The sequence below is a fragment of the Vigna umbellata genome, chromosome 2 (genome assembly GCF_029865625.1).
Source record: "Vigna umbellata cultivar VRB3 chromosome 2, Vumbellata_1.0, whole genome shotgun sequence".
Classification (NCBI taxonomy): Eukaryota; Viridiplantae; Streptophyta; class Magnoliopsida; order Fabales; family Fabaceae; genus Vigna; species Vigna umbellata.
This window is the reverse complement of record NC_142166.1, coordinates 14,899,460-14,971,548: the sequence shown is the minus strand read 5'-3', so window position 1 is coordinate 14,971,548 and position 72,089 is coordinate 14,899,460. Positions and strand designations below refer to the sequence as shown.

Below are 72,089 nucleotides of genomic sequence, written 5' to 3'. Positions count from 1 at the left end.
ATTTGTTTAAATCTATAAAATTAGAAAAAGAAGACATGATGATGTATGGGACCATTTTCAACTCCATCACACTATGAGGCTAGATATTTTATATCGATAGTTTATGATTACTTCAAGGAAGTTATGGGTCCACCCTTGAAATACCAATGATAAAACATTTGAGAGTTTTAAAAATTGGAGGCATCTTGTTCAAAATGAAATTGGTAAAGAGGATCATGAGTAATAATGAAGTTGAATTGAGTTCAGAATTGCTTTAAAAACTTTTATAAGGAGAATGGCATAATAAGATAACAAATGACTATAGGGACTCAGTAACAAAATGACTATATGAACTTATTAACAAAATGACCTAGCATAAAGATTCATTAAGACCATTCTAGAACAACTAAGATGCATGTTATTAAGTGTTTCCAAAGGTTTTCTGGGTTGAAGCTATTGCTAATGTTTCCTACCTGATAAAAAAATTGTTAATAACATTTAACATGAAGACTCTTAAGAAAATTTTGTTAGGATATTCTACCATTCTTAAAAATTTATGAATCTTTGGTTGTGTTGCCTATATCACATACGTAAAGGAAAATTGGATGCATGTTGCTAACGGGGAATTCAAAGATTAGATGTCATGAATAAGGAGATTAAGTTGTTTCATCTGAACAAAGCTCGACTTTACCTATAGGTTCTAAGTTGGTCATTTGTAAATGGATTTCATATGTAAAAGGAATTGACCAAAATCAAGATGAGATTGGTGTTAAAGGCTTTACTCAAAGAGAATGAGTTTATTATAATGATATGTTTTCTTCAATCATAAAGCATAAACTCATATGGATGATGTTTGTGCTAAACCTCAAGTTGGAATAGATGGACGTTAAGATTACATTTTCATATGGAGATGTAAAAGTTACCATATACATATGGAGCAGCCAAAACGATTTTGAGGTAAAAAAAACAAAAGGATTATATTTGTGAACTAAATATATCCTTGTATGGTCTGAAGCAATCTCCAAGCCAATGAAACAAGTTGTTTGATGAGTTTATTGCTAGTGTTGGTTTTGAACGTAGTAGGTATGGTACTTGCATTTATTTTAAGTTACTATTAGAAGATTGCTTCATAGTATTATATTGTATGTTGAAAATATTTTGATAGATAGAAATAGTAGACCTGAGGTTAAGAAGGTTAAAACTAAGTTGAATAAGCAAATGATGTGATTTGAAGTGTTTGTATATATCTTAAAAGACCTACATCAAAAAATTCTTGAGAAGTTTGGGATGACAAACTTGAAACTTATGTTCATACCTTATGCTACTCATTATAAGACGAGTGGTGAACAGTCTCCTAAAATGGTGGAGGGGCATAATTATATGGATGATATTCCATATGGAAACATTATTGGTTTTGTGGTATATGCAATAATTTGTAGTCATTCCAATATATGTTATGTTGTTAATGTAGTGCCTAGGTTCATGTTAAATCCTAGGTGAGTTGACTAAAAAGATCATAAGTGGATTCTTCATTATTGGAAGGGATCCATTGAAAGAGTTTTAACTTATGGTGGAACTCGATGATATGCCATAAATGTTCCCGGGTTATGTTTACTTAGACTATGTTGTGTGTTTGTAAATAGAAAATTTCTCATAAGTTATGAGTTTATTGCATATATTATTGCAATTAATTGTAAAATTAGTCTATAAAAGGTAATGACTTTGTTAACCATTGAAGCATAGTATATTGCCATTAATAAAGCAATGATGGAAGCCTTATGGTTGAAGGGTCTATTTAGAGAGTTGAAGGAGTTAATTCATGTTGTCACCATCTATTATGACATTAGGAGTGTTATACAATTATTGAAAAACCAAGTGTACCATGAAAGAACTAAACACATTGACATCAATAAGAATGAAGATTGCTATAGGGTCTATGAAGGTGATAAGGGCCACATCATATCATAATTCCTCTTATATAATGATGAAGGTTCTGCCAAGCAATAAGTTCTTTCATTACTTAAATTTGATCCAATGGATTGATGGTTAGGCTTGTAATGGATTAGTGGCAAGCAATGATTCTTACTTAGAAGATTTATGTTGAACCAAGGTGGAGATTTGTAGTGATTGGTGCACTAAAATCTTGTTAAAATTCATAGTTCATTTGACTTCTCCAAATTGTCCGATGATTTGAGATCATCTATAGGTTCAAGTTCATTTGTATTGACTAGTGTATTTTTCTTCATCAATGTGTTTGTCTTTTATAGGATTTTCTGATAATTGCCTGGTTGCATTAAACCTTCATTTCTTCTTCTTCTACATGTATCATCTAAAGAATGCCTAAGTGAGGTTTCAAGCTTAATAGTGAAAACATTGTTTATATGTCTTCTGTACTAGTTAGGTATGACTTACAATAGTTATCTTGTATAAATAGAAACTTGTATTAATAGTTTTATCAATTGAGAGTTAATTAATTAAGAGTTCGATAAGACGTAAATTTCGAATTGTAATATATATTTGATAGTAAAATCTACCATGGATGAAGATTAAAGTTTAACATTTTAATTGAACCACATTATTTTCTTGTTTTCTATTTTCCTTGTTTACTTTCTAATTATTTCTTTTGGAGCTTCTATATCATCAGTATGTGATTTGTATGGTAGACACATTTCTAATGAATTTATTTGATTTATTCCACGAGATCTTGAAAAAATTTTATATGATGGAAAGTAATTAAGCAAGTAGCCCAACAATTATAGGGTTCAAAATAAATATGGATGAAACATAAAACTATGTTGGTGAAGCTTGTTAAAAACAATTTTAATTGATAGTTTGATGCATCTTATAGTTACAAGACCAAATATGATATTCATATAATATGATCATCCAATCAATCATAAACCGGACGATCAACTAGCCTACAGTCCAACTATATTATTTGTTGTTCTATTTTAAGTTAATATCTTGACTTGCTAAAAATAGAGTATATAACTTAATTTATATTTTTTTTTCTATTTTAAAATAATATCTTAGTCGGAAAGTTATATACTATACAAATATTTATTTATTTTTTTTGCTGTTTTTTCAATTTTGTATCCTTTATTTATGCTACGTAGATCGAAAAGTTGTTATTAAGATATAGATTTACTAATTTGCTATTTAAACCAACATTATTGTTGATGAAAACACATTTATTGTCCTCAATATTTTTCAATACCAATTCTTAACAGTCGCCATAAAATATTTCCACAAACTAAATTAGGTCAAATTTTGTTTTTAAACTATATAGTAAAAGACAGTTTTGTCACCCCCATTTTGACCACCTTTCTTCTCTCCATCTCGGGTCGCACTTTCTCTGCACACATTTCCCAAAAATTTGGCATATAATACAAGAATTTAAAATTCTTTGGTGGTGACAGTCAACTCGCTTCTAAACCATATCATGCAAACAAAAGTGGCACCATCAAACAAGAGTCAATTGAGAAATATCAATGAACATAAGGTGTCATGCTCCTTCAATTCCTGTGAAAGAACACTGTTACTTGCCCCCTTTATCTATGAAGACCAAAACACTGACTTTGGTTTAGAGAATAATAGAAATCATCAAACAAGTGAACCAAGCAATGGCTATCAAAATACTTGAGTTTTGATCATTTTGTCCGACCATTGCTTTCCTTGGCTAAGAATGCAACAAACAAAGGCTGATAATTTCATGTGTCCACTGTACCCTTTGGACTGGCAAGAACCAAATTCAACATATAATCCATGATGGATAATATTAGTATATTAAAGAAATAATTTTTTTAATATTCTAATATTAAAAAAATTATTTTTGTTAATATACTAATATTAAAATTCAACATATAATCCATGATGGATAAACCCTGGGTGCAAATATGAGCAATGCTGGATGACTAATTAGCTTCAACAAACTGGTATACTATGCATACATCTATGTGGGATGAAAAAACATGGCAAGTGGGATTGCAGAAAAAAGAACTAAATTTTACTGGAATTGCAAAGGTATTTTTATCTGAACATTTACCGAGTTGTCAAAAGGATCAGTTTGGACTAGATTCTATCTAATATTTTTTGTCATTTTTAACTCAGACTTGATTTCAAAAGTTAATAACACTGACTAAAGCAGCAAAGAAAACCATTAGGTTTGACTTCGTCCTTCGCTCTTGGTGTATCCCCTGTGTCATCACGTTTTGCCATTAATGAGCTAGTTCCGGGAGACTCTGGTGGCAAGACAGTGTTCTCAGAACTGAATATTCTTGAAGGAATCATGGGTTCAAGAGGTGCAACAGTGTAAAGATAATTTAGGAGCATTTGGATTATCTGGGTGAAGTTGGGTCTGGCATTTGGGTCCTCTTGCCAACATGAAGTAAGAACTAGAGCTAATTCCTCAGGAAGATTCTCTGCACTTGGCCTTACATTCTGAAACCAAAAGACACATTTTAACTTATCAACTTTATGTAGTACAAATAAACATAAGAAACAATGTTTTATAAAAAGATGTAATAGACACATGATCTTTTAACCTTAAAGGCTGCAGCATATGCTGCCTGAAGGTTTGACATGCCTTCAAACGGAACTTTGTTGTGTAAGAGCTCCCACAACACAATTGCAAAACTATAAGCATCAACTTTATGGTTGTAGTGCTTTTTCTCCCCTTGCCTCAGTGTGACAGTACTATACAACTGCAATTTTTGTCACTGTAATCAGTCATAAATTCTCATAAATATGGAGAGAAGACAGAGAGTGCATCTATTAATCAATATACCTCTGGAGCCATCCAGCGGTAAGTTCCTGTTTCAGCAGTCATCATCTCGGTTAATGATTCTTCTCTTGCTAAACCAAAATCTGCTAGCTTGACTGTTTTCTGGTCTTCAGTCAACAGCAAGTTATCTATATAGAGGAAAATAAAAGGACCTTCATATTCATTATGCAGATGTTCTACACTGTAACAAGTTTTACAATTGATAGAAGGATACTTGCTTAACAGTCAATAGCAGAACATGAATAAAAATGCTATTTTATATTGCAATGGAAATCAAGAAATGTTTTCACATAACTGCATGAACAGTGCTGTCATATACTTCATTTGACTCAAACATAAGGTCAATGTCATATTAGAACACAAACAAAACATTGTGTGTTTAGAAGCAAAGAACCAATTAAAGCTTGTCCATTTGACTATAAATTTTAAAATGGTATCATCGAACTTAAACATGGCAGATATTACAGTATTTGAGGAGAGCACAGTGCTTAGATAGAAGGACATAGTATGATGAGAACAAAAATGATCAATTCCTAGCAATCGTCATCAGATATCGTACTGTTGAAACAATTGTAACTTAATTTAAATCTTAAATACCAATTAAGATTTGGAAATCAAATTGCATATGTCCACAACAACTGATCAATTCAGTACCAGTAAGACACAAAGATACACGATGAGGAAGTACAGTCTTCAAATTAGATCCATGTTCACTTTGACTGCTCTGTAAGATGCAACAACAACCTAAGTGAACACTCATTTTATTTCAGTATACTCCATAAAGATCCAATTCTACCTCCCTTAACGAACATACTTAGCAACCTTTAAAACTGATTGTAACAAATATTCACCAGTTATTTGATTGTGATAATTTTTCTTCCAATAAAAGTATTTGACTTACGGATTAGTTATGAAGAAATGCATAAGTATTTGATAGAGGCATCCAATTAACATTAAATGGCAGGCAACTAAGCACAAGTGAAAAGTGAAAATAATGGTTGGGAAAATGAGGATCTGAAACCAAACCATCATGTGGTGTTCTTTTGAACATAAATTCTATGCATATAAACGGAGAAGAACAATAAAAATGGATTTGAAAAAGACACAGGGTCATGCCAGTTGCAAATAAAACAAAGAACAAATTTGATCATGGAATTCTTATGTTAGACGAGTCAAAAAGAAGATAAAAGAAAAAGATAGAAGTCTCGCCATAAAGAATACTGTTGCAACACCAGTCATGAATTTTCACAAGAATGCAAATTAACGTAAACTACGATGGATACAAACTAAGGTCTACTGGATCTGACTTTAGTTTATTAAAAGAAAATAAACCAAATTATTACCAGGTTTAAGATCACGGTGGATGATCCCATGGGAATGCAGGCACTCCATAGCACGTGCAATATCAAGTGCAAAACCAATGGCAACATGTCTATCCAAGCATTTGGGACGCATGTTAAGCAAATACTTACGCAATGTTCCTCCTAATAGCAGCTCAGTGACTATCACCATTACTGGCTCCTTACAAGCACCAATAAACTGTTGAGAAACAGAGTGGCAATTTTTACCATCACTAGTTCGAAACTTGGCATATAACAAGTAGTTTTTTGTATATTGTACATATCTCTTTGCTTGAACAACATACACCAGACACAATAATAAGAATCATCGAGAGCCTAAACCAAATTCCCACCTTCACCAAGTTCTTATGTTGCACTCTAGACAACATTGCCACCTCCCTTGCAAAACGCCCTTCTCTCTTGGCGATATCATCTGCAGTTTCTCCCTTGTGCACAATTTTAATAGCAACAGTTTGGTTTTTATATCTGAAAAAACCCAGCAAAAAGAATTAGAAGCTGATTGACAAAACAAGAAACTTCATCAAAAATTTCAAAACAATTACTCAGATCACTGAAGCATAATTCAGGCCCATTAGTGATTGTTGCAGGAAATGAAACTGTAGGTCAACCCAAGTCCAAATTAAGATGTAAAATTAGCCCAATCAACACGTTAAGCTTTACAAATCAAAATAACATACACAATCAATAATTACAAATCCAAAAGTAAATGACATCCAGGCATGAGATATGCAATTTCCCAAAAAGAAAAGATTAAAAATTTAACCTTCGGGAGAGGAAATAGGAAATAGGAAATGGGGTTTGAATATACGAACTTACTTTCCCTCATAGACTTTAGCATGAGCTCCCTCTCCAATCTGTGGCCCAACAAAGAGATGCTTAGGATCAATCAGCCATTTGGGGTCCAATCTGAACTCATCAACTGAGTAGAACCTAACTCCAGATTCCATTTTGTTTTTCTTTTGCTTCTGCAATAATGGAAAAAGATTTTCTCAAGTAAAATTCTTCATGAGCCAGTAATGAGCCTCCAGCTTGGCAGAGTGAAATCAGATGGAAGAGAACCCTAGAAGAAGGGAGGCATTGGAAGAAGGCGGATTTGCAGAGGAAATGAATGGATATGCTGACATGAAACAGAGAACTAAGCTAAACATGCTCTGCAGTGTGTTCTGAGGCTCAGAAACCACATCTAAAAAAGTCAGGCCCGGAGATCAAAAACTCAGCAGGGTGATGTTTTACATTTCCTTCGGAGACAGAAGCATGGAACCCACATGCTTGAGATAGAGAGAGAGAAAGTGACCACAAAATAAAGCAAAGCCCAAAGCCCAAAAAGATATTTTGAAAATTCATGGGGAAAAGAGAAGAATCCCCGGAAAGGGGAACATGGAAAAGAACCAATCACCAAGCCCTCAAGTAAAAACTAAATCCATCTCTCTCTCTCATGTATCAAGCTATATGAAAGAAAATCCTAGTGAAAAATAATGGCATTAGTTAATGGGTTTTGGTTTAATTAATGATAATCACAATTAGTATGGGCACAGAAACGTTACACTTGATCTGCAGACAGAATCATGATCCGCTGAAAGGATTGAGATCATATATTATGTATTAATTACTTAATAAAGTATGGGAAAGTTCTCTGAAGAAACTTTTTAACTTTACTTAATTTGAGAACAAAAAAAGAAGAGGATCAGGAAGCGAGTGATGTAGTAATAGTAATATCACTATTAATAATACAAATAATCAAAGTAAAGAGTGTGGAGCCATAAACCATTTCAAGTGCACATGGAAACTGACCATCTCAACATTGGACGACACCTAGATAAGCTTAACCAAGAGGGACATGTTAAACCCGGTTTATGGTAAAAGATGATGAGACACAGAAATCCTAATGATGGTTCCTACATATGTGGGATGGATTAAGGAATTTGTATTTCTTTTCCTTTGTACGAGAACATATTAAAATTTTGCATTTTACATGGGAATCGTTCCCTGAGTCAGTATTAATGTACTTCCACAATCATATGCTATGAGACATCGTTGTTTAGTTTAGAGTAGTTTTGGAAAATTTGATCCCATACTGTTTGTGCATGGGGAGATATTTGGTTTAGAGGCATAATTAAGTTATTAAATAGAGTTAATTGTTAGAGAATTTATGAAATATTTTTTTTATCAAGACTGATATGTTTCCCTTTTTGTTGGAAGATTGTATCATTCTTTAATTAGATGTTTGACTTTTCTTAAAAGAATCATTTTAAGATCACACATTAATTCAGGATTTCTTGCATTTCTTAAATTATTTTTAGATGGTGGAACAATTAAATGTGATTGTATAGTAATGTGGTCATTAGAGTAAGTATTTGAATATTTTCTATAGATGGAAGAATATTAAAGGAAAAAAGATTGAAAAGTGTATATTAAGGGTGGTAAGGAAATGGAACGTAAAATAGATATATTTTATTTTTTCAATAATGTAAATATTAAAAAATATATATTTATATAAATATTAAATTAAAGTACTAAATAACAATTGGATAAAAATAAAAAACTATATAAAATACTAAATAATTATACATAACTAAAATTTTATAACAATCAAACATTTATTAATTTTTGCAAATGTTAAATAATTTCATTTGCATTCACAAAAAGGGAAAAGTTATGTATGGTAAATGAATTTAAAAGTTTTTGTTACTAAAATATAATATACCTTCACCATCATGCCCATCTTCACTTATTACAATATCTTTCCATTTTTAACACCTATAACTTCAAATATAAAATATTAAATACGAATTAAAAAATTACTCAATAATAAATATTAATAAATTTGAGTAACGTATAAGTTTCATAGTCAACTTTAAACCTCTATATTAATAGGATTAAGTCAAATATGATAAAACTTAAATGATTTATAATACTAAAAACATATTCAAAAGTTACAAATGTTATGAATATTTAAAACATTCCTTGCTATGGAATACTTTAACCTATTTGTTTTCCGTCATAATAAAATATCAAAGTTTCGTGTAATTGAAAATTATCCTCTTCCAAATAACAATTCAACTTTGTTTTCATAACTATACTTCTATTTTTTTTTTCTCATTTTGGCCATATGTAGTTTAAAAATTCACTCACATCATCGTCAACATCCTTTCTCACCTACAACAAAGTAAATTATAAAAAGTTTCATTCCTCTTTTATTGATATTCTAAAACCAAATCATAGCCCTTTTGACAAATCCTCTAAGTGCTAGATCACAACCAATACCATACAAATTATAAAAAATAATATTCTAGCAAGTTCTTCTTCTACGTAAAATCTAAATCTGAAGTGATGGCTAATATATCATGGATAACATTCCAATAACTTTCAAATTTCTTTAAGATTTTTTTTATCATATTTTGAATGGATGTATTAGAAGATTTTATAATCATCTATTGCAATCTTGATCTCACAAATCTTTAGGTAAAAGATGTTAGCAGTTAGGTATTTAGAGCTAGAAATGATTTATTGATGTCATTAAAATAATCATAATATTTGACAAATAAGTTTTGCAAATTTCCATTGCAAATCAGTTGGCAAAGAAGTGTATTGAGCTTCACCTTATTTTAACAAAAAAAAACACATCCTTTAATATATGACAATATTAAGTATCTAATGGAATCCATTTCAGACGCTCTAAACATAACATTTTTAATGAAACAAATTCACAATTGTTTAGCTTTTTTGCTCAAATTTTTTGATCTTTTAAGCTGTGGTCAATGTTCTATACTTTTTTTCGATTTTTTTCTCTTTTTTACAATTATTAACCCTTGTTTCAAAATCAAATTAAGGCTATATGTTAAACAACACATATGAAACTGTTTCGGTTATTTGGGGCTAAGTTATTAAATGTCTCCACAATTTGTCCTCTTGTCTTCTTATCGTCCGGTCTTACTCCAAACTCCGTCGTCCACTCATACCGTCTGGGGGGAACCTGTCAAAGATTCTCCGATGACAAAGTAAATGCAATCTGCCTACCACTTACCTCTAACCTCTATTTATAGTTTTTGCTATGTGCTTGGGATTAGTGAAAAGTTAATCACGGCCCAATTCCAGCCCAATAGCTTTAATCCTAATTTACATTAATCTTTGTCTTAACGACCTGATGTACCGTTCGGCCGGTCTTGATCTGCCGCCCGTACAGTAAACTAGCATTACTCACCAGAGTGGAAGAACGAACGGTCAAGTTACACAATGCGTGAGTTGAGTTTCCACGCGAACAGCCGCCCTCCCATGCTGTCGGGAGTAAGAGATGGAAGAAATAATGATGGTTGTCTAAGTCTCGGGACTGCTTTCGGACCGGCCGATCTATATGGTATAGAAACAAAGATAAATTGTTAATGACTATGCATTTTTGTTATCCTTAAGTTTTCAATCGTGCTTTCATTTTTGTTACAATTTTTCAAAGAGATAGTGAAGAATTTTGTATCAACATTCCAGTCCAACAAAACTCAACTAATACACTCTAAAGTCTAACAACTTTGTGAGGTACGATAAAAAAAATGCAATTACAAATTAAACAATATTTATAAGACATTTCCTTCTTAAAGGTTCAAGAACAAAATTTATTGGAAAACTTTGTTAACTCTTTGGCAAACGTATCAAATCGTACAAGTAGTAATTGGTACAACTCGAGATCATTTTCTAAGGGACTCGTGCAATACCAAATAATCATACAAAATGACTAGTTTATACTAAAAAATATTTTCATATTTTAAGATTATGTGCAAGAAAGTAAATGTATGCATAAAAAAGTCAAGATGAAGTTTTGAACTTAAAACGATTAGATGATGGAAAAGACAATAAATGAAATAGAATGATATTGTGGGGGTTAGATTTCACTGATTTCTCTCCATTGCGTACAAACACAACTTTTCTCCATTAATATACTAATTTCAACCCACAAGTATACTCAAACCCTAATCCCTTAGTAGAATGAGCCTAAGTTTCCTTATTAAGAGTCAATCCCTTGAACAATTTAATTTTAATTAAGTTTAACCTTATAAAATATAAATTAATTTTAATTTTAATCAAATTTAACTTAATAAAATATAAATTAAATTTTTATTTTTATTTTTTGTAGGTAGTGAATATCTGCAGGTACAGATAGTATAATACTCGCACCCGACCCGTTTATAAGTGGGTATTAAAATACCCACTACCCGCAACCCACAGGTGATAAATATCCATGGGTATCAACTATCCATTGCAGATTTTATCCGTGAATATCTTCGGGCGCGAATTTTTTTGTCATCCCTAGTTGTATGCTTAAGATTTCCATTTTTCTGTTTGAACATCTGTAGAGTTTTGGTTTTGTGTTATGGGTTTGAGTCATGTTTTGAGTCATTTCCTTTGATTTTATGATCCTATTGTTTTGTCCTTAGTCTTATATATCCATATATGTCATCACTAGAAATGGCAAAAAAATTTGCGCCCGCGGATATTTGCGGATAAAATTCGCGACGGATAGTTGGTATGCGCAGATATTTACTACCCGTGGGTTGCGAGTATTTTAATACCCGCTTATAAACGGGTCGGGTACAGGTATTATACTATCCGTACCCGCGGATATCCGCTATTCGCAAAAAATAAAAATAAATATTTAATTTATATTTATTAAGTTAAATTTAGTTAAAATCAACATTAATTTATATTTTATAAGGTTGAATTTTTAACTAAAATTAATTTTTAATTTATATTATATTTTATATATTTTTTGTAATTTTATTTAAATTTTATTTTAATAATTTAGGAAAATATATATTGTTAAATATTGATGGGTATTCGCGGGTATCCACTGGTATTTACGGGTTTTAAAATACCCGTGAATATTTTTTAAGCGGGTATCCATGTGGGTAGCGAGTAAAATATTGTTAAATATTTTTTTTGGTTTCATTTGTTATTTGCTTGGTGTTGTAGCTTTAGCTATAGCTTGAATTGTGATTAGTACAACCTTTGTTCATATGATTTCTGGATATATGAAATGCCAAAACTGAGTTTTTGCTTTTTCAGGTTTGGTAAAAATTTAAAAACGAAGCTTTTATAAAAAAACCACAAGAATGTCGTTGGAAACTGCACTTTTCAACGTCAATTGATGTTAGAAATGACGATTTTCCAATGTCAAATGATGATGAAAAGTGCAATTTCTAACTTTAAATTTCCCCCTTGCAACATTACAAAGAGCACCATAAACCTCCATTAAGCGGGAACGGAGAGCGCTCAACGCTATAGGACATCAGAAGGATGAACTTCCAATGTCAAATTTTCCCTTTCACCATTATAAAGAGCACCTTTGCTAAGTGTTATAGGACGTCGAAGTTTTATCCTTTCGACGTCAAATGATGTCTATTTTACCTTCTGACGTCAATTAACGTCTTTTGATATGACATTGGTATTGTTTTGGATATTAAAGGTAAAAAATGACATACGTCAAATACCTTTTTTGTATTAGTGAAAACTGAATCTAAAATTGTAGCCCAAGCTAAATAAAATGTATTCTTAACTAAGAGACAAAACAAAAGTTAAATGAAGAAATGACTAAACATCAAATGTTGATTGGTGCTTGTAAGATCAATGGAATAATGCTCAAGATTACTAAATAACATATATCAAGTGAAAAATATTTTAATATATAAGTTGAAAAACAAAATAAGTATCAACTAAGGCTTCTCAAATCAGAACTAGTATCATCAAATAGCAAAATAATTGAAACTTCAAAACACATTATTATGCAAATTTAAGAAGCAAAGGACTGAGTTGAAATAACACTTCAAAAGCCATGAAAATAGTGAACTAAGCTTAAAATTGCAATAATTTAAAACTAAACCAAGAGTATAAAGTATCACTTACATGGAACCAAGAAAAACTCGAGCGGGCACAACTTTGGGTATGCCAACGAAATAAGGAGTCGCCCTTTTTTGTTGGGTTGGATGTTAATAAATGGCGTCGGGTGATACCAACAAAGAGAGCAATGTTCAAAAGCACATCGAATGTGAATGAATTGCATTGGGTAGTGTTGGAACTCCTAAAACATCCTAAAATTAAAAAAAATCTAAGTTAAAATGGAAAGATAAAAGAAACAAAGATGTTAAGGAAGTGTAATAAGCTTCGGTATGAGAGTATATAAGTTGAGTTATTACTTGTTCCCATTTTGATGGGAAATCCTTGTATTGGTTGGATACAGGTATGAGTATGAGTAATACCTAAGACATATACATCTCATCATTTTTACTTTTGTTTAATAGTTTCATTTGTTGTATACTTTTATCATTTAGAATATTGTTTTGACATTTTTATATAATTATTTTTATTTTTTAACTCATTATCATAAGTGTAATTTCATCATTACAATTGAAAAATAAATTCATTTCTTATAATATAATAATTTAATGTGATTTTCATAAATCGTGTTTATCATCATCCAACGTATATTGAAGTTCTTATGAAAAATATATGCTAAATTTTATTTTATATTAGTTTAATCTTTGTTTTTTGTGTGATTTTTTTCAAGTGGTGTATTATAATTTTTATTAGTGTATAGAAAAAAGATTTCATTAGAATTTAAATAATTGTAAAGAGACATTTAATATATTTTTTAATTTGAATATTTATTTTCCATTTATAATTTTTTTAAATATTTTTAAGTTTTATCAACTTTGTTTCATTACCGTTTGTAAATTTAATAAATGTTTTGTTTCTCGTCAAATTTTATTTGCTATCTAATTTGAAATATATATAATCATAATTTATATTTAAATATTTGTTATTGAACCTAGACCCAAATTTACATAATTATAATATATATTTTTTTACTAACTTAGGTACACTTTCTCTCTTTTTGGGTAACTGAAAGCTAAGATACTCTCGTCAATAATCATGTCAACCACCTTAGATCAAACTCGTCAAATTTTAGTGAGAACATCTTTTTTTAATATTTAATATTTGATAATAATATGTTTTTTTCTATAGTTTTTTTATTTTTTTATAAAAATTAATTATTTGATATTAATTGAAACAGTAAGAAAGAAATACAAGACATGTGTATGAGTATACCTGTTATCCATGAGGCTGTGAAACAAAAATATGATACATGCTAAATTTGAGAATGAGACGAAAATGAATTTTTGCTTGGAGATAAGTATGGGATAGAGAAACTCATCCTCAACCAATCCTGTTGCCATCACAAGTCAAACTAAATTGCTAAAATAATGTTTAACAAAGAAAAGAAAAGAAAAGGGCCAAATACTACAATCCAGATATGAGAGTGAAAAGAAAAAGATAGAAATTAGAATTGATCAGTAAGATAATGGAAATATCTAGCAAATCTTTTTTTCTAAACAAAATTATGATTTCTTGAAAAAATGTTGTTAATTTATTAAATATTACTTTTTGTATTAATTAAATTAATAATTATTTATAATATTTTAATTAAATTTTATTCTTAAACATAATTTTACAAGTAATTTAATGAAAGTATAATAATAACAATAATAATAATAATAATATTATTATTATTATTATTATTATTTTGGAAACCTCCGAGATCTAAGTTAAGGACTTTACCGTTTTACATCTTAAACCGGCCTAGTGATAATTGTTCTTCAATTTAATTGTTTGGAAATACCAACCTCTTCTTTATAGAATCTTATATGATGTTTCTACTTCACTTTATCTTCTTACTTTTAATCTTTTAAACTTCGCCATATTAAAACTAATTTATATTCGAACTATTCATTTTCAAATTATAATTCTTCCCAAAACATATTTTAAATTTTACTCCAAATGTTATAACTTATAACAACTTCTCAGTATATTATTAATATTATTCCATTCATTATTGGCAATACTATCATTAATTATCATAATAATAATTTCAAATAAACAAATACCTTTATAACATTCCAAATATATATATATATATATATATATATATATATATATATATATATATGGGTTTGTTAATGCAGTCTGTTTTTCAGTTGGTACATTTTAGTAATGTGTACTGGAAGACAAAAATACCTTTATATATTATGGATTTTAAGTTTTAAGGTTAAGGGTATTTTAATAATTTTCATTCTCAAAACTTAAAAGAAAAAAACCCCTAAACATTTACTCATCTCTCTCATTCCTAAAAATTAGAAATACTTGCTTTTAAAAAATTTGTCTTTGTAAAGAGTTGAGTCATTGACATATTCACCTTCACGCAAAAGTTCATTCAAGATTTCTTCAATTTCACCGTCTTCACTAACCTCTCTAATTTCATCATCTCTAAAATAAAAAAATCCTTCAGACCAATTAACAATTCTTTCGGATGTCATTATACTTGTGAAAATTAGATAAAATTATATACGACAAAAATTATAAAATGAAAACTCATTATAAAGTCATTTTTTGTAATAAATTGTTTAACAACGAGTGTTTCTGATTTTTTCCATGCCAATTACCAATTCTTTTGATGTCATGCGTGTGAAAATTAGATAAAATTAGATAAGACAAAAATTATAAAATAAAAACTCATTATAAAATCATTTTTTTTAAGAAATTGTTTAACCGCGACTATTTCTGATTTTTTCAGGTCAATTACCAATTCCTTTATGCTTGTGAAAATTGGATAAAATTATATAAGACAAAAATTATAAGATGAAAACTCATTATAAAATCATTTTTTTTAAGATTGTTTAACAGCAAGTGTTTCTGATTTTTTCAATTGGGACTACAGTTTCTGATTTTTTCAATTAGGGCTACAGGGATAACAGATAAAAGATTGGAATGAGAAAGAGAAAAAAAAAAGGGTTGAGAAGAATGAGAGAGGTGAATAAGGGTTTGGGAGGTTTCTTTTTTTTAGTTTTGAAAATGAAAATTATTAAAATACTCTTAACCTTAAAACTTAGAGTCCATGATATGTGATATATATATATATATATATATATATATATATATATATATATATATATATATATATATATATATATATATATATATATATATAAGAGAATAGAGGAAATTATACTTTTTATTCTACAATTTAGCTTCGCTGTTCATATGTTCATCTTAACATTTTCTAAGCTCAAGCTCACACTATTAATTGATGATCGCAAAGAAGACAAACACACTAATAGAGAAATAAGCAAGGGTGAGCTAATATCAAAAAGGATAAAATATGGAATTCACAAAACAACGTATATAACATTTTCATTTCAACCAAAATATATGTGGTAGAGGTGATTGAAGTGGGTGAAAATGAAGGATAGAGAAAGAAGAGGGTTGACCGATGAGAAGTGAAAGATAGTAGAATAGAAGAAGCAAACATTGAATCCAACCTTTGCTTCAACCATAGAATCTGCGTGTGAGAGATGGAATTTGCAGTTGCAGAGAATCTTGGATTAACAGGACACGTGGTGGCCATGCCTTACCCTAGCCAAGGACACGTAAACTCCATGATCAACCTCTGCAACCAGCTTGCTTCACTTCAAACTTCCATTCTCATCACCATAGTCGTCACACAAGAGTGGCTTGGCTTAATCGCCTCCCACCAAAAGCACACCAACATTCGCTTCGCCACCATCCCCAACGTTATCCCTCTCCAATCTCAGATTGCCTCCGACATCACTGCTTTCTTCCAAGCTGCCGTCACCAACCTCCAACCTCCCTTCTGCGGCCTCCTCCACCGCCTTCACCCCGCCGTCACCGCCCTCCTCGCCGACGTCGAGCTGCAATTCCCAGTCGCCCTCGCACGCCTCATGGATATTCCGGTCGCGCTGCTATGGACCATGTCGGCTTCCTTTTTCCTCAGCTTAGATCACCTACAAAATTTGGTTCGTAACGGAGCCTTGAAGGCTGATCTTTTAGGTAAAATTTATAAGAAATCGATGGAAATTCAATTCTTAACTTCGTAAGTTTATTTTTTTAGTTTATAAATGGTTTAAATTCCTTAGGTAGAGGTTGAAGAGATGCCTCGTCTGCTGTTTATCTCCTCGGTGAAATTCCCAACGACCCATCATAAATGCTTAACTCAGTTGCTGTTTATATTAATGGTCGTTTTGAAATTTGCACACTATAATCTTCAAAACAAAATAGTAGAATTTTTCCATGATTCTAATAACTCAATTCTGAAGGTACTTGTAAGTGTTGTTTTTGTTTCAAGATACAAAGAAGATTTCTGGAACAGTGAATTTGGGGATTCCAGGTTTTCATGTTTAATACAAGTTTTAATTTTTTTTCTATAATTACTGAAGATAAATTAAACAAATTTCACTTATACACACTATAATTCTTTGGTGTTTGAATTGTGTGGCCTTCAATGACGTAGATGATCGTGAAGAGCATATACCAGGAATTTCTCCGGCACAATTGGCTGATCTTGGAACGGTGCTTCGGGAGAATGACTTGAGGTTTTTGCAACTCGAGTTGGAATGCATTTCAGTAGTGTCCAAAGCAGACTGTCTTATAGTTAATAGTGTTCAAGGGTTGGAAGCTGAGGCGATTGGTTCTTTGAGAGCCATGTTCCACTTTCCAATTTATCCCATTGCCTTCCCTTACTTCAAACCTCAAGCAAGTCATTCAGTTTCCTACAGTGATCACAACTTTGACTACTTAAATTGGTTAGACTCTCAGCCAGCTATGTCAGTATTATACATTTCTCTGGGTAGTTTCCTCTCTGTGTCCTGTGCCCAAATGAATGAGATTGTTTCTGCTTTAGAAACTAGTGGTGTTCGTTATTTGTGGGTGGTTCGTGGAGAAGTTTTCTGGCTAAAAGAGAAATGTGGGGATAGGGGTTTAGTGGTGCCATGGTGTGACCAATTGAAGGTTTTGTCACATCCTTCTGTAGGTGGATTTTGGACCCATTGTGGGTGGAATTCCACTCTGGAAGCTGTTTTTGCTGGTATTCCAATGCTGACATTCCCTCTTTTTTTTGACCAAGTTCCAAACAGTAGACAAATTTTGGAAGTGTGGAAGAATGGGTGGGAGTTGAAAAGATCAATGCTGGGTAGTGAAGAATTGATATCAGAAAAAGAAATATTGGAAGTGATTGGAGAGTTTATGGATGTTGAAAAGGGTAAAGAACTTCGAGAGAGGGTCCTTGAACTTAAGGGTATATGTGACCAAGCAGTCGCTGAAGGTGGATCCTCCAATATGAACCTCAATGCACTTATAAAAGATGTTTTGTGTGTTCAAGGTCATTCAGCTTCAAAGGAGGGCTAGTTCCTCAGTGTGACAACTATAAAATAGGCTGATAAAAACTAGAAAGAAATTTCATAGATAAAATAATCTTGTTATTTTATTTTTGGTTCATGTGAGGGTGAAACTCATTTGTATTTCTATTTTAACTAAAAGAAAACTTTATCTTGCTAGCACGAATCTTTCCACTGTAGGATTTGTGAAGATATTATGGTTGGGTTGTACTCCATCAACTTGTATTTTAACTAAAAACAAACTCGTTTGTACTTTTGCTTGATACGAATGATCCAAAGAATACCTACAGGGGTTGCACATTGCCTCTGTATTTAATGTAATTTATATAATTTTTATATGGCATACAGTGGTTTTTTTACTAAGTTTGGCTTGAATGTGTGTATGTAGTTGTTTTCTAAAATATTCGAGTTGATTGTCTATATATTTGCGTATGGTGAACAAAAATCAAGGTTAATCAAGTTCAAATATTTGGTTCAACTAATGCAACTGTTAGTTAAGGATCTTAACTGAAGCAGTATGTCATTTTCATGACATGGGAGCAACAGATAAAAATCATTTATATAGAAATAGGTGGATGAACCAGTTCAATATAAAAAAAATGTTTTATTTTTGGAAATAAGATCAGATTAAGATAATTATAAAAAATATTTTATTTTCAATTTTTTCATTTAAATTATTTGCCTCTTTAATTTCTTTTATTCAAATTAGTGATTTTTTGTTATTTTTTATTTCTTAAATTTAATTGAATTAACATAATTAATTTTAATTAATGAACCGTATTTGGAAAAATATATCATATTTATTTATAAATTAAATACAAATATTAATTTAAAATAAATACAATAAATCATTTTTAAACAAAAAACTATTAAAAAGACATGATTTAAAAAAAATGTGATTGAAAACAATTTTTAAAAAATGAAAATAAATATTAAAAAAACGACAATTTGTAAAGAATTCAAAAAATATTAAACACATGTTTTGAAGCTGAAATTAAAATCAAGGGTTAAATATGTTTTTAGTCCCTAAACTATTGGCCGTTTCTGGTTTTCGTCCTCTTTCAAAGTAAAGTACAATTTGGTCCTCTTTCTTTTCGAAACGTTCGTTTTAGTCATCGAAAACTAAACACTGTTTAAAAATTTGGTCCTTATTTAACAACAAATGAGGCTAAAACCAAAATTCCGAGGACTAAAACGAACGTTTCGAAAAGAATGAGGACCAAATTGTACCTTACTTTGAAAGAGAGACGAAAATCAGAAACGACCAATAGTTTAGGGACTAAAAACATATTTAACCCTAAAATTAATGGAGCTTCTAAACATAATTTTCTTTAGAAAAGAAAAAAATAAAAAATATGTTTCAAAGGACGACTTCAATAAGATGAAATTAATTTCATTAGTAAAAAAATGAAAAGAAAAGAAAAACTGAATTCCCCAATGGGAGTCACATATTATGTTAAATCTACATGGATTTTACCTAATATAAAAATGTTTGGGAAAGAAAATTAACCACTGGCATTTCTCATCCAGTTATTTGCCTCAGCAAAACAAAAATACCTGTAAGCAAAGCAACCCACGCTTTTTTTGGTGGGGCATGGAACAAAAGGAAGGAGTAGCAGGGAAGTGTTGCTTAGCAGCACATAGTATGTTACATTATTTCTCCAGAATACAAGTAAGAAAGTTACAATGTATTGGATCTTCACCTCATAGCTGCTGATCAAGATATGCATCTCTGGGAGTTCCAACGCCAGTTCCAATATACCCAATTACATTTCCAGAAACATTCTTCAACCAGGAGGTGCTTCGTGTTAACCAACCACCCTGTTCTTGTTCTTGCATTTCTTGGCTGTTTTTCCTCTCCTCCTCCAACAATATATCAAGCCACCTCTTGGCCATAAAGCTCTTTACGGCTTCAACCCCTTGATTTACAATCTCCATTGGTGGCAATTCAAGAGGATTCTGCTCCAAGTTTAGCTTGGTCAAATTATCAAGGCGCCCAAATGTATCAGGAAGTGCATGGATCTGATTATTGCTGAGATCCAATTCCCTGAGGTTAGTCAAATCACCAAATGTCTCTGGTAGTTCTTTGAGGTCACTAAAGTTACTGCTCAGGTTGAGAACCTCAAGATTAGTCAGTCTCCCAATTGCAATGGGAAGCCCATGCAGCTCATTAAAATGAGCATCTAAATAGCGCAAGGACTTCAACTCACAGATAGATGAGGGAAGAGATCGAATCTTGTTCAACTGAATCATGAGTTTCTGCAAGTTCGGTAATTCATATCCAATGTTTGTTGGCAAATATGATAGATTGTTAAAGCTTACATCCAGCTCAACCAATGACCTGATCATTCAATATAATAGGAGATCAACCAATCACATTTTTTAGAGTTTAAACAAATTCCTCAATGACTCCAGTATGATTTCTGTTACGGGTCTTGAAAAACGAGATGACATTCGCATAAACAAGAACATAGGGAGATACTTTACAGCGTTTGAACGTAGAATTTAAAACGGTGAAAGACGCAGAAACAAAACGTCAAAATCCATATAACCTTGATATAAGGCACTCCAACAAATTTGAATTAAAAAAAAAAAACAGATTTTGATCATAACTGGTCCTATTTCACTATTCTTGTCAGACTGGTGGTCTGGTATGGCTTAAAAAGTAAGCATACGCAGCTCTAAAGTTTGCATAGATACCAAACCACGAGGCACAGAAAAATTGGTGACCATAACTTAGTGTTACTCTAATGAATTTCTAACTTACCTGCAGTGACAGATGGTATCAGGAAGAGCAGTCAGCTTGTTTCCAGAGACATTGAGCAATTTCAACTTTTGTAATAACCCAATTGAATCCGGCAGAGACTCCAAAAGATTTGAAGACAGATTAAGCTCTTCAAGGTTTTGCAATCCAGCTATTGAATCAGGGATAGCCTATTGATGCACAGAATATTTATTAGTATGTATGCGAAGCAGTAAAAAAACTCGTTTCGACAAACTTCTAAATAAGTGCTTATAGAAGAAAAAATTTAAAACATAAAAGTAAATAAAGTTTTTCTAATAACAAGTTAAAATAACTTATTCAAACGTTAAAATTAACTTTTGAAAAAGTTAAAAAGAGCTTTTATAAAAATTGAAGTATTAAGCTTATTTAAACTTCTTATTTTCTATTAAGGTTCTAAATTATTGAGACAAACCAAACCAGTATCGTGGCACGATTTTAAGCATATCAATGGTAAACCACGAAACATACACACTCATTTTCAAAATAAGAGATAACATTAACTATAAATTTTTATAGCAAGTAGATATAGATCTCTAGAACATCTTGAGAGATGAACAAGCTTATTACTCAACTTTTGTACAAAGACATGTTAGGTTTTCCGAGGGAGACTTTGGAAAACTTCTACACCGATAAACTAACAAACTCATAAAAGACGAAGACATCACATTGAAAATCTGCTTTCAATAGGTTTATGGGTGCTTACACTTATTGTTCATTTTATTCATTTTGACCCTATGTACGACTTCTTTTCCAAACCAACTTGAATTCCTTAACAACACATGTCACCTACCAGCTTAAACGAAAAAGACTAGGATCAGGAATAAACTTATCCACAAACATTTGCATGAGAAGAAAAGAAGAAGATAAAATGCAATGGGTTTCTCCATTTAAAAAGAAACTAAAATAATTTTACATTTTTATTTTCTTCTCACAGGGCCTGATAGATAAATTTATCTAAAAATATTCTAATTGATTTATCATGTTCTATGACAAAAAATAGAAGGGTGAGACTATTATTAGCGTGTTTGAAAACGGTTCAAAACAAAGAAAAGGCATTAAAGATAAGAAAAGTTGAAGTAGTAGTAACCGAGAGTTGATTGGCAGAAAGATCAAAGACGAGCAAGCCAGGAATTCGACCAAATGCTTCAGGCAAGAGCTTCAATTGGCGTGCAGAAAGATTGACGCGTTCCATTCCCTTGCCATAGGCCTCTTGCAGAATTCCCACAACCTCTTCATTCACTTCGTCGCCAACAACATCGCCATCACCATCTTCCTTCGACTCGTACATTTTCACCAACCGCTTCTCCGCGTCCTTCAGAAGCTTCTCGTACGCCTCGTGCATCTCGTCCAACTGCAGCACCGACTTCCAGATTCGCTTCTCCGTCTCCGCCCGCTCCCGGCACTCCCTCTCCTTCTCGGCCTGGTGGGCCCGCCACCCGTGAATCTCCATCTCCGCGGGCCGGGCCTGGAGCACGATCTCCTCCAATTCGTGGGACAGCTGGGCCTCGATCTCCGCCAGCCTGGCCCTGGCGCTGTCGACTTCCTCGTGCGTGGGCCGCTCCCCGATCAGGTTCAGGACCGTTCGGGCCTGGGCCACCTGAGATACGGCCCGGCCCATGGAGGCCATGAGGTCTGGGTCGGCGAGGTGCGGCATTTGGCCCACGATCTCCGGGGCCCGCGGCTGCTCGAGGTCGAAGTGGTCGGAGTCGGAATTGACGGCGGCGGGTGGCCTGGGAGTGAGAGAAGGGAGGCGCGACATGACGTAGGAGAGGATGGGAAAGGTTCGAGGGTTGGGATCCATGGCGTGAGAATGAGTTTGGGGTTTGGGAATTGGGAATTGGGAATTTGTTATGAGTTTGGATAATTTGGAATCGATTCAATGCAGCGTTGAGAATATCGTCTTTGGAATTTTGTTTGGTTTAGTTAGAATTAGGAATTTGACAGTGACTTCTGATTTCATTGCTGCACTTAAGTAAAAGTTCAGAATGGAATCTGCTACAACTGAGTTCACTCACTGCTTACTCCCTTCTTCTTTTTCTCTTCGTTCTTTCTTCCTTTCGTCTTTTTAGGTCCAAACCAAACAGAATATGTTTTTTTTTTTTACATATCACAAACATATGCATAATTAATAAATTTTCACATGAATAAAATCAAGATATAAGTGGTCTCTTGAAGTTTGAAAAGGATCAACAAATAAAAATAAAAGTTTTTTTTAAGAAAAGGATGATAATAACTTCGTTAAACCATGACGTAATAAATACACGGTCAATTTGTTTCTTCAAGCAAACCGAATTGTTGGATTTGAGCATTGAAGTAGAAACACAAGGGTAATAATATGCTTAACAAATACAATTATAATTTTTAAACCATTTTTTTTGTGTGTAATTTGTGAAAGAAAGATTCGTTTTGTGTGTTATTATTGGTGAAAGAAACATATTTTTACGTTTAGAATTTATTTATGCACGATATTTACAAATTTTACTTCCCATCCTTTCCATGTGTCTCTGTCAATATCAACTTTACTTTACAACTTCTTTGTATGTCTTCTTGAATTTATAATCACACACTATCGGCCAGATTTAGTATAAATTATAACAATGGGTAAGTTAGGTTGATGTTCACCACATATCCAGGAAGTGCAGATTCTAAATTATCACTTTAATTTTAATTTTCAAATTATATACAAATAATGTATGAAAAAATTCATTCCATAGAAGTTGTAAATTAAAAGCTATCATTACTTTTTTTTGTTAACTATTGAAATCGTGTATGGCTAAGATGAGTTTGTTTAAATTATGACAAATACAACTTTGATTGCTTTATTTTAGAAATTGAAGTTGTGTGTGATAACAACTATTTAAGTATATTTGTTTATTTTATTTTTAACAGGAGTTATGTATGATAAGCATAACTTCTAACTTTTTTAGTTTGCGTTTGATTTTTTTTTTCAGTTTGAAACAAATTTGTTATAAATGGATTTTGTGGGATTTGATATTTTTAATTGAATTTCTAGACCGTTTAGTAATTTTTTTCTACCTATTTTTATATTTTATAGAATACTGAAAAATTAAATATTTGAGAATCAATTCATAAAATCAAGATAAATAATACGAATTGAGTTTTGTTCTAATTTTTTTATTTTCTTCTTTAATTTTAGTTTTATTCTTTGTAATATCAATTTGTATTTTTTATTTTAGAATTCAAATTAAGAATTTATTGAATATTGATTCGATAACTATATACAAATTGGATAGAATGATATTGATATTTAATTTTGTATGATTGATTTAGTAGATTGACTAAATCAATTAATTGTTTGACTAGGATGTGAATCTTTAGAGAATTATGATTTTGAATTGTTTAGTTATTGAAATTGTGGATTGATTCGTTTTGATATTTCTTGACTTTGCCTTCTATTTCTATTTTCTAACTTTAATTTTATGTTTTTCAATCCCGAAAATTCCTAAGTTTTATTTGCACGAAAACATTGAACATGTCTTCTGATAATAACTAAAGTGTATTTCATATTGCAAAATTTTAATAACCTTATTATTTTTGGATTTGACTTGTAATAATGAAATATTATTAGTTGATCTTGATTGATGATATTTTTAATCAAAATTTCATAACTTTTTTTTCCATTTTATATTTGCAAAACTTTTTCTCAATTTACATTAAACAATATTGTTTTCAAGTTATTAAATGTTAGAATGGGTTAGGTCCAAGTAAGATAGCACTAGATCAGACTCATGTAAGGTCAAGTTAAGTCAATTCGAGTTAGAGAGCCAAATTAACTTGAATTAAGTTTGGGTCAAGTCAATTTAAGCCTAACACAAGCCAAGTAAGTTTGAGCCTTGATCGAGTCAAGTTAGCCCTAGCATTGGTCAAGCTAAGTCAGCTCAAGCCTAGGTTGAGATGTTCGTTCTTAACCCAAGTCCAGTTGAGTCATCCAATTTCAGGTCATTTGAGCCAAGTTGAGTCATGTTAGGGCATCTGACATTCAGTCAAGTCAGGGCAAGTTCACTTGATCTAAGTCGAGGACAACCCATAATCAATCTAGTTAGCTCGGTCTAGATTGTTTCTAATCCAATCAAGACCAAGACAAATCCTACTAAACAAAGTTTGCCCGAGTTTAAGACATGTCGAGTTGATACGGACCCCACAAGTTGAGTCAGCCCGAGCAAGTTGGGTCGAGCCTAGGTTGAACTGGACTTAAGTTGTGTGTATTAAAAAGGATAGTCCAATTCAATACGAGACTGAATTGAACTCTTTTTACAATTTTAGAAAATCTTTGAAAGTTCGAATGAAAATCGCTTATGAATAAGTTTTAACCAAAAAATTTAAGATCATATTTTCTAGTAAGATGTTTTGTACAAAAGATTAATTCAACTTTAACCCAGTTTGAGTCAAACCAAATTAATTTGTGATCATATTCAACCGAGTTGAGCTAAACTCATGTTAAGTGAAGTTGAGTCGAGTTCAACTCAAACTAAGTTCAGGTTAAATTGAATCTGTGTTGAATTAAAATATAAAATTGGAATATCATAAAGTTAAATTGATTACTTTAAATCTAAAACATCAAATTAATTGAAAAAAAATATAAAAATTTAAAATATGAATTTGATAATATAAAGAAATTTAATTTCTTTTCGTAAACTTTGAAATTTTTTAATTCTAAGTGATATTTCTGATGAAATTCCTTTCTTTATAATTCTTTACCCGAACAAATATTATAAAACATTTCAAATTCTCCACAAAAGATAAATTACCCTTTTAAAAAGCCTTATCTAAACACAGTTAAAAGTCTGTGAATTTATTACGAAAAAACCTCTAAAATTAGGAATTTGTGAATTTAGTATGAAACACACTCTTAGGATTTTATTTTATGTTCTAGTTTTTCCAAAGAATCAAACTTTAAAAATCATTCACGCATTTGAATAAAATCATTTGATTCAACTTTTCTTATCAGAATGTTCAATTTTTATTATTTAGTTAGCCTTTTCTATTATTTAGTTCGCCTTATAAGAATGTTCAATCTTTTATTATTTAGTTCGATTAGTTTTAACTTCTTAACAGAATTATGCATCATCGAAATAAAGGTGTCTACTTTTAGTAAATGACTTGAGTTTGCAAACTCATTAATTTATGATTTATTAAATGAAATAAAAAAAATTAATACATGGTTTTATTTTGGTAGTTTACAGTAATGTTGCGAAAACGGATCCTCAGTTCACCATGATTTGATCACTTAATAAATTAATCTAACTTAACTTACCATATATTGACTTATTGGCTCATTTATTTATATAAATAAAGAAAAAGAATTTTAAATTAGATTTATGATAAATTAAATATGAGATTTCATTCATACAAAAATAATATCACGTAAACAATTTTAATATTTTATAAAATAACTAATTTAATAAAAAGTATTTATTAAAAAAATTAAATGAGTTGATAAATTACTCTGGATTCAGGTAAATTGGATTTTTAATTTTAGTGAGTCAGATTCAAAAGGTTCAGAATAAGGTTCAAAGGTTCAGGGATTTCAATCATGAAGTCATGATACTGCCTCAGGGATTTCAATCCGAGCACTAGTTTACAATTTATTCAAGCTTTTTATCTATAATATTATCTGTAATATTAGTTTATATATATATATATATATATATATATATATATATATATATATATATAATCCATACTCATTGAATATCTAAAACAGAAACAAGTATAAATTTTTACTTCAGAAGTAGAGTTGTATATTGGTAAATAGTACATATTTTTGCTGTAATTTCTTCCATTCAAACTTTCTCATAGTTTAATGGATAGAAAGCTGTAAACAAAGTTTGAACTAAGCGTTGTAAAATAATGCAAAATAAATCATAGCTGATTAGATATTTCAGAAAGCTAATTGCTTTAGAGAAAACTCATTTTGCTTTTGTCTAGCATATGTATTATACCTCCCTAATCGTTATTCATTTGAGTTCTGAGACATGATCAAAATCTCTTCCTGAACCAATTCAAATATTTCCTTCAGTCGAACCTTAAACTTGGATATTATGTTCCTGTTGATCCTTTTCTGAAACTTGGAGCTCTTAAGCCACCTAACACTAATGTAAGCATCAAACTTGCAAGCACGTTCACCAAGAGATGATGGCTCAATTTCGAACCTAAAATGAATCTGCAGGCAAACAATATTCGATACCCTTCAATGGAACAAGATGAACAAAGCTAATTTATCACAAGTAATTGAATACAAGTTTGAGTTTCCAGATAGCATACATGAAAGTGATTAGCAAAAGGGACACCATGAAGAGCCATAACTTCAACGACAGTCAACCCTCCAGTGTCTGCATTTGGAGATTTTTGCTGTGTGCTTGTGACTTCACCTCCAAAAGTTGATACTTGTCGATTGAATTGGTAAGAAACACACCTCTCGAACACCTCAGGTTTTATGAGCTCCCACGCGGTAGTTTCATAGTTCATACATCCTTTTCTCTGCATAATTTTATGCTCCAGGGTTCCTCCAGCAAAAATTCCCATCACAGATATCATCTGAGCCATAACTCATTACAGCTAGATTAGCTTTTTACTACACATAAAATTATCTTAATCTGTCTTTAGTTTTATTGTGGTATAATTAATTACTTACCCTGATTGGTAGTTCTGCAGAAAAGATTCTGGACATGTTTGCTTTATTCTCTAAGATAGATGCAGAGTCTTCTGGAATTACAAAGCCTTCTTGATCTTCATGTTCTTCTGTAATTTGATCTTTCTGATAGAGGTTCAGAATTCTTGTTCTCCACAAGGCCTTTATCGTTCTGTTATGGAAACAAAATGAGATGTCAATAGATGACATTGATTTATAAGATTAGGAATCTAAGCATGCCTTGTTCATACCTGCAGGCAGCACCAAATGAAGAAAATGATTGAAAATGAAACCTAAGTCTCCCTTCTTCATCTTGAGTCTTTGCACCGTGCCTTGCATCAATACCCCGACCACTTCGCAGGATTATGACCAATATAGGGCTTCCTAATGTTGCCAACGATGGAGGAAGCACTTGTATGTCTTCAATGTCTTCCCAAAGGAAGAAAAATTTGGTTTTGTGTCCAAAGAAATTGGCATAAAAACCCAGAATCCTTGCTGAAAGAAACAGCCGACCCTACAGAAGGAAAGCATCCTTCGCTTAAATTATGGAGTCTATCACTCAAACATCACCAGATAACTTAATATATATCAAGTCAAAATTTCATATAATTTGAACAATTTTCCACTTTGATGTCTTGCATACCTGTAAAGGCATTTTTCTCTTGAGGTAACAAGTTAAATCTTTTATGAGAAATTCTTCCGGAGGCAATGAAAACAATTTCTGGAATGTAGAACTCCTTTGTGGTGATCTAAGATTCAACTGTCATTCAGCTATTCAGTTATATACAACAAATAGGTCTAAATGTTTTATGACACAAAGAAAAAATAAAAGTAGGTTAGGTTGAACTGCATGATACCAATTACCAAGGCACATGCCTTAGGGGCAAGGAGAATTGAGCAAGACAAATTCCTAATGCTAATTCTTACCTTTTTGCCTACTTCCTTTTCCATCTTCCCCAAATATTCCTTGATTGTCTCAACTCCTTTATTATTGTCCAAGAAAATTCTCAGGTGCAACTTTGACTGAGAAGATTGAGCAAGTTTTCCTTCGAGCAAAAGCCACATGTCTGCCAACTCAGTTGATGTGTGCTTCAGGAAATTGATCTCAGCATGTCCAAGTGAAACATCCCGGTCAAATGGACCATCAAAATCAAACACTTCCACATCCAAAACTGATGGTGGTTCTTCCATAGCTTCAAACTCTAATATTTCTGCATATAAGTGTAAATACAAATAGACAATTTCGGTGAAGATATATCCATATCAAAGCAAAGTTATTGAATATTAGAGAACTATCAACAAGTTAGAAGGCACAACCATTCCATTGAGGATTCGACGTTTGAAGCTTGACAGAGCTTGATCTTGTTTGTGCATTACAGGTGAAAACTACATAGGGATCTGACACCCTTTCTGATTCCAAGGAAGCCAAGTCAACCCCCTCAATTAAAGCCACTGTAAGAACCCATCCAACACCATGAGCTTTGAGGCCATGGTCAGTTCCTATTAGAGGAAAATGAAGAGGAATGTGATCCCTCAGATGAAGTTCATTGACAGAGATAACAAACATGGCAATATGTTAAAATGATATGCTTACTTACCCATTTGAAATCTTGCTTGAACAAAGTGAGACAGCATATTGTAAACACGCTGCAACTGGATGGATAAAACTCCACCTATAATGAGTTCCCCAAAACTATCTGGCAATTCAAGCCCCCCAAATTCCAAGCCCTGAGGTAGACTTGGACCACAATAAAAAATATGCACCATCACATACAAACACATGAAAAAGGTGGAAACCACAGTGAAATTACAAAAGTATGAAACTTCCTGCCACCAATGCCACTGGTCTTCAGTTTGCAAAGTTGCCAAAAAATGTTCCTTGTCTGAAAAATTTGCCTTATCTTGAACCTTAAAATTCTGCGCTAGTTTTTGGGAGAACTGGCTAAAACTCTCCTTCAATCCCTGTCTTGCTCCACTTTCTATCATGCCTTTCATCATTGTGCTTTGGAGGAAGACAATGCCCCATGACACAGAAAGATGGGAGGATTCCTCTCCTGAAGGTACCTCTTCACCAGGCATTATCTTGTAAAGCAATTCAATCCTAAATGTATTACCATATGGAGCTTCAGGTGTACTTATGCTACAGAGTATAGCAAATTCCTTTCTACACACTCTAATGTACGTTTGCTCCTCAGTGGCACCAACTTCCTTAACCAATTTTGTTGCAGCTTTCGTATAAGTAACTACTCGTGTTAAACTAGACATATCTCCATTTTTCCATGTCCAAGGTCCCTCTTGCACATTTGTTATTCCCTGCAGCTCGGCCAAATCTTTACGAAACTGAGACTTGGGTGCAAAAAGAAACAAATTAAGGTCATATGGAGAGAATAAATAAATCTGATCTACTAGAACACCGCCCGACAAATTTTCAGGCATTTCAGGTTTGTTATCTCTTGATTCCATTTGTGCAAGGGCTTCTTCAAAGCTACAAGTAGGTGAATTTTCATGAACACTAACTTCAGAATCAGATAATAATGTGGATTGTTCTGAAGAATCCCCGGGCTTAGAGTTTCCTTCTTTCTTTTTCAAAATCTTATGCAGACCATTAGCAATAACCCTCAACAGTTTGCCTACACCCATTTTATCACAAGGTGCCCGACATGAACTGTGATGACCTTCCAATTCCCTCGAGTTCTCAACTGCAAGGGTCGGATTTGGAGAATGCTTATGCTTGGTAAAAGAAGCACGACCTTTACCACGAAGATAAACAGTAAGGAGAATTTTTCCTGATAAACGAACACACAGAGTAAGAGAAAATAGTTCATACACTAGTATAATGACAAGTTCATATATAGAATTGTGCATATAGTCACAAGTCATAAATATGATTATGTTCATGGTAGTGCATGTAAGTAATATAGTGAGGGAAACAAACCACAATATTTATTGAAAAATTTCCCACTCCTGGGGCTTTGAAGAGAAAACCAAGTGGGCAGCAAGGTATGCTCAAAAGAAATTGAGCCTACTGGTATCCGAACCTCACCCACGAAACCGACATAACCATTGGTCACTCTGCACTCATTCACATGACTAACAACAGACAGAAGGAGCACGTCCTCAGCATCATGCACCCTGAAACAAAACTCCTGATTCCAAACGGGGTTGCACGTGTTTGTCAAAATCCTTGTCTTGGCCTTCAACTTGGCGAGTCTAAGCTTCACATACGTAGCGCTCACTGGAAGGTCCTTGGCCTCCAACACACACACGTGAAGCCTCAACATAGCGTGTAATGAACTTGGCTCTTTACAACTCGTAACACAAAAAGCAAAACTAGGGTGGCATGTTAGTGTGAAGGGGTGTTACAGTAAAAGGGATATAGTGGTTTTTTCTTCTGTATGTTCGTGGAGTTAAGAGGGGGAGTCACGTGTTAGAGGAATACGTGGACATTGAAGGGAAATGACACGAGTTTTTGTTGCAAACGGAAACTCGTTGGTTATTATTAGACATTCCTTATGAATGATGGTTTCCTCAGAATTCATGATTCATGTAAGAAATCACGTGTCAGGTTTGGTGGTTGTGTAGTTACTACGAGGTCTAAGTTTCCTTAAAATTTAGTTTTTGTGTGGGTTTCTTGTCTGTGATGTGTTGTGTAAGCGGTGCCAAAATGGTTTAAGAGGGAATGGAAATTGGGTTGCAGTAGCGGGCGATATAGGATAAGCATCGGGTTGGGATTCTGATTATTTTTCTTATTATATTATAAGAACTTGGCAATGGAAGAATATATAATTATGGAAAATGTTTCATCTACAAACCTTCATAATTTATGCCACATCATGACGTGGTTATTGAAATCAATTTTTTAAAGTGAATAATAGGTGACTTATTTACTGAGTTATTAGTAAGTAAATGCATGATAGTTTATCAAATAACAGGAAGAAGGTGCACAATGAAGGAGACAATAGCTACAACAAAATAACAGAACTATCAAGGAACAATAGTAGAACAGAAACAAGGAAGAAGGTGCATGGTGAAGGATATTTAACAATGTTTGTATATTTAATTTCAAAATTGATAACATTTACATTCCAATTTTAATTTAATCTACAAATTTTCAATTATAGTACCAATTATGCTTCTCAAATCAAATATGCCAACACAATAAAGCTCTAAGATGGAGCAAGAACAATTAATCCCAATTGTTTGCAACATCTAGGTTGAGTTCATATAAACAAACATAAATGCTAACATATAAATACTTCAATGAACATAATTTTGGTACATGATTCAACTGCACATAAATTTTGTACAAACTGCCCTATAAAAACCAACATAACATCTAACCATATTTCCAATGTTATATCCATAAACAATGACCAATTACAAAAACATGATATGATTATAACATACCAATACACATTTCCCTACCTTAATAATGTCAATTAAGCTATATTGTTCTTCACGTCTTCTATTTCACTCATATGTCATTCACAGACTTCATGTTGTAACACTTCAAATGTGTTTCTTCAGTAATTTTTTCATTCAACTGTACAAGTTCAATGATTAACTTAATGATTGCTCATCCACCTCTATATATGCATCATTTGAAACATTTTCACAATACATGTTGTGTTCCTTAATCTTTTCATCTATATTACCTATGGAAGGAATATCTTTCACCATTACATGCTTTTTCAGTCCAATCGCTTCCAACTCAAATGTAGTTAATCTTACCACCAACATTTTGTTTCTCTCCCAAAACATTTTATTTGCAACAATTACCTCTTTTGTTTACAAGTTAACATCTTATTAACTTTTCCAATGCGTATTACCTTACATACATACATCAATCACATTTGCAATACAATAAAGAACAATATATATATTTGTGTGTGTACAACAAAAAATAATGACTAATTATTGTAATTGTTCAAACATTATGGATTTGGTCAAATTTACTTCTTATATTTCGTCACACAAACATATGTCATTATTCCTAATATAATGTTATAACAACTTATGCATTTAACAAATAATACACATATAAGATTAATGTTTCATGAATAATATACCAATATATGATCATTCTGCTACACGACTTCCTAACAAAATTGTATATAAATATTGACTTCCTAAAGATATAAACACTTACTTTTCAAACTTAATCACCTCTGCATCTTTTCAATTTTAGTATGATTATGACTCATTCTACTATGCAAAAGAAATTCATCTCAAATCAGACCCTGAACTACAACATTTAACCGACAATCTTGGCCTATGTTTCCTAAATTTACACCATTATCATGTAGATTGCTTCAACTCACCATGAGATGTTAACATTATGAATACTGAAAAGGAACTACTTCTTATTAACCTTGGATCCAAGGTTCAACTTAATTCAACCAGGTCTATATATTTAATTTCAAAATTAATAACCCTTTAATTTCCAATTTTAATTTAATCTAATAATCTCTAATTTTGGTATTAATTATACTTTTCAAATCAAATATGTTTACACAATAAAGCCCTAAGATGGAGAAAGAATAATGAATCTAAGATGTTTTCAATTTTTTTTCTCACTTAATCTAAACGAGCCTTCTTAAAGAGAAGAAATAAAGTGTAAGTCATTCCTCCTATAATGACAAATAGTTTTTCATATGTATATTCCTTTGAACTTGATTTTGTTGGTTCAAGTATTATCTAAACACCAATTATTATTTCAAACATTTTACACATCTACACTCCAATTAAGCAAGGAACAAAAACAAAAATCAAACCTTGAAATTTTCATAAGTTTTTCAAACAAGCTTTATGTTTTGATCATCCTAATTTGACTTAATGCTTGCTTTAGATGGAGGTATCAGTTGGTATAAGTATAAGTGGAAAAAAAATTAAGGTACCATTTTGATAAGAAAAATATAGTAATTGTATACTAAGATGTGCCAAAAATTAAGAGTCTAGAAAAAAAAAATCATATAGTAAGGGACACAAAGTAGAACATAAAACATCCTCCATCTCAACTCCCAAAGTTTCTCCCTTTAAAATATGAGTTTAAAGGCTTTATGTCCTGCCTCAACTCGTATCTTTCAATTGTCTCTCAAAATGAAAGTTGTGAGAAATGAAAAATATTAACAATCGGTTTTTTGTTTCATCCATACTCATTATCTCCATGTTATCCCGAGTCAACAACTCAATCAACTCTTGGATAAACTTATTTTGTATGGCAAATGTAGTTCACTGAAGATATATATGAAATCAGCGATCTTCACAATGGAAGAATAAAACATGTGATTTACACTAGTCAACAGAACTTAAAAAACAAAATGCAAAACCAAATTTTCTAGCTTCTAAGATCTGTTAAGTGCTCTACACCTTTTAATTCTCTATTTATCCCAACAGTCCAATTGAACCTCCCTACGCTAAATCACCATAAAATAGGACCTAGAAAATATTCAAAACCACATTTCTTAGTTTCTAAAATCTATTTGGTATCCTACCCTTTTTTTGTTTCTTTATTAGCTCTATTAGTCCATTTTGGTTTTACATGCCTATACGGTGTGTAACTTTTTAAGAAATTATATGACACATGAAGTAAGTTATGAATAAACATTAATCTTTTCATATCCATATTAGTTGTAAAAGGCTAGATCACATCGATAGGAATTTCTCTTTTCTCAGCAACAACAACCAAAGTTTCAAAGTTTGAGGCATATCCAAACCCTACATCAGATTATCATATCAAAAGGGCACAAAATATGTTCGAAAAATAAAAGCATAATTTAAGATAATATTTATGGCTTTATAGTAATCAATGGGATCTGTTAACACGTAACAAATAAACTACTGGTAGAAGTAACCAAAAACAATTTATCAGAAATCTTTACACATAGCCAAAATCAAAACTACTATAACCTTGACAATGGGACTTCAACGCTCAGTTCTTCTAATAGAAATCATGTTGGCCAAGGACTCCATGTTGCACATGAAAAAGTCACTGCCAATGTCACCGAAGCCACCGAGAATACGACAGTCACGAATGATGTTGGAAATACCACTGATGATGTTGGGAATGCTTGTGAGATACGTGACTCTCTCCTCTCACACTTTCTTCTCAATTTCTAATCTTACTATTTCTCCCTCATCTCCTTCAATCTACTTTATTAATTTCCTAACCTTTTCACATTTTCCGTGTCCTCTTTATGAATAATTAATAAATCAAATACATCATTTTTTAATACTTTGATACATTTTTTTTTGTAATTTGAGTATTTTAAAAAAAAGTACTAAATTATATATAATTTTATATATTCTTTTTCAAAAAATAATTATATAGCAACATATCTCATATACCTTTAAAATGAGTAGTAAATAATGTTTTCCTCTGGGTCATCATATTAACTTGTCTTACATATTATTATTTTCAAAAGGTACATTTCTATCATGTTAACTACCTCCTACCATTGTGAAAACGACTTCGAACTAGGAGTTGCTCTCTTCCCCTTCGGTTTGATAGTTTAACATTTTTCTTACAAGTATTTAATTCTTTCATGTAACTATTAGACAAATAAGGTTATTTTGATGATTGAAAATAAAAGTATTTGTAAAACAAATATAACTTTTTTAACTGCCATTGTAAATTATCAATAAATTATATAGTTTTCTATTTATAGGTGATTTTTCAATAATAGAAAAATGTTTAGCAAATATCATTTCTATCTTAAAATAGTTTGATAATAAATTTATTTATTGGACTTAAAAAGATATTAAAAAAAGAGTGGGGATATTTTCTTTTCTAATAAATATACAAGGTGAATCATCTTTATTTCAACATACTTTATTTAGTATTTATTTAAAATAATTAAATTCTAAATCACTTTATTAAGAAATACAAATGGTCACTTTTTATCTCAGTTAATGTTGAGTATAAAATTTGTGACGACCTAACTATTTTGTTATTCTTATACTCTTAATTAGTCCTTTCACTATATTTAATAAGGGTCTTAAAATGCTTTAGTTCTGCTAAATAACTAATCAAAACAAATGATATTTTTAAATAAATTGAACAAGTAAACAAATTTTATCTTAAATATCAATAAAATTAATTTTGATTAATTTTTGTGTATTTTACAATTTTATATATTTTATTTATTTCTTATTATAAAAAACAAATTTCATTAAATTAAGAAAGTATTAGTGTAAGTGAATAATTATAAATGAAATTTCAAATCTCCATAAAATAGTAGTCACGAATAGAAAAAATTAAAACCTTACAAAAAAAAGACTCCGTAATATAAATTCAATACTAAGAATTATTAAAAACCTCAAATTAATTTACGAAGATAAAAATCCCGCTTAAAAAAAACTCTACTAAATAACAATTAACAATTTTATAGTTTTATTCTCTTTGACTGAAAGTAAATTCAATTTTTATGCAAACTTTTAGAATCAACTTATGCACATATGAAATGGAGAATTATTTACACCTCTATTTTTACTTATAAATTTGAGATAGGTAAATAACAATAAATTCAAAATATTGTTGAGAAAAAGACACTTTGCAAAAGATGAATAGTCAAATTTGTTTTGTCCAAACTTACTAATTTAGCATCCATTTCTTTTTATTTTTCTGGAACATGTTTTTTTTTTCTTCTAAAATGTAGTTTCAGAAGGTTAATTATTTTAATGCCCAAGTCTATTGTAACTACAACATTAATGGCACGAACTATTCAAAAGAGTGGAAAGGTTATATGCCTTTAAATGTCATTGTCACCCTTATTTTGAGGTTGAAATTTTAACTTGTCCCATAATATTAAAAGTTTAATACTTCAAAAATATTATTTCAAAAATAATACTTTTAGAGGAAAAATTGTAGTCTTCAAAATTTGAAATTGGGTGGTTATGTTTTCCACTTTTAGTTTACTTTTTAAAAGAAAATTTTAGTCTATAAAATTTGAAAGTGGGTAATTATGTTTTTTACTTTTGTTTTGCTTTTTAAAAGAAAAACAGTTTTAAACTCATGTTTGCGAACGAGCTTATGTTTGTTTGTGTGATTTTTTTATGTTAACAAAATATATTATATTAAAAGATATTTAGAGGTTGAAAAGATAAATAATAATATTTTTGAGTTTATAATTAAGTTTTGAATAGAATTAATGTAAAAAATTATTTTTTAAATTTAGAAAGTATTATGTATGTACAAATATAAAGAGTAGATTTTATAAAGATGTACATTAGTGCATAATTTAATGCATACTCTTATACTTGTCTAATTAATGTATGAAATGACTTGTCTAATATCTTATGTTATACTTGTCTAATAAATGTATGAACAAATTCGTCTAATGTGTATTACTAGATTCGTCTAATTGATATATGAACAAACTCGTCTAATGTGTATTGCAAGATTCATCTAATTAATGAATGAACAAACTCTTCTAATGTGTATTAATAGACTTGTCTAGTTTGTGTATAAAATTTTTTGTGTAATATATATTATTAGACTTGTCTGATCAATATATGAATGTCTTGTCTAATTTGTATTGTTAGACTTGTCTAATAATTGCATAGAAAACTCATGTAATAAAAATATTCCTAAACTCATCTAATCATATATGAAATGACTCATCTAATATATTTTTTGTTATACTCACCTAATAAGTGTATGGAAAAACTTGTCTGATGTGTATTCCTAAACTTGTCTAATCAATGCATTGATAGACTCTTCTAAGACATGTCTAATAAGTATATGAAAACACTTGTATAATGTGTATTGTTAGACACATCTAATTAATGCATATTCAGACTCATCTAATGTGTATTATAAGACCCATGTAACCAGTAAGTGGACAAACTCATCTAATGTATATTAATAGACTTATCTAATTAGTATATGGACAAACTCATCTAAGAGTATTTATAGACTCATATAATCAATGTATGGAAGGTCTCCTCTAATGTTTTTTGCTGTATTCATCTACTGCTTTTTACTATCACCGTATAATGATTATATTGACAAACATTTAATAGGTATTGTTAGGCTTGTTTAATCAATACATCGATAGACCAATTTAATATTTTTTGTTATACTCAATTTTAATGCATATAATAGATTAAAGTGTACATATATTTTACATTTTTTACTTTAAAGAAAGTGACACAAAATATTGTATTTTTTATAATGATCAACTATATTGATTAACAAAATAATTTTAACTTTAGATACGAGTAAAGTAAATAATGTAGGATATTAGAGTGTTAAATAAAAATAAGGTATTAATCAAAGCAAGTAGCTAAATTGTGTTAATTATATGAGTAAATTACTATTTTATATATGAAAATTTGTAATATTAAAAAAATTTGAATTTTCGTAATATGATATATTTAAGTACTAATATCTATGTTAAAATTTAATATAAAAAAGATGGATAAAATTTTGTATCGATAACTTTTAGGTTTTGAAGTTGAAAGTAGTAAAAAAATGGTTTAACTTATTCTATAAAAAAATATAATTATCTAAAACTTTATATAAATTTCCTTGCACATATGATTAATGTTAATTTTTTATTAGATAGTATCAATTTAATTTTTACATATGAAAATGGTAAAAAATGAAATAATTTAGGTGAGAGTAAAGCATGATTAATTTGGGTTTGCCTCCATTGTTAGATGTGAATTCTCAAAGGATGCTTGTTGCACAACACCCATCGTCATTGCAACTATTAATTTATGACCGAATTTGGATTTTTCTCTATTATTAATCGTTAATAAAATGACTTAAGCGATTTCATGCTTTTAACGATCGAATAAATAAATTCACTTTGAAGAAAAAAAAAACAGGAGTGATCCATTAATCAATTTCATAATAAACTAAATATATGAAAAAAAAATGATAATTAATATATTTAAAATTATGTAACATATTTTATTATTTGTAATAAATAAGAAATGGAATGAAATAGAGACGTTGGAGCGCGAGTGAGGAAGAAAAGATGTTACAGTTTCCGGCTTACATGACTCAGTACCCACTCTCGACCAGGACTATTCCGACGTCATTTCTTCTACCCTCTCAGTGGCCCCATCCCCAAAACGAAGAACTCCTCCTCGCCATGGAAGAGTCCGATTTCGAAGAAAAGGTCATTTTCTTTTGGCTCTACCCTCCACCCTTTCTCTTCTGTTACCTCTCTTCATAACATTCTGTTTCTAACGCCATATAAATTCCTTCAAAACGGTATCTTTTCGGTTGTACTCTGTCACTTTTGTACACATCTTTGCACACATTTTTTTTTCTAGGTTTCTAATGTATCTAATCAAATGATTCGGAAATTGGGATTACAGAGGCCTGTAGGGATTTGATCGTATGGTACATATCAATTATGATATGATTAAATGTTTAGATTCTTCCTTCCTTGAATTTCTGTCGCACAATTTGAACATGATTAGCTATTGTTGAAGCAGCATATATGTAAAATGAAACATTAGAGTGTGAATGAGTGGTCATAACTGGGAATTCACAAATGGGAATTATTACACATGATTTTCTGCAAATATGTTAATCTAAACACACATGTCTGAAATTTATGACAAATTTCTCCTCTCTCCTTCCAGAGAGGTATAATAGGTGGAATATTTTGTTTCTTAGTTTTGTTCACATGTTTAGGTTGTTAGCATGTTTCTCTTAAAATTTCATATCTTAGGGAAAGACAAAGTCTGGTCATCCTATAATATAAGGATAAAATCTGCCAACCAAGTTTGGCCCAAAAAGATGGTTGGATGCCTTACACTTGTTGATCTGACCATTGTTTGATTCTTGGTTGTGTAAAGCTTTTTGGAGATAGGCAAAGTCTAGTTTAATGATCACTATCTCTTGTTAAAGGAATTAATCTCGCACTTCAACTTAGGAGATTTCCTTTGATTATAGTAAGTACATGTTGGGCGTTTATAGTTTCATGGCCCAGAAGTATGATCACAAAGTAAAACATGAAAAACATATTGTTTGATTTTCAATTGAACCTGATTTAAACTCAATTTAAAGAACATCTGTTCTATTACAATTTTGTCCTAACTTAAGTAACTCAATTTAATATAGAAGAAAAGGTAGAGATGTTTTTGTAAACTTAGTTTACAAAGTGAATTTTGTCCTAACTTAAGTTTACAAACTTTAATCCAAACATAGCTTAAGGGTATGTTTCGAATGAAGTTTGCAACATGGGTAGTTGTTTTCTCACTACATCTATATGAAACAATAAAAAGTAGCTTCTGCATAATTGAGGCCTGTGGGTTTGACTTTTGCAAAGGATGTGGCGTGAAAACAAATAAATTCTCCTCAAATATTTGGCCACATTAGCATCTAGCTGTTTTCTTGAACTTAGCTGCATGGCTCTCATGATTTTGCAAGTAGGTATACTTGTAAAGAAATCTTCCACATATACATCATGGCATTTAAAAAAGGCCTGCATTATCCATTATAATAAGGTAGTGTTCACTTAAGAAGATAGTAGGTTACAAGGTGCAATTCAGTGTTACATATTGTTCATTGCCTCGTACTCATGCCTGTCGTTGTCGCCATGAATCATTGCAGTGCAATGAGATTAGGAAGATGAACAGCAACCTCATTGTGATAGGGAAAACCACAAATGAAAATGATAAAGAAGATTTTGACAATGAGGCAGATGACGATGATGCTGACAATGTAGAGGAATCTGAGGGTGAAGAATTTGAGCAAGAAACTGGTTGAGAAAGTTCCACATCAGTGGCCAGTTATATTCTGTTTGTATTATTTGGGAGTGCTAGTCCAAATCTTTGTATCGAGTTTTTCTTCTATTCGGTTTTTCGACCTAGTATTAACCATTGGCTTTTCATTCATATAGAACTTTGTATTATATATTAATCTTCAAGTAGCCTAGCCAATGATTAACGATATCTAAATTAAGATATGAGTCAAATGTTAGTTGGGCCCTTCCCCTTTGATGAGTTTTTAGTTCACTTTGGTGAATTTGACTGAAGAAATAGAGAGCAGTTAAAACTTAAACTGATTAATGACACACACACACACACATTATGAAACAGAAATACCTTAAAAAACATAAGGGTTTGTCCTTCTCTGTACACTCAGCGCCTCTTTCCATTATAGAGTGTCATATAAGTTTGTTAATTACTTTTTCTTACAAAATAAGCTATTTGAAGTACTTTCATGTATATGCTCTTCTGTTCTGATTCAATGGATTGAAGAAGTAAAGAAACTTGGGTATTCTGTTTAACAAGGGCCACGTCTAAGCACTTACAACTTTTTCTATCAAATTGGTCATTCTTTGTTGGGGTTGCTAAGGATTTTTACCACATCAAATTTTGAGTCCAACAAATAAAAATCATCCATTATAATTGAGATTATCTTGTTCATGATCTCTAAGCCGAAACAACAAAAAGAAGTGGGAGTGACTTTAGGATTTTTTTTTAAGCTATTGTATTTTTAGAACTTTTTCCAAGTCTCTTTCAATCTATCTTTTTTTATCTGAGTCTAACTTGCATTTTAACGTTTTAGAAAAGATTATCAATACTTCAAAGGGTAACATTACAATGTAAAATATTTATTTTAATAAAGATATAAGACTTAATTAAATCTTTTTAGTATATTGAGTACTCAAAATTTGTATACTTTTCACTTGGATCTTTATTGTTTTAATTTTGTTAATTGGATTATGTGATTGTTATGTTACGACATCTTATTTATTTGTCTCGATGTGTTAAGAAATAACACATGAAAATAAGTAAGATTATCAATACTAAAAAGTGTAACGATATCTTACCATCTAAAATATTTACTCTAATGAATATGAAGATTTTTAATTAAGTATTTTTAATTGACTACCAATTAAATTTTATTGGTATATTGAGTAAAAAAAATTATATTTTTCAATTAAGTTCATACCATTTAATATTTTTTGTTAATTGGGTGACATGATTGTTATTAAATTATGTCATCTTAGTTTTTTTTTGTGTTAAAAAATGTGAGGTTTTGGTTAATATAAACATGATATTATGATTAATGTAAAATAACAAGTAACTTTCATTACTTTTAATATGCGTTAGATAACGAGGTTGTAATGGTTTCTGATAACTTTTCTGTCATCATCTAAAACAATTAAGAGATTGTCCATGTCACCACGGATTATCTTGTTACCCAATATGTTTTCAATAAATAAAAGTAATTTGTTGTTTTATATTAATTATAATATTATTTTTTTTTTGTATTAACCATATAATGTACAATTCATTTTTAATGTGTGAAGGAAAATAATTAAGATGACAAGTTAATATAACAACTATCCCATAAAAAAAATAGATACTTAATTAAAAATGTAAAAGATTTGAAAACTCAATTAATTTTTTTAATGAAAAATTAATTAAAAATATATAAATTTATAAAGAACTTAAAACTTAATTAACTATAAATCTAATTTACATGTAGAAAAAGTGTTTATTAATCACAAAAATTTAATTAAAATATAATTATTTATCTACTATAAATTATAGTATGCAGATATACGAACAATATTTATTTTATGCAATGAGAAAAAAAATGAAGTACTATTTCTTTTTTTGGTTAACAAATAGTCTCAATGTATTTTATCTTTTGTAAGATACTTAATTTTATCATTTCATAATAATAAGTTTCTTGAGTTTTGCTTAAAATTTACCAGTATAATACACTTATCATCTCACTATCATAGAATAAACTATTAAATTGAAAAATATAGATAAGAAGTCCCTTGTACAAAAACTATGCAGTCTGCATAATTCAATTAGTTATTATCCTAAATGAATAAAATTACATATTTTGGTATTTTTATTTAATTTAAAGCACACCTTCTCTTAATATAAACTTTTCATCAACCAAAAATATATAAGTTCATGTTTTGTTAATACTAAAGAATATAATTACATCGAGTTGGATGATTTTTAAAATATTTAATTGCAGGGTGTTGCTCCCTCCACCACCACACCTTTATCTTTCCCCCTTCTCTTTACTATTTTGTTCCTCAGTAAAATTTTATTTTTAGGGTTATTATTTTTTAATTTTATTCATTCACAACCTATTTCACCAATAACCTATTCTAGTCCCGTATATGAGTAAAATATTTTTCTTTCATTTTAACATTATATTTCTTCCTCTCTTTCTTTCGTCGTTATAAGATACTACAAGTTGCAAAGGTTGGTGGTGGTGGAAAGAATTATCAAGCAGTCTCCCTCTCGTGGTGCAGTGTCGCTCTCGTGGTGCAGTGCGTGGAGTGGTGCAGTGCTTGTCGTGCTTCCTCGTATTCGAATAAACCTTGAAATAAAACCCTAAAATAAAAAACGTAAACGGAGGTGACATCCTTCAACGGATGTCAACATCCTTCAACGGATGTCAACATCCTTCAACGGATGTCAACATCCTTCAACGGATGTCAACATCCTTCAACGGATGTCAACATCCTTCAACGGATGTCAACATCCTTCAACGGATGTCAACATCCTTCAACGGATGTCAACATCCTTCAACGGATGTCAACATCCTTCAACGGATGTCAACATCCTTCAACGGATGTCAACATCCTTCAACGGATGTCAACATCCTTCAACGGATGTCAACGTTGAAGATGTCACTTCCGCTTAAAGTTATGTTTTTTTTATTTTAGAGTTTGTTTTATTAGGGGACATCCGTTGAAGGATGTCACCTCCGTTGATGTATACTTTCTCATGCTGGTTGATTCTCTGGACGCTCCTCAATGTTCCTCCACACCACGATGGCGACTCTCCTTCACACCATGGCGGGAATGGAAGTTTTCAAACCAAAAAAAACTGGGAAGAAAAAGGAATGAAAGTGCGGGAGGTGGAGAGGTGGAGAGGTGAAACGAAAATGGGAAAAGGGAAAGAGAGTTCCGTGGGTGGGTGCTGGGAAAGTAAAATTAGGATTTCAAATTATTTAAAATAGGATAAAAATAAAAATCTTTTTAACTTAAAGATATAATTGTATTTAAAATAATGTGAGGAGGTAGAAAAAGTATAGGGTGATGGTGAAGGGAGCAACACCCTTAATTACAAACTAAAATAAAGACCACCCCGTCAAGTTTGACTCGTTTCATATTGGGCTGCGTAGTAAGACACGTGTCAGTAGGCTGTAAGAGAAATATGAACACGCATTTTTTGAAAACTTCAACGTCGAAGTTCCTTATATGTTACGTTGTTATTCTCTTAAAGACTTTCTATCAGAGAATTCCTTTCACATGCAAAACCCTAAAATATCATTTCCTTACTATTTGAATACCCACCATTTAGATTCCACTCTTTCAAGTTCCCATCTAAGACTCAAAAACTTTAATGTTAATTAAATCGATTATCAAGTCAATATAAGAAATTTTGTTTTGATAAATTGTGGGATATTGTAGTCCTCAATAAATATACGAAATTAAAGATAAAGAAGGTGATAATGAAATTCGATTCTTTGAAAATTTAATATGAAACTTGTTTGAATAATGGAAGGCTAACTTTTATCTCTATAGAAAGCAACAAGTTTATAAATGTTAGTTAGACAAATGTATGGAGAAAGATCCATATTTTAATTATAAAAATATTAAAGAGAAATTATTATTTGATGATTAAGAAGAGTCGCATTTTTTAAATAAAGAGATACGTATTTTAAGAACTTAATTTTAAATATAAGAATATAAATTAATAAATAATCTGATACGGATGACACAATTATATACAGTGAAAATAACGAATTTATTTCTGATTAAATTATGCATAATATTACAATCGAGAAGAATAAATTTTTAGGAAAAATACTGTAAAAAATTATCTACTTTAAATATTTGAAGGCCTTATACATATAATTCATATAAAAACTGATATTGTTGTGTCAACAGTTCATTCTTGGAACAAAAGAAATCTGGAGCCTCCGAAAAATAATTGAACCCTTAACCAGAGAGATTTTTTAAAACTCGTTTATTTTCAAGTCAGCGTTACATTTTATTAAATCATATTGCATAAAATATTTATTTGCTTACTTAGACTAAGTCTTAGCCAATCAATTTACAAATTTTTAGATTTTATATTAATTATATTCTTGGTGTTAGTATATTAATTATAGCCAATCAATAAAATTAAACTTTTTAATTTAATCCATAATATTTTATCATCCAACAAATATAAGAATTCTTGTTAGTATATAACTTGTAAGTTCATTACTAAATTAATGATAAGTTAATTTATTAATCAATGTTGATGTCTAACAACATTCTTTAATGACCCAATAAAGTATATTTTACTTTAGAACTATTATAAAATTGATATAATATTTTTTTTTCAATTTTAAAGTTTTATGTTAACTTATGATATCGGTCTCAAATTTCAATAAGTTAAAACATAAGAAACTCCTTTCTTGATTAGTCATTAACTCTGTAACATTCCAAAAATATAGAAGTTATCACATGTTTAATAAAATAAAACTGTTAATCAAGACAGAAAGTAAAAGTTTTCTTTATAGTTATACAAAACATAACTACAAATTTAACTTTATACAAGCCAACTAAAACAAAACTATAAAAATATAGTTAATCTATAGAAAACTAGGCATCAGTCGTCCCTTCGTCCTACTCTATGGTTACTTCATCACCCTCTGCTCACATCTATCGAATGATCATAGCCCACAGGAACATACAAAAAATGTAGAAAATAAAAGGTAAGCTAGCTACAAAAACAATTCATATTACACTTAGAACATGGCATACACAAATCATATATAACATAAATCAAATCAAACATCTTAACATGCAAGGACCTAGACTGGATTATCTGGATTTAGTATGAATGTTGAACTATGGCGGATTGTGCACTTGTGGTGGTCTCTACTGTTTTGTAAAGTCATTATCAATGGGTTTTACCCCACCATACTTGCAAGGTTAGTTTGTATCGCGTCTTAGGCTATATTGAGCTACCTGTATTCATACCAATAAAACTTTGATACAACACTTAAGAATCCTCCTTAGGACTCTTATACATTTCATTTCATTCAATCATAAGTTATAAACATTTCTACAAATCATACAATAAACCAGTATATCTTTTAAAACCATACACATATGTAAAAAGATTCAAAAACACTTAAGAACACAGACCCAATGGCCCAACTAGAGCCAAAACAATGACCTTCCCAAGCTAAACGAGCTGGCTCACCCAACCTCTAGAACTCACTTCCAAAAAAACCCAAATGCTGCCTAGCTAGTCAATTTTGCTTACCCAATGAGAGCCAAAACAACAAGCTTCCCAAGTTGAGCGAGCTAGCTCGGTCAACCTCTGCAGCTCACCTCCAAAACTCCCTTACACTCGCCCAGCTAGCCAATTCTTCTCCCCCAACGGACTACATAATTCTACAGCATTAAAACTGCAAAATTAGCACTTCTAGACCACTCATTACCTCTTTTAACCAGTTTTACCAATTTCTAACACTCATAGATTGGATTATAAACTATTTTAGACTTAAGCAAAGTCTATAAATTATCTTAAACTAATAATCAACTGTTTAAAATAAGACATCAACTCAAAAACCTCCAAATCCTTAACTCAAAGACAAAATTTCATTCTACCTATTCTAGCTCATTTTTAAGTAATGTAAGAACTCTTGTCAGAGCGGTGTAACAGAATGGTTAACGTGAAAAACAAACCAAAAGGGAGGAGGGGGGTGAATTGGTTTCTAATCGCAAATCGTGTCTTAAAATATTTAACTTTTTAATTTAAATTCCTTAACGATAAATTTGGTTCTTTGTTTGATGTCGTCCAAATCGTTAACGATAGATGAACAGTGTGCCATGAGTCAGTTCGTGGTTTTGTTTTATTTTTTTTATTAATTTTTTTAGATTGTTTTAATTTAAAAAATGTATCCACACATCAAGTCAATATTATGTCATGTGGCAATGTTAGTGTCATGTGTCAAGTTAGTGTTAGTGTCACATGTGAAGTCAGTATCAATGTCATGTGTTAATGTTAGTGCAATGTGTTTGTGTCTTATATTCAACTTAGTCTCAATTTTCGTTTATTTTGTTCACTTTAGTTCCAATTTTGTTAGGTTTTTTCAATTCAGTCTCAATTTTATATCTCTCTAAATTGAGATTAGATTTCACTTTTATTATAATTCACATTTTTAATAAATATTTTTTTCATTAGTTTTAAACCAACTTTAACTATATTACTGGAGTATAATTATTAGGTTTATGTTTGATTTCTTTTACATACAAAAATAGGGTTATAGTTGATATACAAATAGTGACGAATTCTTCTTCTAATTTAAAAAAGAAATCCATTCTAACTTTAAAAATTAATTTAAATTTTCCTTATAATTTTATAAATAAATTATAACTTTCCTTCTAATTTTAAAAATAAATAATATTTTTCCTTATAACTTTAAAAGTAATGAAAAAACATTTCTTCTAATTTTAAAAATAATGGGAAATCTCCTAATTTAAAAATAATGAAAAATTTTATGTCCAATTTTAAAAATAATGAAAAAATTTCCTTTTGAAATGTAACATTGGAACTTAATTGAAAAAAGTTAACAAAATTTGGAACTAAATTGAAAAAAAAATAATAAAAATTGGGATTGAATTGAATACAAAACACTGATACGTGACATTAATATTGATTTGACATGTGACATTAATATTGATTTGACATGTGACACAAACTTGACATGTGAACTGACATTGTTACGTGACACAATATTGATTTCTCACGTGAAACAATATTGACTTGACACATGCATAACTTTTTTTAAATTAAGAAAAATCTAAAAAAAATTAGTAAAATTTTAAAAAACCACAAACTAACACGTGAAAGACAATATTTATTTGTCATTAATGATTTATAAGGCGTCATAAAAAGGGACCAAACATAAATTACAAAAAATGGAAACACACTGAACACTAGAAAAAAATGGATCACACATTAAACAAAATAGACAAAAATAAGAATAAAAATAGAATTAAGTCTTATATTTTTTTTATTCAGGTAGCTTTTAATGACTATTATAAGGCAAAATCGTCTTCTATATCTTTTTTTTTTCAAATTTTAAATTTTACTAATGGTGTTATACAAATCATCGTGGTTTTAAATTTTAACAACAATATTACTATTTGTCGTCGTTTTTGCAAACATCTAGCAACAATCAAATCAATGATAATTTAAAGATTATCGTCGTCGAAAGACTATTTTACCTAACGTGAAAAACTTTTTTTTTGTTTAATCATTCCAACTGTTCTTGTTTTTGGTTAGAAGTTGCAAATCGATCCCTCAATTTTTTTAACTCTTATAAGTATATTTAAAAAACATGATTAACATTTATATAATTAACTAAATGTAAATATAAATAAGTTAAAAATATTTAATAAAAATATCAATAAAAATATTTACATAGAATTAAAAATGTTAAATTAGACAATAAAAATATAAAAAGACTAAATTAAAATTAATACAATGACACGTGATATAAGAGTGACACTGTGACAAATAACAATATCATTATCACGTCACACCATCATTGTCATGGGAACACATGACAAAAATTTTATTTTTAAAAAAGTATATAAAAATAAAATAAAAATTAAAAGTTAAAAATAAAAAAAATAAAAAATATTACAAACGGACACTCTTTAGTCTCTTAAACCAGTACTATTATATTTTTGTAATAGTTGTTATTTTTGTAATAGTTGTTGCATATATTTTTAGTACAATATTCATCATTTCTTCCTTTTTTTCGTTTATAACAATTATTTTTTTTAAATTATTTAGGAGAAAGAATTAAAATTTTTGATAAAATAACATATTATTCTCAATGGCTTTTCAACAATCGAAGAAAATTAAATTATTTCTAGAAATCATAATTTTAATGATTTAAGATTTTCAATTAATTTAAAAAATATTATAACATGGTAAATTACATAAATGAATAATGTTGTGAACCTAATTAAATTCAAATTTTTATTAAACATAAATTTGATTTACTTTAATTTCAAATCATTAATTTCTCATTCAATAACTATAAATACAGTTATATCTGGAAGCCTTATAAAAATATAACTAACAAGTGTGTACACGTGGCAGCATAGGATAAGTTGGGCAAAATTAGTAAAGTAAAAACCCACATCTAAATTGTGCTTCAGAAGAACGTTCCCCCTTCTCTTTCAAACACTCTCTTTTCTTTCTTGCCTTGCCACTCTCTCTATTCCAACTCCAAAATCTAACCATTTGTTTCCCGAATTGAAGCAACCTAGACCTTCAGGACTCCAAGAGCTACGTTTCTACCGATTGATTTTCCGTTTTCTCCAAACGGTAAGAAAACCCCCTTTCTCGTGTGCCCTAGGGTTGTAAGCATGTGATTGAACTGTTGCATGCAACCCATTTCGTTTTCTTCCATAATCTAGCTTCTATTTGGTTCTAAGATTCGTTTTCCATCATCAATTGATGATTTATAGGTGATTCTAACATTTTGGGAGTGCAAGCAAGTAGTCTAGGGTTCCTACTTGAGCTTGGTTCTACACTAGAGGTAAGGGGAGCTAGTTCTACTCTTGATTTTGAGCAAATGAGGTCTGCAGCGTTATTTTAGAGGAAGTGAGGTAGTGATTTTGAGCAAATGAGGTCTGCAGCGTTATTGGACTGTTGGGACAGTTTTATCCACTGTATTGTGACTTGTTTGAGTCACTAAATTGGTCAAAATTAGTGCAAAGAGGTAAGATCGGGTTTTAGGTCTCTAAGTTGGAAAAAAAATTGGTGTTTTAGAGTTAGAAAGGAAGGGTGGTGGTCAAATTTAGAGTTAGGCATTCTTGGTGATCCTAGTCAGTTTAGGTAACTTAGGTAGGTCATGTGTGACTTAGTAGGCATGTTTAAATGGTTAAAAACCAACTCCAAGTTGTAGAATTGAATTTAGACCTCTAGGTTGATAAAATTGAAGTTGTAGAACCTAAATCAATGCACTTTATAATAATGTTACAAAGGATTAGAATTGTTTAGGTAAGTTTAATTTAGAATGAAAGTTGATTTATGAGTGGTAGAAGTTCACCAAAATGATTAGAATTGGTAAAAGGGAGTTAGAGTTGCTCAATTATGCAGAAAAATCTGCAGAATTTAGCTTCCTCTGCAGACAAAATTCGCTTAGCGCATAGAGGGGATGCGCTGAGCGAATTATGTGTGGCAGATTGAGTATTTTCGGTGTTTTTGATGTTTTTGGAGTTTCGGACGTCCGTTTCGGACGTTCTTTAGTTCGTTCTGGGGTTTTTTTACTCTTCCGGAGCCATTGGTGAGGGTCTCTAAGCTATTTGAATTACTTAAGTATTGATAATTAAAAGTCCTAAAGAAATTTGTGTTAATAAGTGAGGGTTTTGTGAAAGTATGTAATGTATGAGTTGTTTTATGACATGGTTGATGTTGTATGATGGTGTATGGGTTTGGTATGAGACAATATAGGAAGAATGCACTTGAATGACTATGAAATTTTATGTTTGATGAATCAAAGTGGTTTATGAGGTACATTATTGATCCAAGAGGAATATCATGTGATTTAAAGTGGTCGGATTGAATATGAAATTAAGATCTCTCGGTGAGATCAGTTAGTGTATTGAATGAATGTGAGAGACTTTCATATGGGGGTTTATCCCTAACACTCCAACGGTCTTTCATTCTCACTTAGAGAGGATTGACGCGTGTGGTGGGAGTAGTGGGATGTCCTAGGGTAGGCGCTATCACTGAAGGTCTATTCCGCAGTAACGGACTAGCCTTGTGTATGGTCGGGTGGAACCCCTCGGCAATGACTTTGCAAAGCAGTAGGGGCCATCACAAGTGCACAACCCGCCCCAACTCTACATACATTCTATGTCCGGACGTGTCTAGGAGTCTTAACATGATAGGATGCTTGCTTTAATGAGTTTTGTGAAATAAATATTTATGTTTTATAATGACTTACATGTTTAGGTGTGTATGGACGTTCTTGGAAATGCTAGATTTAATTGAAATTATCTGTATGTTTGTTTGAGACCTAGCTCACCCTTGCATTGTATGTGTTGCATGTGTTTGTCTTCTCCCTTGCGATGATCATCTAATCCTTTGGATGTGAGCAGTAGGTGATGATGTACCATTGGAGCAAGCTTTGGAGGTTGAAGAAGACCCAGCCTCTAGTACTTAGGCCTTCTACTAGCTCTTAGTTGATTAGCTTGTTATTTTGAAAAAGTCCTAGCTTTTATTTTGTATAGTTCGACACTTTTGGAAAACTTTTTAGGTCTCTTTAAAATTTCAATAGCCTTGTATTTTAGAGAACTTTGGAAACTTACTCAAGTTTGATTTCGTTTTAATTTCCTCTATCTTTTGGATGATTGTATACATATTTAAATACTATTATCTCTATCTCTCAACTGTTTTTATATATTATAATAACTGAATCCGATTATATTATATGTGTATATGATATTTTGGAATGTCACATTTTCATTATATCCTTACCATAGTGACTATGAAATGTTTAAATTTATGCTAATAAAACTTTTACAGTGCAAAGATTTTTACAAGATTTATTTCAATATTTTTTATTTGATTAACATAGAAAATATTTATTAAAAAATATTTTCTTAATTTCATGACGTAGATTCTTGAAGAATGAAGAGGCTCACCTTTTCAAATGTCTTTCTTTATATAAACTAATTAATCCAATTTTGTTAAAAATATTATAGATACCTCTGTTTGGTGTTAAAGTTTAACGCCACCTGCACTGCTGATGTTTTGACTTATTCCTCAGCTGGACCAAACTTTTGTGTGCCCCAATTCAATGGTCACCCCTTGATGGATTATTTGGGCCATGGCATTCTCTTTCTCCATGTATATTGTTTTATTGAATTTCATCTTTTCCCTGCAATGGTGGGGCAGATTCTTACTTTAAACTTATTTATCTATTTATTCCCGAACCGCATCCAATCATCGGATAAAGTAGAGAGCTGTTGAATTGAACCCATCAAAAAACTACCAGAAATATGCCTCAATCATGTCATTTTCAGCTAACCAACTTGCCGACTTGCTCCACCAGACCCTATCTTCCGGTTTTGGTCCTCAATATAATAATTGAATTTTTTATACCTTTCATTATTTTTTATTCTATTTATTATTTATAAATAGGACTTTCTTTTACGACAACTTTCCAAATAGTTTTCGTAATAGCCTGAAACCCCAATTTCAAGAAGGTTCAAGCTTTTGTCCTTTTCCACAATCCCCACTAGTCACGCTACAATGTCTCCGTCTTTTATCGACCTGCAAATTCAACAAGAAATATATAAATCAACAAGAATAATCTTATCTAGTTTCAAATCAAAAATAATTGTCAATGGAAAATACGTACCCACTTAAATAATCAAGTCGTATAAAATTGAACGCGTGTGGCCACAGTTAACACGCGAAACCGCCAAAAGCAACACGTGTAACGCCTCAAAGGAATCGTGGTCTCGTGTCAGACGGTGGTTAACGGAACCCTAACCGTTAAAAAACAGAGTCCCGAGCAGGTATTATATTCGAAAATAAATTTAGGCTTAATTGGAAAAACTTGAACCTCCTCATTCATCGATATCTAAATTTTGTCAAAATTTAAAAAAAATTAATTGTATTTCACAACCCTCTCTCATGTTTTTTTTTTTCGTTTTTTTTTTGGTGCTTTTGATATTTTCGTCATCATGATATCATGTATGGAATCCGCTTCGTGTTCCCGATTCCTCTGTGACTGTATTTACTATATGAATAAATCGGCTGGCCTCAGTGGCAGTAATTGTAACAGTGAGGTCCACGACGCCAAAATCTATGGTTTCCATCGAACTGCGTGTAGCAGCAGGCCTTCGCCGAACCGTTACGCACGCCGATAGCGTACGCAGCCGGCAGCGGCGGAGTCCGGTAATTGCATCCGTAACGGTACGCCGTGTACGGCAGGGATTCGGCGGAAGTATGAGGCGATCTGGCCGGAGAGTGACTGGCGCTGGACGACGCCGAGGACAACGTTGGAGTAGACAAAACCTTCTTCATCGACCTCGGCGGCAAGAGAACGGCTCTGATCTTCATTGGATGCGCCAGTTTCAACGAGGCACGATCGTATTCTTCGATTATGTTAGCGAGATCTTCGTCGTTGGTGATGGAAATCAGGGTCTCCAAGTCTCCCTTGGGTAATTGACACTTCAAGATCACAGACGAACCGCAAAACTCAGTGAGTTTGACCATCAATTCTGCACAACGATGCAGCAAAACGTTAAATTAAATTCAGGAAACAAAGAAGCGAGAGTGAAAATGAAGGCTAATTATTACGAAACGAACCTGAAATGGAGATCGAACGGAGGACGGTGAGAACTCTGGTGTGGCCTCCAACGTAACGGAGTTCGCCGTCGGTGGTGCGTGGGCGAATTTTGCCGCCGTAACTACAGAGGAGCTTGATATTTTGACCGGGTTTGGATTCCATGACTCGTTCTCGCTACTGAGTGTTATTAGTAAGGCTGAAAGCAAAAGAGGTTTGAATTTGGAAGATTCTAGAAAGGGAGAACTGAGGAAGAAACTCGGAATGTTTTCCGCTCCTCCTTCGTTGAAGGCTTAGGGCTTGAAACCATGGGCAGTGCATTTGGGATTTATTTATAGGCGGAAATAAGTAGAAGAACAGGCCAACGCGTTATCAATACCAACATCGAACCGTTGATTTTTATTTTCTGTAAAGTGGACCGTTGATTATATGTAAAATATTAACGTCGTTATATTTACCATATATCTTAAATATTGTTAACTGTTTTAAAGATAATAATATTTACGATGTTTTTTAAATATCTTTAACTGTTTTAAAGATAATAATTTTAAATTGGTAGAATATATCTTTTACTAACTGTACTTATTTTTTTCTGAAGCAATTTTTTTAATTAATTAATTTACTAAATGCTGATAATAAATAATAGTAAATGTAAATGAAAAAAGAAAAGTAGGAACCTAGGAAGTGTTCCTTACGTGATTAATAGTTGACAGCAATAAAAATTAAATTAAATTAAAATTAAAATTGGGAACCTACATGGAGTGTCCGGTAAGTGTTTAATAATGATGGTCAATTCAGAGTATTCCCATATATGCGGATATTCCTTTCTTTTGCTTTTCGGGTAGGAAAGACTAAGTTCGAATTCAACAAAATATAAATATATATAATAAGGAAAACTTTTAAATTTTATTTTTAATATCGTAACCTAAATAATAATGAAAAAAAAATAGTCAATGTAAGTTCTACTTCTGTTAAAAATAATATATTTTTGCAAATTCTATATTTTATTTTCTCTTTCACATAAATTCAGAACTCTATTTCCGTTTTATATTTTTGCAAATTATAAATTACGCATACAATTCTAAAACTGAAAATACATACATTTTGCTTAATAAATATATAAAATTAAAATTAATACGAATCTTAAATTTTAAACCACTAAAATAAAATAGTACAACAAAAGATATATCACTAATATTTTATTTATGTAACTATTACTAGAATCTTACATAATCTTGCCAAATTATTCACATATTTGAAGAATATATCGCACCACAAACTATTCATACTTATTTTAACTATCATTATCATTTATTTTATTTAATTTTAAAAAATATAAAAAGAATAAGACCATCTTAATTATTATTATTATTAAGGTTGTATATTGTGTCCCATTTTTAAAATATTTATATTATATTATAAGTTAATAATATATATATAAATTTATTAAGTTAATATATAAGAAAAATATAATGAAAATAGTAAGAAATACTTCAAATATAATAATAGAACTACGAATATAATAAATAAAAAAGGGGAAAAAACAAGAAATATGTAACAGTTTGATATAAAATATTTTAAAATAATAGTTACTTTTAAAAATTAATTACTAGTTATATTTTTTTAAATTAGTTAATAATTATATTATAAAGAGTAAAATAGAAATAAACGTTATGTATGAAAAATTATTATTATTATTATAGAAGAGAAAGCAAGGTGTTTTATTATAGATTCGAAAGAAGGAAAAAAAAAAAGTTAAAGAATGGACACCCAGGATGGCCCATTTTGATGAGATTCTGATGCACCACTCTTAGATTCTCAAATTGAGTCAATGCTAACATTTTGTTGAATACAACTCATTTTAATAAAATTTACAGAAAAATTATAAGAAGAAGTTGTTTATTAAAAACTGTTAAAATTAATTATCTTGGAGTAAAATAAATAAGATTAATAATCTATATCTATAAGAGATTGTCTTTTTAGTGTTTAATTTGTTTTTTACATTTACCTTTTGAATTTAAAATTAAAATAATTAATTTATTAATTTTACTGCATCTTTAATTTTAACTTTTTTTTCTTTCAATTTGATATTTTTTAAATTTAACTATTTTTAATAATAAAATTATTTATAAAATAAATAAATAAATTTTACAAAAATTTTATAAAAATTATTTACATTCAATTTGATAATTATAATTATAACAATGATAAAAATAATAATTTTATTATTTTTATGGGTTAAATATGTTTTTAGTCCCTGAACTATCAAGCGATTTTGTTTTTAGTCCCTGCTCAGAACTTTGATGGTTTTTAGTCCTTATAGTTTTGAAACTCTGAGTATTAGTCCTTAAAAATGGACGGTGTTAAGTTTTTGTCGATCTGGCAAACGGCGATGCCCAGCTGTGCTCTACACTCTCTGCCACGTTGCTGACCAATAAGAATCTCACGCTGGCCATTCTCGTTCTTCCTCAAACGCCCTTCTTCATCGTCTTTCTGTGTTTTCTCAATGCCTGTTCTTCTGTCTTCGCCACCCATTTGAACAACAACACCGTCAGCCTCACCAGTGACCTCGCCGTCCCAAACTCCGCTGCTGGCAGAGCGCTTTATGCTGTTTTTGCCCAATTTAATCAAATACATTTTACCTTACAAGTAAAGAGAACGAACTTATTCAATCATTAAAATAAATTATATGAAAACTCAGTTCCTTTTTCATCATAATAGTGACAATCCTTAAACGCCACACCCATCTCAACTTTCCGGTGTGATACAAGCAGAAATGCAAGCGGGGAACTAGCAAATTAAATTCTAGGTTAAACACTTCTTCAGCCGTCTCTTCCGTTCGAGATGGTTTAATCGAATCAACAACAATACAAGATCCCAAAGACAAGAGGAAACCACAAAAGGCGATCTAAGTAAAGGGAAAGAGAGATGAGAAGAGAAGAGAAGCGAAGCCGTGCAACGGAAATCAACAGGATTGGCAAACGAGATGAAAGAATATAAGTAAGAATTACAGATTGGATAAAAGGAAGTTCGTGGATGCGATAAACGAAAGGGGAATTAAAAAGAGGGGAGGATTAGGGAAAATACCTCTTTGGAATGGTGGAGGCACTCGAGGTAATCTTCACGGAGAAGACCACAATCCGTGGGTTCTCGGCAGCGAGACATGCATTCGCTGAAATCCATCCAGAAATCGTAGCACCGACCTTTGTTGCCTGTAATTCCCCAGCCTGACGCCATTGTCTCTCTTTCTCTCTTGCTCTCTGATCTCACTGCTTCTTACAACTTCAAACCCTCTGCCAGCAACGGAGTTTCGGACGGCGAGGTCACCGGTGAGGCTGACGGTGTTGTTGTTCAAATGGGTGGCGAAGACAGAAGAACAGGCATTGAGAAAACACAGAAAGACGATGAAGAAGGGCGTTCGAGGAAGAACGAGAATGGCCACGTGAGCGTGAGATTCTTATTGGTCAGCAACGTGGTAGAGAGTGTAGAGCACAGCTGGGCATCGCCGTTTGCCAGATTGACAAAAACTTAACACCGTCCATTTTTAAGGACTAATACTCAGAGTTTCAAAACTATAAGGACTAAAAACCATCAAAGTTCTGAGCAGGGACTAAAAACAAAATCGCTTGATAGTTCAGGGACTAAAAACATATTTAACCCTATTTTTATTAATTATTTGTATCTATGCTATTTTTAATAATAAAATTATTTATAAAATAAATAAATAAATTTTACAAAAATTTTATAAAAATTATTTACATTCAATTTGATAATTAAAATTATAACAATGATCAAAATAATAATTTTATTATTTTTATTAATTATTTGTATCTTTATGATGATGCTATTTAACGAGGTTGTACGCACTCTAAATATTATAAAATATATCTGTTATTTATAGTTTATATTTTATGATAATGACTTATAATAGATTTTATTATATTTATTGATATTACAAAATATTTTTAAGATATTTATAGTTAATATTTTATGATATAATAACTTATCATCACATCATATTTTTAAATATTATAATAATAATTTATTATTTAATATTTTATAATAATTGATTATATAATATTTTTAAAATATAATATTTGATTATTTTTAAATAACTGAATTTGTTTAATATTTTTATTTATTTATAACCTAAGAAACTTGTAAATAGATGCTATCATAAAAAAATATTATGATCAGATAATTATTTTATTATCATATATCCACTTATATTTTTTACTATTAACTTGAGTGTCAGACAATCTTTGCAGAGAGACTTTTTTTTATAGTGATGCGAAGTTGAGTATTTAAGTCAATCTACCTTGAAGACTATGAATTCAAATCTGGTATGAAAATTTGACACTCATCATAGGGTTAAGGAAAAGTTTTATCAGTTTCTACATTTTATACAATCATTATTTTATGTAAAGATAATTCATTACTACTGAAAATAATCTTACTTGTATTACCATTGAAGATTTATGATTAAAATTTTACCATGCCTTTAACATTTATTTGTAAAAATTTAAACTCCTTACTAGTAAAGTGACCTACTTTGAAAACTCTTATAACTTAATAATCTTAAAAGAATGATTAGTTATACAAGAAGAAGATAAGTTGTTCATTATTAACTCAACTTTTGACTCTTACGTAAATTGAAGAAGATAAGTTTTTCATTATTATCCAACATATTAACACGAGATAATGAGATTTTTTATTATAAAATAACAGAAACGTTTACCTTATTAACATTTCATTTGATTAAAATAAATCTAATTTCAACTAAATCTATGAATTATTTAGATCCAGAAATAATACCCTCGTATGACAATGCTCTTCAAATAAATCATCTTACCTATTATGCTAAAATATAAAATAAATAAAAAAATTATATCAAAGTTTATAGTAAATAAAGTAATTAATATATGCATGAAGTCTCCTTACAATAGATAAAAATGAGCTATTAAAAAATATTGGAATGTTTGTAAAAAAAAAATCCAAAGTGTCATTATTATCTTTCCAAATTTTGTTCTGTCAATATTTATTATACTGAGCATCTGAGTTGAGAAAAGTTCACACAGCTAATAATTTAGTATTTATTGTCATATACTGATAAATGTTATAATCTCATTTGAATCAAAGAAAAGTAAAAAAATATATATAAAAACAAAAAAAAAACATATATGCTTTGTTCAATTGAAGGTATTTAGAAGAGATGATTTTGGGAGAATGATTGAATCAATTTGAAGAGATTTGAGGGTAAATATTTTGTTGTTTGTTTGAGTGGATTTGGAGATAGATGAGAATAAATTTGGAAGTAAAAGTAAAGTTTATGAGAATTAGTCTAAGATTCGATTGATGTGATAGATAAAAAAATTTGTTTAATTAGTAGAAATTGAAGATTATCAAAATTCTCCTAGTTATTAAAGTAATATAAAATGATAATTATTAATGTTATATTTATAAATTGAAAAAGAAAAAATAATTAATAAAGTTAATTTTTAAAATGTAAAAAAATTATAATTTAGTAAAATTAATTTATTTTTAAATGTCACCAAATCTCACCATAAAAATAAGTCACCAAATCAAATGTTAAAATGTAAAAAAATTATAATTTAGTAAAAGATTTAACATATGCATTTTTTTTTTTATTTCAGTCTTAATTTGTTGATAGAAAAACAATGCATACGTATGGAAGTGGGATTTGGATCTTTATATGAATAAAAATATTTTAATAGTAATTAACATCCTTAAATAAAATTACATGAAGCTAATATTTTCTTTTTCTTCTTTCTAACATGAATAAAAACACAAACAGGCACACCTATGGTGGTTTCAATGTTAAAAATTTGTCATGATTTTTTTAATTGGATTATGCACAAATAATCCTTCGCTTTCCATTGTCCCATCACTCCATGGTGATCGAAGAGAAAGAGAAGGGATATGAAGGGGGAGTGGGAGCTGGAGGCAAGTTTCGCAAATGCCCCTTTCGCAGCAAGACTCAAACGACGTCGTACGATCGCCTCCCAACCTCACTCAGAAAACCTAACAGGAACAACAGCAACAACAATGGTTGGTTTTCCAAACTTCTTGATCCCGTTTAGAGGTTAATCACTCACAGCACTCACTCTCTCTTCTCCTCCCTTTTCCGCAAGCGCCTTCCTCCTCCGCAATCTTCAGGGGCACTTCAGACAAATTGCATTCCATTTCTCCAAATCTCACCACATTCGCAGGTGTGGGAATCCTGCGTTTCCATCCGTCTGCGCATTTCTCTTCAATCGAACGCATAAATATTTCAAATTATCGCTCTCCAACCTCCGTAAACAGTACTTTGCTCCAAGTGAACACGGTGACAGTGAAGAGTTATATATTGTTCAAATTAAGATAAAAAATGTCAAAAATGAGAACAAAATTTGCATTAGATATGATAACAAAATAATAAAACTAATTATGTAATATATAATCGATTGCAAATGTTCTTGATTGTATTTTAAAAAACAATGCATATATAAATTAAATTTGAAAAGTATTAATTATGAAGTAATTAATTTATGTAATGAAAATAATATTTAAACAACGTATTTATTTATTTTTTAGATTATATATATATATATATATATATATATATATATATATATATATATATATATATATTTTGTGTGTGAAGTTAAAAAGATTTCTCATAGAATATTTATAGGGTTAAATATGTTTTTCGTCCCTTAAGTATCATACGATTTTGGGTTTAGTTCCTACTCGAAACTTTGATGGCTTTTAGTCCTCATAGTTTTGAAACTCTTACTATTAGTCCTTAAAAATGAACGGAGTTAACTTTTGTGTGATGTGACAAACGGCGAGGACACTCTTATGCCAGCTTCCATCTTCACTCTCTGTCACGTTGGTTGTTTAATTTTTGAAATGAGATTAAGTATGTTTAATTTGGTTGAACCTTACTTCGTCATCTCTTATAAATGAAATTTTAAGAAGTTGGGTTCTTCTTCATCATTGCAGTTGGGGGCAAAGAAAGCAGAGGAGATACATCTGAAGGTCGTCTTCTTGAGGAGGTAAGTTGATAGGTTTTGTTTTGCTCTTCTTCGTGTGAATATAAAGATTGGGGATATAGGGTTTGGGTGTTGCGGAATCAATCTCGGAAAATTCCATCCATGATTCTCGATCAAGGTAGAGGCGATACTCATAATCTCAACATTAGAAAGCCCTTACTTTTTTATTATTTCATTTTGGAAACAATTATAGAAACGTGAACCTCACCACCCTCCCAGATCTCCTTTCCCCTTATTTCCTAAACCTTGATAAATAACATTAACAGTGAACGATTGCTTTCGTTTGTTGGGATTCTAAATTTGAAGCATCAAAATCCGTTGGAATGGAGGGAAGTGGCAGTGGCGGTGGCGGTGGCGCTGCTCCGTCGTTTGCGCTGGTGAAGCAATATTTGCAGGAGTTCTCTAAGTTGTTTCAGTACTATCTCGACAAATCTACCCCCTATTCCGCTTGGGACATTGGTCATGGCATCCATCTACGTCTTGCGTATTATTTACGTGCAGGGGTTTTATGTTGTCTCTTACGGCCTCGGAATCTACCTCTTCAATCTCTTGATTGGTTTTCTCTCCCTTTTGGTTGATCCAGAGCTCGATCCCTCCAAATTAAACATACTTAATCTCATTTCAAAAATTAAACAACCAACGTGGCAGAGAGTGAAGATGGAAGCTAGCATAAGAGTGTCCTTGCTGTTTGCCACATCACACAAAAGTTAACTCCGTTCATTTTTAAGGACTAATAGTAAGAGTTTCAAAACTATGAGGACTAAAAGCCATCAAAGTTTCGAGTAGGGACTAAACCCAAAATCGTGTGATACTTAAGGGACTAAAAACATATTTAACCCATATTTATATTAGGATTATTGTACTTTGTGTTCACTTTCATTTTAATTGTAATGTTGTGAATAAAGTCGTGCTTTGAATAATCGCTTTAAATACAATCCTACTGAAATGACATGTCAATCAACCGTTGAATAAAACGTTTCACGGCATGGATTATTTGCTCTCTCCACCGAAATTTATAAGAAGCATTATTAATTATGTATATACGAAGACGCATAACTGCATGATCATTTTCACATGGAGAATTAAAAATTTATTTTATTACGACAAAGAAATATCAGGACGAATAATAGTAAAATAATTTAATTTTTTAACTAATATTTTATATAGTTTAAGATTTGATCTAGATTTTCTAATTTGGTAGGAATTTGATATTAAAATTTATGAGTCTCTTAATATATTTTGAATTCATCCATCCAGTTTTTTTGAAAATATTCAATGCATATTTTTTTAAGATATAACTATAACGATGTTGGATTGTGGCACATTAATATTCAAAAAATATCTGAGTTTGTAAGATATTTTGTCTAAAATTGGTGACAAATATGTTGTTTCATCTATGAGATGTCATGGTTGTCAATGTATGTCAGAATAATGTCATCAACATACACTATCAAGTAGACACATCCAACACTCAAGTGAAGTTAAAAGATTGAAGTTAAAAGATTGAATGATTTGCTTCACACTCCGTCATACCAAATTGTTGAACAACATTGCTAAATTTTCTAAACCTGACCCTAGAAGAATGTTATAGGCTATATAAGGATTTGCAAAAATGACATACCAATCCAAAAGACTTCACCCGAGCAACAAATCTTATAGGTTACTTCATGTAAACCTCTTCCTGCAAATCTCCATTAAGGAACATATTTTTGGCATCCAGTTGATAAATAGGTTATTGTTGAATAACAATCATGGCTATAAATAAACGAACAAAAGCTATAATCCAAACAAAAACTTTGTGTGTAACCTTTGACCATAGGACGAGCTTTGAGGCGATCAATATTATCACCAAGACTAACTTTGATAGTAAAAGCCCACCTACACCCAATAACATATTTCCCAAATGGTAATGGGATGAGCTAAGACCTGATGTTAACTAGAATGAGCTATGACATCATTGAAAAATTTTGGAATGCTCACAAAAGAAATAGATGAAAGACAAGTATAAAAAGGTAAAGATAATATATGATAACTTAAATAAATATAATGTGGAGAGAGATTAAAAGTAGAACATCTGCCTTTACGGAGGACAATTGGGAAGTCAAACTCAATTGTCGAAACTGGGGTAGACACAATAGTTGGCACTTGAATTAAGTCACTTGGTGGTTGTTGAAAATAATGTCTGTGACTATAAACTTAAAGTGGTTGTAGAGAAAAATCTGAAAATGAACTAGACATAACTTGAGGAGCACAAATAACAAGAATATGAATTATATTAGAAATATTGATTGTATTAGACAAAGACATATAAGAAGAAGAAAAACGTTTAAAGTAAAAAAAAAGATTCATTATCTACATAAACAAAACAATGGTTAAGAGAAGGAAAAAAAACACTTGTATAATTTTTGTGATCTAGTAAATCCTAAAAAAACACGTTTGTTTGATCAAGGAGATAACTTACTAAGACCATAACTAAAAATTATGAATAAAACATATAGTCCCAAAAAATTTTAGAGGTAAGGGATAAAGAAATAAAATAGATTAAGGTATTTTATTATTTGAAGCCAAATAGAGCATGCAATTAATGAGATAACATGCAGTAAGAATAACATCACCCCAAAAATATTGAGGAACCTCACTATGAATTAAAAGAGTATGAGTTGTGTCAATAAAATGTCTATTTTTGCACTCAGCCATCCCATTTTGTTGAAGTGTATAAGCACATGAAGTTTGACATGGAATGTCATGAGAAGGCACAAATTGTTTAAAAGAATAGGAAAAATATTCACAACCATTATCACTTCATAAGGTTCGAATAAAAACTCGACCGAACCGAGTTTTAATTTCATTAAAAAAATTGAAATATATAAAATAATTCATAACGATTTTTCATTTAAATCAACCAAGTACATATGAAATAATAATTAATAAAACTAACAAAATATTGAAAACCTAAATTAGACTTAACACGATTAGGTCCCCAAATGCCAAAGTGAACTAAGACAAAAGGGGACAAAGCACATTGTCAAACACTATGAGGAAAGGAACTATGACTATGCTTTCCTAATTAACATAACTTACACACCAAACTGGATAACTTATATAAGCTAGGAACAAGTTGCTGCAATTTAGCAAGACTTGGATGACCTACCTGAGCATGAAGAAGAGAAGGAGATTCCATAAATGTGCCAACATATGTAGAAGGAAGAAGATGATAATGACCATAAGACTCATATTTGATGTCAATCACCTATCTCAAACTCTAGTTTTGTAAACAAACAAAATCTTTGGTAAAAGAAATAACACAATTAAGAGTACGGATTAGATGACTAATGGATAATAAGTTAAATGAATGTCCAAGGACATAAAAAACATTATCAATGGATAAAAAAGCAAAAATGTACACAGTCCCATTATAATGAGCTAAAACCCTAGATCCATCAGCCAATGTAACAGAAGGTAAATTATTTAAAGATGATAAAGAGGAAAACAAAGATTTGTTACATATGTGGCTTATGAATTGAGAACCCAAGGACCAAGAGAAGAAGATTGAGTCAGACCGATAAAAAATGTACCTATGTGTGCTACAGAGGAATTAGAACTAGAAGGTTGTTGATTCTCATACCATTTGAGAAAGTTTACTGATAATAACATATTTTTTGTGATATTAGATGAAGGAGGATTCACAGAAGGTGATTGTGAGGGATGGTCAGTCTAAACAACAATAATAGATCGAGGAGTACGTCCATATAATGTGTAACATCTTTCAATCTTGTGACCTAACTTGGAATAATGGTCACACTTGTAACATCCTTTTTCGAGCTTGCAAGAGCAATTGTGATTATCGCGTTGAGATGCTAATGTAAAAGAGTCATCAATAGAAGTAGGTGTATCATTGATGGGTGTTGATGGAAGCAACTCCATTGGTCACAGTAGTACTCTTCCACAGATCTAGAAGGTGGCAGCGAAATGAAGAGTTGGTTGGTAGATGCAGTGCACGGAAGGTATTCGGTGAATTGTTTGGAGAAGGATTGGAAGGAAAGAAAAAGAAGGTAAGAGCAACTTAGCTCTTGTACCAGCGCGTGGACGACTTGACTCTGGATGCCAAATGATGGAAGCAGCTCCATCGATCACGGTAAAGCTCTCCTCGACTCAGAATGATGCAGTGGATTGGGAGAAGTTGATAGATGTTGTGGTGCACTGTAGGTGTTCGGTGAAATGTCTTGTGAAGGATGGAAGTGTGCATGAAGCTTCTCCAGCTCAGGAGGCCTTCTAAGAGGGAAGGAAGCTAGAGGAGAATTGTGCTAAAGTGGCACAGGCTATTGAACTCGAAAGAAGAAGTGGCTGGATTCAATTCAGCAGCATTTCTTTACATCGATCAAATTGAATTTACAAAGAGGAGAGTCTCTCTTTTATAGAGGAAGAGATAACTCTGAAGTGTGCCTAGCAAGCTACGAAAATGACAAGATAAATGTTCTGGAAAAGCTACCAAGCTTGGGTTGCATGTTCCATACAAAAAACACTAAAAATGTTCTCTTAAAATTTGGGACGTTGGTGAGCGGCAACGGGTTTTGGCTGGCTTCCTTTCTTTGCCTTCTTTGCTTCTTTGGCTGATTGGCTATGGTTTCCAAGCTTTATTATTGTCCTACAAAACAATGTAAATGTGTTTAATAAAGAGAAGAAGGTTTAATAATTGATACTCCATAAAAGTAAAGTGGTGAGTCCTCCTTCTTCTTTTTGAATTCTTCTAGACATGGCTCTTGTTAGAGGTCTTATGTGTAACTTAGATGGTCCTCCATCAGGTGTACTTCGTACACGCAAAAGAGTGGAACAAGTAGAAGTCAAAGGGAGTACAACAGGTTCACCAAAAAGCTAATCATAAACGTGAGAATAATTATCAGTTATTCCATGTAATGCTAATATCATTAAGAACTTTGACCGTTGTTTTAGAATCACGCAACAAAATAATTACATTTCGACAAAAATAAAAAATCGGGATGAATTGATTTATTTAATAAAATTGTGCCATTTAAAAATTTTCCCTTTTTATATACTGACTTTACAAATAAGGTTGATTCTTGTTAAATAATAATAATAAAAATAAAGAGTATAGAGAAATAGAGATTTGCACAAATAATTTTATACTCGTTCGGATGAAAAACCTAATGTCCAGTTGTTAATTTCTCTAAAGAGAGATTAACCAATTATTAAAATAACCACAACTAATTATGTAAGTGACTTAATCGATTTTAATTGTTAGGTTTTATAATTATTTTTTAAATTTGATTAAAAGTGCGCCTACATTAAGACTAATAAATTGTTATCTGATTAGGATTTATTAAGAAGGTGTTTCTAATGTTAATCTATCTTAACAAACACCTCTCATAGCACTTGGACATCATAAAAACAACTAATTGAATCTTCTTCTTGACATAGTAATAACAACAGTTGGAAAAAGTGATCCTCTCAATATGTTTTTATCACATTGGAATTTTGTCATGTTTGGATACTTTTCTCAAGTCTCTAGGCTTTAAGTAGCTTTAATACTTAGATTTGGGAATTATTTTCATTCAAGAGAGGCATTGCAAGTAAGAAAAGTTATTTATGATTTTTATAGAATTATAAGATAGATTACCTGGATGTAAAGGTCACTTGGTCGCTAGATTTTGGTTTTACAAAGGGATTATGATATGGTTAAGAACTATTTAATTGATTGTATTTGAGTGTTGTCGAGCTTTATTTAATGACGGATTGTTTCAATACGTTTTGAATTGAATATTGTTATTGAGAAATTGACATAGTTACGCAATTTTAAGGTATATAATTATTTTTTGTATCTTTCCATTTTGTTATTATGTTGATATAGATATTTATACTATGAGTTTGAATCATCAAGGTTGAATTGAAGTGAGTGAAAGGTGAGATTTGAATAAATCATGATTTGGATTGATTAATTAAAATGGTTAAAAGTTGTATTATTAAATTGCCTTTGAAAATATCTTTGAAAAGTGATTGATTTGGCCACAAATGTTAATTTTTATGATATTTTCACTCTAGCGAAAGACTTTTTTCTCAAGCAAAAATAAATTTTAAAACCAACCTTACAAAATCTTTAACTTTTGCTTAAGCAAAAAAAACAACTACAGTTCAATCCTTTTTTTTTTTTTTTTGCATAAAATTCACTTAAACGAAATTTTTTTCACTCAAATGAGTCTATTTGCTCAAGTTAGAAAAAGAAAAAGAAAAACTCTTTTTTCTTTCTTTTTTTTTCTTTAGTGAATTGTATTTCAACGTTTATTATAAATGTAAAATAAATATAATTTATTATATTTTATTAACGTGTGATTTTGTTTAAGTGATTTATGTTGTATGAAAATATTATTGAGAATGATAAATCTTATATGAATTTGTAGTCACATGTCTCAGATGATATGTGAATAGTTGTTTAATTTGTATATTAAGTAGTAACACCTATGTTGTAAAAGAGATCCATATACTTTAGTGATGGTTTATGTCAGATGGACTAAAATATCATGGTAAGAGGCTAAAGGGAAGCTCTTACATTATAAAGTTGTAAATCTAACTATTACTTTTCTGGTGGAATATGCTTAATATGAATCTCCTATAAAACTTCAATAATATTTCATTTATCGAATATATCCTTTGATATATAGATCCATGTTTAGTCTATGTTATTGTTGTATGCTTGTATTTGATTAAAATTGAATTTTTCATGGATTACTACTAAAGTTGTTCCTTTCATATATATATATATATATATATATATATATATATATATATATATATATATATATTGTTTCGACCGGATCTAGGGGACCCTGTTAAAACACTCACAAACGGTAAAGACTGGCGGACGGATGATATCGCATGCTACGGATCGGACGGACACCTTTAAATGTTTCGACCGGATCTGGGGGGACCCTATTAAAACACTCACAAACGGTAAAGACTGGCGGACGGATGATATCGCATGCTACGGATCGGACGGACGCCTTTTCACTTGCTCTTGGCTGAGGGCTGGACGCGCTGGGAAGGGCCGAACGGGCTCTCGTCTTCAAGTCCTGGTTGTAGTATTCGTCCTGTTTCGACCGGATCTGGGGGTACCCTGTTAAAACACTCACAAACGATAAAGACTAGCGGACGGATGATATCGCATGCTACGGATCGGCGGACGCCTTTTCACTTGCTCTTGGCTGAGGGCTGGACGCGCTGGGAAGGGCCGAACGGGCTCTCGTCCTCAAGTCCTGGTTGTAGTATTATCCTCTCCCTCCTCGCTTTCCAAACCGGGTGGTCGTGTACCCTTAAAAGGCACTCCGACGCTTAAGTCAGTAACGTGACCAAGTGGTCTGTAATGCATGTATATATTGCATTGTAAGCAATCTGTCCAGAACTCATACCTGGAACCTTTATTTATACTGATTGTAATGGGCTTTTACCTTTCGTGGATCTGATAACGACCCAATCATACCTTAATCTTCGTTAAGGGCTTTAATGAGTCATTAACGTTTAACCGTGTAGTCGACCAAGTGCGGGTCGGTTGGGAAGGATGGTCGGCCAGGGATGTCAACCTGGGTGGGCGGCCACCTGGTTCTGCTGTCCGGTCACACTGGACGCTCGGTCCTGATTGCCCACTTGGGTGGAGGTTCGGTTCATGAATGGCCGACCTTGGAGGGTCACTCGGTCTATGTGTGGTCGGGCAGCGTTAACTTGGACGCTCGGTCTCGGTGTTCGACCCGGGTGGACGTTCGGTTCATGAATGGCCGACCTTGGAGGGTCACTCGGTCCATGTGTGGTCGGGCAGCGTTAACTTGGACGCTCGGTCTCGGTGTTCGACCCGGGTGGACGTTCAGTTCATGAATGGGGAGGACCGGACGGTATATATATATATATTCTCTTATATTATAAATTTATTTTTTTGATAACTTATGATTATATTGTATGGGCGTGCTATGACTATATTATATACATAAGTAAATAAATATAGAAATATGTGGAAACAACATCTAAATTAGGAGAGGTCCATCTTAAACTATGTTTTAGTTTCTTTAATAAATGATACAAAGTGAATAAGAACAAATTAAAAACACTAGCTCAACCATAATCCACTAAAAAATCGAGTCATATAACAAAACTTGCTTAATTATGCTATATTATATAATTAAGTTTCTTTGTCTTATTGATATAGGATGGTTGTGTAAGTCTCTTTGTAGTAAGATCATTGAATGTCATGTATAAACTAAGGTGGTAGAGGCTATTATATGTGACTCATGAGTTCGTAAACTAGTTGGTATAGTGCATGACTGTTTGGGGTGTTATGAAGTATGCTTGCGACTGTCATGAGAGGCTCATGTATGTTTGTGATAGTATTATTTATGATAGATTGCCATGCTGATGTATGTCTTAGGTAATAAGATATTATATGGTGATGTGAAGGTGTATTAGTTTCTTAGTTCTTGAATTAATTGTTATGGTGATGTTAAATGTAAACCAACCATCCATGAGTGATTATTATTCATGACCTTGTCAAATGGTTAGGATATGGTTGTCGGAATGGGATATGTGATTTCTGACATTGAAATTCAAGGATGAGACGTTGTGGTAATTGTTTTATGTAAGAATTATCGAGTATTAATGTGAGTGTCACAAGGTTGTACCTTTCCCCTTTTGAGGGGTAAAAAGGTAATCACCTTTATTCTTTCGAGAGGGTAGAAAAATTTAGTTATATGTCTTATGGCTATACTTCGTTAATTTGGGGTTGTACCTTTCCTCTTGCGAGGGGGTAGAAAGGTAATCACCTTTCCTCTTACGAAAGGGTAGAAAGGTGGATCTCTTCATCTTTAAGAGACAATGAAAGAGATGAATCTCTTCGTCCATGATGAACAGTAGAAGCGTTATTGAGGGTATGGGGTCAATAATGTTTGTGTCTTAGTCATTGGTTGAAAATATAAGAGTTATTGCTTTGTAATTATTCTACGTGATCTTATTTCTATATGTTATTGTCGTTAATCCCTATTGTTTATGTTTGTGACGATGATCGTATAATGTGTATGTTATACGGGAGCAGATGTGAATGTAGATGCTTCAAGTGTTGTGTAGAGATGAGATAAACTTGTAGCAGGAATTTTATAAAGTTATTTTGTAACTTGTTTTAAGAAGTTGTTCGAGTTTATGTATTTGAAGAACTAATTATGTAATTGTCTTTTTGAGTGATGCTAAATTCAATTTCAAACGTTTGCTTATAATAACAAAAAAATTTAAGTTGTAAACTGTTTTAGTGACTTTCAAAATTTTGGGTTGTTACATTGAATGATGTTATGGCTTGATTAATAAACTAAGATTGTGAATGATGTTAAAATGTATCTCTTATCAAAATCTATGTCGAATGTATTATTATATAAACTGAGTGTTAAAATTGTTAAAAGATAATGTTTGCTTTTTATTTTAGTTGATTAAGAAATTTATCTAATCAATTAAAATTGTGTGTAAATTTTAATAAATGTTAAAAATTTTTTTATGCACATTAAGAAGCCTAGCTCTTTGGTTTAATCGAATAAGAAAATAATTTAATCGATTAAAACTGTCACTTATGTGCCTTTGCTATAAGTGTGTATCAAGATTCCTAATGTGAGTGTGTGTAGCTTCATTCTTAGAATTTAATTATTTGTTCTTAGTGTGAGTATGTATAGCCTCACCCTTATGAATTTGTTCATGTTATGGTTAAAAATTTAGAATACTAATTGAATCTTGTATCTCTATAATCTTAACACTTTTTTTTAATAGATTTTTTTTCAATTCAGATAGTTGAAAAAAGAGTGGATGTAAACTTTTAAAGAGTTAAACTAGTATAAATTTTGTGTTATTTCTTTCACTTTTTGCTTAATAATTTGTATATTCTTTAAAATGTTAAACAGTTCATTGAAAACATAATACACCAAAGTCTTTTCAAGAAAGATATAAATAGTTTTAAACCAATTCATCCTTTATATATATAGTGACCGAATGTAAAACGAAATTTGCAGCAAATTCCTGCATCACTTTTTATTTATTTAAATTTATTGAATATTATAAAATTTTATGTGTTCCTCGTGTTGTTTAATAATTTTTTTTCTCAATTCTATAACTTTTAATAAATTTCAAACAGAAAGTGTGTTAATAAAAGTGTGGTGTGAGTAGTTTTCTTGACATCGGGTATAGAAATTTAAGGCCTTCTATTATTTAAAGAAATTGAGGTTCACTTAAATTTGTGTTCCATGATTGTCGAAGAATAATGGAATAGAAAAGTGGTGAAGAGCATGTTCTCTTCAAATGGCACTATCACATGATGTCATCATATGCAAGACCAAGGTTGTTCAGTTGCTGTCACAAATAGTTTCTATTCTTCTACATTCCTCTTATCCCAAAACATTATCCCCAACTTTTATACCATTTTTTTTCCTAAAAATTAGAGAGAATAGGTCCACCATTTTATGAAGGACTTGCTTTCTATTTCTGTAATGTAATATAATACTAAATATCTTCTCAATTATTTGTTTACATTAAGATAAGATTAATGCTATTAAGAGGAAATTAATGATATGGCTGCTCTCGGCTTTGGATGTTCAAATTCAAGACGCAAATAAACTGAATACTTGTGATCTGCATAATGATTTTGGTTTTGAATTTGGATATTTAATCTTATCCTCTTCTTGTCCAAGATCTCACACGTCAGTGCCTTTGAGTGGACATTTATCACAGTTGGCATAGAGAAATTAAACCTCCATATCTCTTTTTGTCTATGAAGGCGCCGCTGAAGGCGGGGCCGTAGAGCTCCTCGTAGGCTGCGGCGATCTCCTCCTCCGAAGCCCTCTGGGGGCACGGGGGCTTGAAGTCAATGTCTTCCAATGGGTGACGTTGTCGAAGAAGGAGATGTCTACGTCATCGGAAGGTTTGGATTTGGCGCAGAGGAGGGAGGGGTGGCCTGGTGCGGTGCAAGGCAGTGAGGTGCGGTGGAGTTCCTGCCAGAGCTACACTAGCTAAACTTAGGGTTTAGAAAGAATAGAGGAGAAAAAAACTGAAAACACTAACCGGAAAAAAAATATAATAAAATTTATTAAAATTATAGTTTTTTTATTATTTGATTATAAAAATATTTAAAATTATATAATTCTTACGGACGAATTTATTTTCGTTGGTAATATTTTTAAAATAATTTTTATATTTTTTTATGTTATTTATATTTTATATTTATTTTTGTAAATATTTTTTTTATGAAAAATAAACGTCAAATTCTCTCATCTTTATCTACGAATTTTTCATACATAACTTTATTATTTTACTCACAAACGGTAATGTTAAATACAAAATTTTTTAGATAATCTTTTGTAAATAATAAACAGTCTTTTAAATTCACATTTCACGAATAAGTGGTATAAGGATTTAAGAAAATTCTTAATAGAAATAAGTTATTTATATTGTTTAATATATTTCTATTTTAGTGTTAATATAAAAATATGTTTAAAATATTAAATAAACTTAATAAAATTAATATTAAAAAAATTAAATTTACACAATCTTAGAGAGTAAATTAAATTAAAATTTTTAAAAAAAATTAATTCTAATTTTCACTAAAAATTAAAGAATAAAAACATATCTAATTTTAATAAATATTATTCATCAAATTTGTTATAAAATAAAATTTTCAACGTGTTATAGACTTTTGTATATTTTTTTTTCTAACGATTTTTTGTTTATACACTTTTTCTTTGAATTGTTCAAATAATTATCTTTACATTAAGTTTGTCTGTGACAACTTTTTTGTGATATTCTCTCAATTACCTACAAAAGTCATTTACGGATTCATGTCTATAAGCATTTCATTTTAAAAGCTTACAAAAGAAATGTAGTTTAC

At 31.1% G+C, this 72,089-nt stretch overlaps 6 protein-coding genes across 6 annotated transcripts; 2 read left to right on the top strand and 4 right to left on the bottom strand.

The window, feature by feature from the left end:
• Window positions 1–3,963: 3,963 nt before the first annotated feature.
• On the bottom strand, window positions 3,964–7,528 carry LOC124837172 (serine/threonine-protein kinase STY13-like). The gene is made up of 6 exons (XM_047312465.2): window positions 6,940–7,528; window positions 6,456–6,588; window positions 6,106–6,301; window positions 4,766–4,890; window positions 4,524–4,682; window positions 3,964–4,419 (listed from the first exon to the last, which is right to left on the bottom strand). The coding sequence occupies exons 1-6, from the start codon at window positions 7,068–7,070 to the stop codon at window positions 4,105–4,107; spliced, it is 1,059 nt and encodes a 352-aa protein (XP_047168421.1). The 5' UTR covers window positions 7,071–7,528; the 3' UTR covers window positions 3,964–4,104.
• Window positions 7,529–16,357: 8,829 nt separating this feature from the next.
• LOC124837166 (UDP-glycosyltransferase 87A1-like) lies at window positions 16,358–18,696 on the top strand. The gene is made up of 2 exons (XM_047312461.2): window positions 16,358–17,010; window positions 17,471–18,696. Exons 1-2 carry the CDS (start codon window positions 16,515–16,517, stop codon window positions 18,361–18,363), a joined length of 1,389 nt encoding a protein of 462 aa, XP_047168417.2. The 5' UTR covers window positions 16,358–16,514; the 3' UTR covers window positions 18,364–18,696.
• Window positions 18,697–19,761: 1,065 nt separating this feature from the next.
• LOC124837170 (plant intracellular Ras-group-related LRR protein 9-like) lies at window positions 19,762–23,215 on the bottom strand. Its single transcript, XM_088106266.1, has 3 exons — window positions 22,226–23,215; window positions 21,121–21,287; window positions 19,762–20,694 (listed from the first exon to the last, which is right to left on the bottom strand). The coding sequence occupies exons 1-3, from the start codon at window positions 22,937–22,939 to the stop codon at window positions 20,058–20,060; spliced, it is 1,518 nt and encodes a 505-aa protein (XP_087962392.1). The 5' UTR covers window positions 22,940–23,215; the 3' UTR covers window positions 19,762–20,057.
• Window positions 23,216–26,868: 3,653 nt separating this feature from the next.
• Window positions 26,869–31,312, bottom strand: LOC124837169 (C2 calcium/lipid-binding and GRAM domain containing protein). Its single transcript, XM_047312462.2, has 9 exons — window positions 30,726–31,312; window positions 29,389–30,576; window positions 29,108–29,290; window positions 28,718–29,001; window positions 28,434–28,550; window positions 28,042–28,304; window positions 27,794–27,962; window positions 27,424–27,696; window positions 26,869–27,322 (listed from the first exon to the last, which is right to left on the bottom strand). Exons 1-9 carry the CDS (start codon window positions 31,069–31,071, stop codon window positions 27,113–27,115), a joined length of 3,033 nt encoding a protein of 1,010 aa, XP_047168418.2. The 5' UTR covers window positions 31,072–31,312; the 3' UTR covers window positions 26,869–27,112.
• A 7,426-nt stretch (window positions 31,313–38,738) lies between these two features.
• On the top strand, window positions 38,739–40,756 carry LOC124837165 (transcription termination factor). Its single transcript, XM_047312460.2, has 2 exons — window positions 38,739–38,919; window positions 40,365–40,756. Exons 1-2 carry the CDS (start codon window positions 38,776–38,778, stop codon window positions 40,518–40,520), a joined length of 300 nt encoding a protein of 99 aa, XP_047168416.1. The 5' UTR covers window positions 38,739–38,775; the 3' UTR covers window positions 40,521–40,756.
• An 11,628-nt stretch (window positions 40,757–52,384) lies between these two features.
• On the bottom strand, window positions 52,385–53,468 carry LOC124837173 (RAF-like serine/threonine-protein kinase PRAF). Its single transcript, XM_047312466.2, has 2 exons — window positions 53,150–53,468; window positions 52,385–53,061 (listed from the first exon to the last, which is right to left on the bottom strand). The coding sequence occupies exons 1-2, from the start codon at window positions 53,289–53,291 to the stop codon at window positions 52,601–52,603; spliced, it is 603 nt and encodes a 200-aa protein (XP_047168422.1). The 5' UTR covers window positions 53,292–53,468; the 3' UTR covers window positions 52,385–52,600.
• Window positions 53,469–72,089: the final 18,621 nt, after the last annotated feature.

What these genes read in the sequence shown, in the direction of transcription:
- LOC124837172 (XM_047312465.2), bottom strand. Translation starts at nt 7,070, where the DNA reads ATGGAATCTGGAGTTAGGTTCTACTCAGTTGATGAGTTCAGATTGGAC. An exon ending in ACCGCTGGATGGCTCCAGAG is followed by an intron (nt 4,683 to 4,765) that starts GTATATTGATTA and finishes CAAAAATTGCAG; the next exon opens with TTGTATAGTACTGTCACACT. An exon ending in CATATGCTGCAGCCTTTAAG is followed by an intron (nt 4,420 to 4,523) that starts GTTAAAAGATCA and finishes TTTTGGTTTCAG; the next exon opens with AATGTAAGGCCAAGTGCAGA.
- LOC124837166 (XM_047312461.2), top strand. Translation starts at nt 16,515, where the DNA reads ATGGAATTTGCAGTTGCAGAGAATCTTGGATTAACAGGACACGTGGTG. An exon ending in CTTGAAGGCTGATCTTTTAG is followed by an intron (nt 17,011 to 17,470) that starts GTAAAATTTATA and finishes TCAATGACGTAG; the next exon opens with ATGATCGTGAAGAGCATATA.
- LOC124837170 (XM_088106266.1), bottom strand. Translation starts at nt 22,939, where the DNA reads ATGGATCCCAACCCTCGAACCTTTCCCATCCTCTCCTACGTCATGTCG. An exon ending in TTTCTGCCAATCAACTCTCG is followed by an intron (nt 21,288 to 22,225) that starts GTTACTACTACT and finishes GTGCATCAATAG; the next exon opens with GCTATCCCTGATTCAATAGC. An exon ending in GATACCATCTGTCACTGCAG is followed by an intron (nt 20,695 to 21,120) that starts GTAAGTTAGAAA and finishes TTGAATGATCAG; the next exon opens with GTCATTGGTTGAGCTGGATG.
- LOC124837169 (XM_047312462.2), bottom strand. Translation starts at nt 31,071, where the DNA reads ATGTTGAGGCTTCACGTGTGTGTGTTGGAGGCCAAGGACCTTCCAGTG. An exon ending in AAAAGGAAGTAGGCAAAAAG is followed by an intron (nt 28,551 to 28,717) that starts GTAAGAATTAGC and finishes GCTGAATGACAG; the next exon opens with TTGAATCTTAGATCACCACA. An exon ending in CTTTTGCTAATCACTTTCAT is followed by an intron (nt 27,323 to 27,423) that starts GTATGCTATCTG and finishes GTTTGCCTGCAG; the next exon opens with ATTCATTTTAGGTTCGAAAT.
- LOC124837165 (XM_047312460.2), top strand. Translation starts at nt 38,776, where the DNA reads ATGTTACAGTTTCCGGCTTACATGACTCAGTACCCACTCTCGACCAGG. An exon ending in AGTCCGATTTCGAAGAAAAG is followed by an intron (nt 38,920 to 40,364) that starts GTCATTTTCTTT and finishes GAATCATTGCAG; the next exon opens with TGCAATGAGATTAGGAAGAT.
- LOC124837173 (XM_047312466.2), bottom strand. Translation starts at nt 53,291, where the DNA reads ATGGAATCCAAACCCGGTCAAAATATCAAGCTCCTCTGTAGTTACGGC. An exon ending in CCGTTCGATCTCCATTTCAG is followed by an intron (nt 53,062 to 53,149) that starts GTTCGTTTCGTA and finishes ATCGTTGTGCAG; the next exon opens with AATTGATGGTCAAACTCACT.